The sequence below is a fragment of the Diospyros lotus genome, chromosome 9, assembly GCF_014633365.1.
Source record: "Diospyros lotus cultivar Yz01 chromosome 9, ASM1463336v1, whole genome shotgun sequence".
Lineage (NCBI taxonomy): Eukaryota > Viridiplantae > Streptophyta > Magnoliopsida > Ericales > Ebenaceae > Diospyros > Diospyros lotus.
This window is the reverse complement of record NC_068346.1, coordinates 25,561,171-25,633,259: the sequence shown is the minus strand read 5'-3', so window position 1 is coordinate 25,633,259 and position 72,089 is coordinate 25,561,171. Positions and strand designations below refer to the sequence as shown.

The following is a 72,089-nucleotide window of genomic DNA, read 5'->3' as shown; positions in this document are numbered from 1 at the left end:
TGAGTATTGGGCTTTCAAGGAATTCAGTGTTTCTATGATGTATTATTTCTCGTGTAGTAATTATCTCTGTTTAGTTATAAACCTTTGAGGAAATTGACCTTAAACCATAAGGTCCCAGGAGCTGCCCATCTGAGAAATCATAGCAACGAAACAAGAAGTAAAGGAGACTCTGGTACACACGAAAAGACCTTGCGACAGGAATGCCACCCTATTGTTTATCAACTGCAAAAGGGATATTATTCAAGATGGCAGTACTAGTGAAACCCCACCCAGGTAAACAAATAAGTAAATAAAAGTGACCAAATGGAACACACGGATGCATTCATCTATAGTCCTCAAGTTAAACTCATTCACTTTGTACAAGCCACGACAAGAACCTTACCATATACTGAGATGTAGGAATTGCATTTTGGACATCATCATAAAAAATGCAACAGCCCATAAAAAAACAGAATCACCAATGTTGGTGGCAAACCAATAATTCACAATGAATAACATACTAGTTCTTAAATCTCAGGCAGTTGATAGTACTATCGTGGGCCTGAGATCTGCTGTGATGATATATAAGAGAAGAAAATAGGCGAGCTGCTCTTTGTGCTTGTAAGAGAAGCATTTGCCTGTGGATGCAACATGTAATCGTCTTGCCAATTGTTATCTTCTATAGTTGAAGCCTCAGTAAAACGGCGCCCATAAAAGCGCAAAAAGTTTAACGACTCCATCCTAGGCCGACCAAAAGGGAGTTTACCTTCCAACATGCTGACAACAGTCACCATATTTGGTCTAAGTGCAGGCTCCTCATGAACACAACACAATGCAACACACACAAATTTCTCCACTTCTGCACTAGTAACCCGCCCCTCTAGCCTTGGGTCAGCTAGTTCCAAGTACCTACCTTGCTCATGCATCTCTAATGCAAATAGCGGGAAATACACAAGCCCCTGTTCTGATGAAGATAATGAGTTGCCACCGCCACTGTTATCATCATCATTACTGTGGGTCTGTGTTCTCAAGGAGCAGTTTTTTCTTCCACTTACAATTTCGAGCAATACCATTCCAAAACTATAAACATCAGTTTTATCTGAAATTGCAGAGCTAGTAAGCCATTCAGGAGCAAGATAGCCACGGGTGCCTCTCATTGTAGTAAATAGACTAGACTGCTCAGAGCTTAACAGTTTTGAAAGCCCAAAATCAGATATTTTTGCCTGGAAATGGTCGTGGAGGAGAATGTTCTCTGGCTTGACATCACAGTGGATAATCTTCTGTTGACACCCAGTATGCAAGTATGCAAGCCCACGTGCCGTTCCAATTGCTATGTCAACTCTTTCTTGCCATTCCAAGACCGGCCCACTACCAAATAGTGTTCGGTCTAAAGAGCCACGATTCATATACTCATAAACTAACAACCTTTCTCTACCTTGAGCACAAAAGCCTCTCAACTTGACCAAATTGACATGGTGAATATTTCCAATAATGGCAATCTCAGTGCAGAAATCCTTCTTCCCTTGAACACCAAAATTAGTAATCTTCTTTACTGCCACTAAAGAGTTATCCGGGAGTGTACCCTTGTACACTGCACCAAACCCACCAGAGCCAATCTGTGTCCTGAAGTTATCGGTCGCTTCCTCAAGCTCCACATACTCAAATCTTATGGGTAATCCTGGGATGGAGAAGGCCTCCAGGTCCCCGGAAGAAGGAGAGGATGGGCAGGCTAGGTTTAACTTTCCAGTTCTGATGATTCCTGATCTTCTCCACCAGAGCAATCCCAGTGCAACTACTAGGAACATCCCAGTAAAAGGCAAGAGGACTAAAGCAACTAGGGGAAATCCTGCTCCTTTATCGTCACTATTATTATTCTTACCATAATTTGGAGTTGAAGATCTGAGAAGTGTTTTAATAAATCCAATTCGATCATTATTACTTCCAGTACTCAACATAAGTGATCCCAACTTGTTTTGAAGCACGTAACAAGACTCGGATGAGTTTTCATAAAAAACTCCCAAGCACAAACAGTCAGATGAGCAAATATATTGACATACAGACAAGTTTACACCATACTTGATAGGCGTGGTGAAATCATTAGCAAAGTAGTCAATACCATAGCCAAGTCCCAAATATGATACCAACGTAGAGTTCTGCTTATTGTTCTTATCAGTTAAATGACAAGAAACTGGCAAGGAATGAGAATCATCACTTGGCACACAATCAGTTGTATGCTGTGAGCTAGCATGGAAGTTAGATGGACAAGAACAGACAGGACCATTTGATGCATCAGTATCGCTGCACAAACCAAGCTTCCCACAAGTTAAAGGAATTTGGCATTTATCAGATGGCCCCACAAATTCCTGCTTCAAGCTAGTACCAGAAAAGCTACCGATGATCAACTGGCCAGAAGCATCCAACTTGGCAATTCGGAATTCAGAGGGAGACAAGTTCACCATAATCACAACTGCAGTAGCATCATGAGCAAATAGGTAAAGACCTGTCTGGTTTATCGCCATATACTCCACTACATAATTGGAGTTTGTGTAAGCTCTGGAATCCATTGATAGTTTCCAGTATGTGATATTCTGCCACTGCAGTAAAGTATCAGAGGCACCAAGTACAAGCTTGTAATCACCAATTGATAAGTCACCATTTGAAGCAGCACTGGATAGTGATTTCCCAACTGGCAAGTTCTGCCCAATAACAATTGTATCAGTTGGATAATCGAAGCTCTCCCAAAGAGTATCATTAAATTGATTGAGCAAGATGAGATTTCCATGCTCAGTTAACTGAAGCGCAAATACTGGTAACTTTAATGGCAGTGTTGACCATTTAAAATTGCCATATTGATCCGTAATTGAAATACCATTACGAGTTAGACTCATCTTTCCAAACTCTGAAACAGAAGCGTTACCATTTGCAGACCAGATGACTGTATTGGACGCCGCATGAATGACACACAAATAAAAGTTTGTTGGCTCACCACCAGGGTTGAACATAGCAGCTTTGAACGTCCCATTGCGTGAGGCTAAGAAGCTACCTGCGCTGTCAATGAACTTGAGATGAGAAGCCGTGAAGTTCGGGTACACTAACTCCATATAAACAATCCCAGAAGCAAGAGTACATGATGATGATATGATGGCTAAGGCCAATAATAGCAAAGGGCCCATAATACCTGGGATGGGAGAAAGGAAGAACAGAGAAATGTTCTAGGAAAGCGGAGGAAAGGTGTTGGTGATTCTTGCATTGGTCTGCCCTGCTTTCTGATCCTCTTCTTTTCTCCAACTTCCTTATGGGTTTCACGTTGACTACGTGCTACAGAGACTCTGTTCCCTCTCTCAACCGACTTGATACTGATTGGTAGCCCACAGAAGTGGGCGCCCATTCGTTCGTACATCAGGCGTTAAGATATTGATTTCAGTGCCATTCTGACCAAAGAATGTTATGTTTAATCAAAGATAATTGCAGCAGTGCCATGCGCCACCACATCACTTCATTTAAAATTTTAAAGAACTTGTAGACTATATTCGCTCGCACAACTGGCACCCGAATTCCATTAAATGGCACCTTTCTGAATATTGCAAAAAGTAAAACGAGAGAGAATAAAGAACACCCACCTTTACAAATAAACAATAAAAAAAAAAAAAAAAACAGCAACTTCCCAGATATAAAACAAGAGACATTTCGTTCGGGTAAAACATCAAACAGGTTGCGTGCAATAACATTTACCTCTTGGATTAGGAAAGCGCGTCCACGAAAAAGTGCTATCTGGGTTCACCCCATGACCCTAAAAACATTAGAGGCCTCGAATCGGCTTCTGCGGCCTCTTCTGCAAACGCAGCGCGAGTTCAAAAACGGCATACGTAGGAGAAACCGACACCGTTGACTCCTTTCCGTCACAAAGTGACAGTAAACAAGCATATAAGATAATTGATTTCACTTACCATCGTAGTCATTTGAGATGGTAGTAAATAATTATTCTTATTAAGAAATGTTATTATCAATCATGCTGCTCGTTGCTACGGCAAAGCATTGTGTTTACTGTCAATGCAAGTTCACATTTCGCAATCCAAACCAGTTATCCCTTACTTTCCTTTTGAATCATACGAATCAATACATTCGCCATTATTTTCTACCGAATTCAATTGGCCAACTGGCAAGTGGACGAAGGAGGAATTCAATTCAATAGAGACTGCTTCATTTTAAAATTATTCCATTCTGGAATATGCTTGAATCCCAGTTGCTTGTATATATATATACATATGCAGACATTCAATAATTTCGGCTAGTTGAAGAGATGAAGTCAACTCTAGGGTCACATCACATCTACCAGCCAGATATATATATATATATACGTACTCAATCAAAACCAAAATAATAAATATATAAACCAAAAATATAAATTCCAAGTTACCCCTTTTACCGTGAATATTGTTGTTCAATTACAATAATAAATTTATAGATAAAAAAATTATCTAAAAATAATTTATGTGTGAATTATCTGAATGATGGGTTACTATTGAGAGTGATGAATGACTCTCTCGAGATAGAGCGACGACGATGGATGAATCTCTTGGGTAGATTAAGAAAGATGGATGACTTGTTTAAAAAGAAGATCGGTTAGGGACGTGAGTGAGGATCTCCCCGCAAGCACTCCGATGTTTAAATTAACCTCTCGAAAGTATAAAGTAGTCGAATGTAAACAGAAAATGCGAATGTGAGAGCTTACATACCGAATGAGGGAGGATAATCCCTCTATTTATAGCTATAGAAAAGACTACCAAGTGTTGGGTGACCCGATTTTATCGATGAGCAACTTAGAGCTAGTTTTGACCAGGTCTCATGGGGGTGATGATGCGCAAATCACAGGCGTGGGCACAATGGAGCGCCAATGACACCCTTGAGTAAGGGTTACTTGAGGGTGTAAGGCGCGGGGCATCTTCGGATAAGGTCACTCGGGGGTACGGGCATGGGAAACCCCCGAGTGAGGGTTACCTGGGGGTGCGAGCACGAGCACATACGTATGGTTGTCAAGGTCATGCTAGGCCATGAATGGACCATGTAAGGCCGCAAGGGACACCCCAGGTAAGGTCACAAGGGGATGCCTTACGTCCATGAGTGAGTGTATTTTAAAATATGTATTTTGATGTAAAATATGTATTTTAAAAATATTTTTAATATAAAATATATTTTTATTTTTCAATATTTGATTGGCATAAGAAAATGTTTTTCAAACATTAATTATATGTACATGTATGCATATGTATATATATAGTATATGTATGTATTTATACATATTTAGATATATATATATATATTTGTATGCATTTATATTTAGATATGGATATATAAACGTATATATTTTATATATAGGTGTTATGATGAAAAGATAATTTATTAATTTTAATATGAATAGAAAAATGATATACAAATTTTGAATTGATAAATCATTTTTCTCTATTTTCATTTTTTTTTTCATCAAAGCATTAAAAAATGGGTAAAACACTTGCTTTAATTATGCAGTTTATTTTTTTTCCTATAGCTAGTAGTGGTGTGGTAATTTAATTAAAGGTAAATTGCATATATATTACATATGGTTTGACTTATTTGCACACTCCTTTTGTACTTTAAAATCGATCATAAAAATTCTTGAGTTTTCAATTACTTCGCATACTCCAATTTTAAAATCTAATGGTGTCCATTCTAAACCAACACCACATAGTTTTGTTTTACACAATTAATTAAATTATTTAAATCAAAAAATAAATTTAAATAAAATAAAAATTTAAAAGAAAAAAGAAAATCATCAATTTGAAGGTTCAAGTTGGCAAAGAGAACTCATCATTGGTGATTTGGAACCAAATGGAGAGATATAATAATTATTGTCAAAATACAACAATTGAAATTTGTGATGTAGTAACGATAAATTATGTCATAACAAGGCAAACAACCGGCAAATATCACGTTGTGAAAATTGGTAACGGGTGGCTTTAATCTCTAGTTGTTTAATCTCTAGTTGTATGGTTCTGGAAGGGCATTAGGGCAGTTCAAGAGGGCATGGTCTAAGGGGACTCGACCTGGCTGGACTTAGCCTAGGAAAACTGTCTTGTTGTACCTATCAAGTATCTTCGTTACCTAGGAGAAGCAAGGTGAATGCACAGATAGACCGCCAGATGGAATCTTAAACAGGCTTTCAGGTGAGATCTTGGGGTGGAATCTAGGATGAACCTCTAAGGGTACCTGTGAGAGGGGATTTGTTAAGTTTGCACAATTATATCACCGCACACTCAAAGAAGGGTGATAAATTGGGTGTTATAAAAGATACTTGACAATTTGAAAATTTTGTTTGAAATAAGGATGAAGTGTTATGAAATAGTGAATGTGTAACGTCCTGTTTTTCTGAGAATTTAAATAACTTAGGAATTTTGAGAATATTTTTTTTTTCAATATAAATCATTTCTCGACAATTCCGCTCTACCTTCCCAGCATATTAAACAAGAATCAATAAGATAATCAGGTTATCATCATAAATGCGAAAGCTTAAAATCGAAACCTAATATGGTACAATCCTAACTGAAACGTTTGAATGTTCTAGGGGTATAACCTAATTAGAAGATGAATCTTCTAGTGAGCGTTTTAAAAACAGTTACATGAATGCATGATGCAAATATATGAACAACCATTTGTCACAGTGTAACTTCCCAAGCCCAGCCAGACACGAAACCCTAGGCAAAATCCTGACACCTTCGGCAGGATAATCCTAACGTTGTTCCATCAATTGCCCTTAGAGAATTATGGCTACACTATCGGGGCGACATCCCAATCCCATGCACAAGTATCAATATGCTAATAATATCGTGCCATATGTAAATCACATATTTCCATGCAATAATATATAAACAAATGTGACAAAAATGATCATAACTTTCATGAATATCATTCATAACATAAGCAACCATATCATATATAAGTTTTTGAGACAAAACCACTCACCTAATACCCAAATTTTAGAACACCTCAAAAAATGTGCATCGCCTCAATTTTCGCACAAATCCTCTATTCTTGTGCACCACCTCAATTCTCGTGTACTATCTCTATTCTCGTGCACTACCTCAATTTTCGTGTATTGTCTCAATTCTCATGCCCAGCCTTGATTTTCGTGCCACACCTCAAAAATTGCACAAATTACTTAACCTTAAGCATAACAATCCTATGAACCATATTTATTTTAAGAACTTCAAAAGGAAATTCGAGAACTTACCTTGAAACTTTGATTGCACGCACAATAAGGTTAGTCATTATTGAAATTGAGAAACTGAAAAGCCAAACACCAAATCTTTTTGCATAGCACCCTCAACTTATTTTTCTCGATTTTTCTATATTTTTCACATTTTTTCAGCATCCCACACGCCCCCACTTGATCTATCACATGCCTGCGCGTGAATGTCGCAAGTCAAGCCCACACTCCAGCCTTCTTCTCCGGTGATGGCACACCGGCGATGATGGATCTTTAACCCTCGAGAAACGTCTCCTCCAGTCTATCCGAATGGCATATCTTGTGCCTTGAAATGAGCACTGGAGAGCCTTAAATGGACCGGCCAAAGCCTCGACCGAGACCACCGCCTCCCTTCTCCGGTGAACTTCGAATCCCTCCAAACGCACACAAAAACGCCTCAAACTTTCCAAAATTCATCCTCAAGCCTTAGGTAACAAAAGCCCCTTATTGAAACCTCTCAGTTCGTTCGAAAACGAGCGAAATTTGAAGCCCCAACTTGCTAAAACCTTCGAGTGAAACTCGACTATTTATAGCCAAAATCAACCCTCGAAACACCCATGACTGCCTTACCCAATGCCTCAAATGCCTCAAGCACCCCTCGGAAGACCCCAAAGCAGTTACCAACCGCCTTGAATGGCCGATTACAGGTCTGACATGGTCGACCAAATCGTGGCCAAAAACCTTGAAATCCGGCCACCCTCGTGCTCGCCGACAATCCAACTTGAATCCTTGAGCTCCCTCGACCATGCCCTCGAGATCCCAATGGTCGGAAACCCATGGTCGACGACCGGCAGTGGCTGTTGGCCATAGCAGCTTCCATCTTTGCAAAATTGCACTTTCGCCCTGATTAGTGGTTAATTTTGTAAAAATTTTGTTATAATTATACCCTTCTTTTGATCTTAAAAATGGTTTAAATTAGATATTAATATATTTTTTATGGTTATATGCAAGTTTAAATTGAAAAATGAATGAAATGAAATTTTAAAGTAAAATTTAATAATAATAATAATAATAATAATAATAATATATAAAATTATATATAATACATATACATCATTATATGCATGCATGTAATATATATATATATATGTGCCATGTGTAATACATATATATAATATATAATTTATTAATAACATTAAATTATTTTTTTTTTAGGCATGAAGAATTCAAGCCCATGAAGACTTAAAGTCCATGAAGAATTCAAATCCATGAAGAAATCAAACCCATGAAGAAATCAAGCCCATGAAAGATTAAAGTCCATGAAGAATTCAAACCCATGAAGAATTCAAGCCCATGAAGAATTAAGGCCCAATTTGAGCAACCCATGGAAGATATTATTTGGAGAAGGCCCAAGGATTATTTTTAATTCTAATGAAGATTAAAAAACTAATTTATAGAAATCTATTTTTATTTTTTATGTGAGAGCTTTATTAGGTGTGTTTTTTAGCTAAAATCCATTTAACTATTAGGTGGATATTATAGCTAAAATCCATTTAACTTTATGAGTGCTTTATTAGGTATGTATTTTAGCTAAAATTCATTTAATATTAGGTGTGTATTATAGCTAAAATCCATTTAACTTTAAGTGTGTGAGTGCCCATTAGATATAATTATGTCTAATTGAATAATTGAAATTGTGTGGTTTGTATTGCATCTTGTGGCCTATAAATAGCTCACTTGATTGCATTTGTAAGTGTGATTATTATTCTTGAATCAAAATTTAGTTGTTTTCTTATAATTCTCTCTTTAAGAATTGTCCTTGTTCTTTCCCCTTTTCTTTAGTATTCTCTCTTGTGATGTTACTTCCTTCATTTTTTCTTTTAAATTCTTATGTCATTTATTATTACTTTATTATTCACCGCCTAAATGGCCGGTTAATTTGTGCCTTTAAATTTTTGTAATTTTAATTCTTGTCATTTAATTATTCACCGCCTAAATGGCCGGTTAGTTTATGCCTTTAAATTTCTACAATTTTAATTCTTGTCATTTAATTATTCACCGCCTAAATGGCCGGTTAGTTTATGCCTTTAAATTTCTGCAATTTTAATTCTTGTCATTTAATTATCTACCGCCTAAATGACCGGTTAGTTTCTGCTATTTTAATTCTTGTCATTTAAATTCTGTTATTTAAATTACGTCGTTTAAATTCATGTCAATTAACTTTTAAATGGAAATGAGTAGCTAAATCTAATCTTGGGTTAAGGCAAGGACAGTGTCCAACGCCAATGATTCCCAAAGAAAGCTGCGCTTTAAATGAGTAACATTAATTTAAATTTCAGTATGAGTGTATCTTAATTATTGAGAAATCACTAGGTTTGGATTGGAGCGTAAGCCTAACTTAGAGCTTTCATGTCACGCATGAGAGTTACTAGAACTGGAAATTCTATCATACCCAAACCCGGATGATTAATTTAGTTGTCTTGTATATTAATTGTAATTGGATTTATGGTAGTTGCTTAAATTAGAATCTCACATATCATGTATGGGGATTGCTTAAACTAGAACTATCATAATCTCTAATTGCATTTAATAACAAACCCTCATATCTGAAATTAAATTAATGTTACTAACCTTATCTGTTAAAATTTGGGAATCAACGGGTTGGCACTGAAATTGTCTTAACTCAAGTACTATCCAATTTTATATTCTCACTTTAAGTATTTATTTCAATTACTCCCTTAATTTATTTCCTAGTATCTGTTGTTTAAAAAACCATAAAAAAATCTTGTTGCCAATTTGTCCAAATGCGTGTGTGCTTGTGTGTGACATTCTTTTTATTTTGCCATAAATAAATCTCTCAGTGGACGACCTGGACTCATTCAGAAAATATAAATTTAAATTTGGACTACAACTGCACTCGTACACTGACGAGTATAAACCTCTCACCTAAATAAAGAAAAAAATATAAAATTTTTATTGTGTTTTAATTGCAGGGTGGGAGTGCAGTCAAATTTTGGCGCCGTTGCCGGGGAGATTGAGGCAAAAACATAAAGAAAAAAATATATAAGAAGAGGCATCTCCTGATAAATTCGGTAACTCTGTTTCTTTTTACTTTATTTGTGCATAGTGTATGATACTTAGGTCAGGTAAAACTATAGAATATCAATCACTCATGTCTCAACACAATGAGAACATGCCACTTACACACAACATGTCTGCATATGGTAGTGACCACGGTGACCCTGATCCCATTGATCAGGGTATGATCAGACCCCTTAGGGAGTATCTTCATCCTCCTAGGCAGACAACCCCCTCATGCATTATTCTTCCCATCAACCATCATAGGTTTAACTTCAAACCTGGCACAATCCAATTGTTGCCAACTTTTCATGGCATGGAATCTGAAAATCCATATACTCATATGAAAGAATTTGAGGAAGTATGTAGCACTTGCATGGACCATACAGCAAATGAGGATGTCATAAGATTAAAACTCTTTCCATTCTCATTGAAAGATAAGGTAAAAATATGGTTAAGCACTGTCCCACCTAGATCTATAGGAACTTGGAGAGAAATGCAAACAACTTTCTTAAAAAAATATTTCCCTGCCAACAGAACTGCTACTCTTCAAAGACAAATCATGAACTTTGCCTGTAAATCAAATGAGAATTTTGCTCAAGCGTGGGAAAGGTTTAAAGACCTTCTTCACACTTGTCCACACCATACTTTTGAGCAATGGAGAGTGGTCAGTTTCTTTCATGATTCACTCACTCTCCAATTGAAAATGCTAGTTTCTACAATGTGCAATGGAGAATTCTATGAGAAGACTCCAGAAGAAGCTTTCCACTTCTTTGACACATTGGCTGAGAATACAAGGAACTGGGAAGTTGGTCCAACATCTGCTCTTGATTTAAGAGAAAATCCACAACCTAGAGGGAGATACCAACTGAGTGAGAGTGACGATTTAAATGCAAGACTAACTGCTTTAACAAAGAAAGTTGAAAACATGCAACCCAAAAAGGTGCAATCTGTTAATCAAGTGGAAGTAAAGTGTGTTGTGTGTGATGCAACAGATCATTTAATTGAAGAATGTCCTACCCTACCTGCTTTCAAGGAGGTATTGTATGGGCAGACTAATAACAATCATTCACACAACTTTGAGGGGAGACAAAATCAAAATTAGAGTGGAGCCTATTATGGGAATAATCAGAACTACAATTCATACCATCCCAATAATAGAAATCACCCCAATTTTTCTTGGAGAAATGATTCTGGAAATCATTCTCAACCTCCCTTCCCTACACAACAACACACCTTCCAACAAAATCAAGGTTCTTCATCCAATACTTACCAACCTCCTCATAGGAGATCTTTGGAAGATACCTTGCACCAATTCATCCAAAGTCAAACAGGTATCAACAATCAGGTTGCTCAGCTTGTCAAAAATCAAGACCAAACAAACAGAGCCATAGAAGACATTAGGAGCCAGTTGACCAAGATAACACAAACATTGAGTGTGAGAGAACCCAGAAGGTTTCCATCCCAAACTAATCTTAACCCAATTAGGCAAACCAACCAGGTAGAAGCTTCAAATAGTGAAACTAACACTCATGAACAAGTGCAAGCAGTGACTGCCCTAAGAAGTGGAAGAATAATTGAGAAACTAACTGATCCTAGGATAAACCAACATGTTGATGAAGAAAAAGAACCAAAAGATCATGAATCCACCGTGGAGAAAAATGAAAAAAATGAGAAAAATGAAAAACAAAAAAAAGATGAGAAAGAAATTCAATACAGGCCCAAATCACCTTTCCACAAAGGTTGAATCATTTGAAAAAAAAGCAACAAAATGCAGATATATATGAAGCGTTTAAGCAAGTGAGAATCAACATCCCGCTGTTGGATGCAATCAAACAAACACCTTCATATGCAAAATTTTTGAAAGATCTGTGCACTGTCAAAAGAAAAACAAATGTGCATGAAAAGGCATTCTTGACTGAACAAGTCAGCGCCATTCTCCAATTGAAAACTCCTCCCAAATACAAAGACCCGGGCTGTCCAACCATTACATGCATCATAGGAAGTCAAAAGGTTGATCGGACACTTTTGGATTTAGGAGCTAGTGTCAATTTGTTGCCATACAGTGTGTATCAATAGTTGGGATTAGATGAGCTTAAACCCACTAGAGTGACCCTTCAGCTGGCTGATCAATCAGTCAAAGTTCCACGAGGAATTGTGGAGGATGTTTTAGTACAAATCGATAAGTTCTACTTTCCAGTGGACTTCATCGTTTTGGACACCCAGCCGCATCAGGGGCCTCAACCTCCTGTGCCAGTCATCTTAGGTCGACCATTCCTTGCCATATCAAATGCCATCATCAACTGTAGGAATGGTGTGTTAAAGCTATCTTTTGGGAACATGACTGTAGAAATGAATATCTTCAGGGTAGCCAAACATCAGGACACTGAGAGTGAAGTGGAGGAGGTAGACTTGATCCAAACACTGACCAATGACTGTTTTGAAGAGTTCATGAGAAGACCCAAAGAAGGAAATCAAGATCTTGAAGAAATAAAAGAAGTGGAAGTCATAAGCAAAGAAAGTGAGAAGCCTACATGGATGCCTGGTTTAGAGCCATTAAGGAACTTGGACAGTAAGCTCATGGCTCCTGATAGCCATCAGTCCACGCTTGAGAGAAAGCCATTGCCCAGTGATTTGAAGTATGTCTTTCTAGGAGAAGGGGAAGCATTCCCAGTGATGATCTCTTCAAGTTTGACACCTCAGCAAGAGCAACAACTGATAGAAGTTCTAAAAGCACACAGGAAGTCATTAGGATGGACCATTTCAGATTTGCAAGGTATTAGCCCTTTGATCTGTACTCATAAGATATTCTTGGAAGAAAGAGCAAAACCAGTTAGGCAAATGCAAAGGAGATTAAATCCCAACATGAAAGAAGTTGTCAGAAAAGAAGTGCTTAAGCTATTGGATGCTGGAATAATTTACCCAATCTCTGATTCTAAGTGGGTAAGTCCAACACAGGTAGTACCCAAAAAGTCTGGAGTCACTGTTGTAAAAAATGAGAACAATGAACTGATTCCCACGCGCATCCAGACAGGATGACGTATATGCATTGATTATAGAAAGCTCAATTTTGTGACAAGGAAAGATCATTTCCCTTTACCTTTCTTGGATCAAGTTCTGGAGAGAATAGCAGGCCAAGCCTACTATTGTTTCTTAGATGGGTACTCAGGGTACAATCAGATAGAAATTGCACTAGAATATCAAGAGAAGACAACTTTCACATGTCCATTTGGGACATTTGCATATAGGCGCATGCCATTTGGGTTATGCAATGCTCCAGCCACCTTTCAAAGGTGTATGATGAGCATTTTCAGTGAAATGGTTGAGCAGATTGTTGAAGTATTTATGGATGACTTTTCTGTTTATGGAAGTAACTTTGAGGCCTGTTTGGAGAATCTGAAAAAGGTTTTAGCAAGATGTGAGGAAACAAATCTGATACTCAATTGGGGAAAATGTCACTTCATGGTGAAACAGGGCATAGTCTTGAGGCACATCGTTTCATCTAGGGGGATGGAGGTAGACAGGTCAAAAATTGAAACAATTCAAAAACTCCCCATCCCTAGGAATGTGAAAGACATCAGAAGTTTTTTGGGACATGCAGGGTTTTATAGGAGATTCATTGCTTCCTTTAGCACCATAACAAGACCCTTGTGCCATTTGTTGTCTCAAGATGTTCCGTTTGAATGGAGTCCTGCCGGTCAAAATGCTTTTGATAAATTGAAAGATGCACTCATTTCAGCACCTATCACTCAATCCCCTGATTGGTCCCTCCCGTTTGAACTTATGTGCGATGCTAGTGATTACGCGGTAGGAGCTGTGTTAGGGCAGAGGAAGGATAAGAAACCTCATGTGATATATTATACTAGAAAAACTCTTAATGAGGCACAAAAGAATTACACCACTACAGAGAAAGAGTTACTAGCAGTTGTCTTTGCCCTGGACAAGTTTCGATCTTACCTCGTAGGGTCACTAGTGATCATTTTTACTGATCACGCTGCTCTGAAGTATTTGTTCACAAAGCAAGATGCAAAACCCCGTCTCCTCCGATGGATCTTACTCCTACAAGAGTTCAACATTGAAATCAGAGACAAGAAGGGAGTAGAAAATGTGGTGGCTGACCATTTGTCAAGGATTCCAAGTTAAGATCTCACACAATTTGATGAACCAATTCATGACAATTTCCCTGATGAACAACTGTTTGAAGTGAATGTTATTCGTGCATCATCTGCTGTCCCTTGGTATGCCGACATTGCGAACTACCTGGCAACTGGTCTGATCCCAGACCATTGGAGTAAGCAAGATAGGCATAAATTCTTCAGAAAAGTCAGAACTTTGGGATGAGCCCTACCTCTTCAAGTATTGTCCTGACCAAATCATCCGTAGATGCATACCCGATCATGAGCAACAAAGTGTCATCAATTTCTGTCATACTCTTGCATGTGAAGGCCATTTTTCTGTCAAGAAAACAGTTGCAAAAAATTTTCAGAGTGGATTTTATTGGCCGACACTGTTCAAGGATGTGTACAAGTTCTGTTCAAATTGTGATCGATGTCAAAGGTTAGGAAGTCTGTCAAGGAAAAACATGATGCCATTACATCCGATCCAAGTGTTAGAAGTTTTTGACTGTTGGGGTATGGATTTTATGGGCCCATTTGTCAATTCATTTGGTCATGAATACATCTTACTTGCTGTTGACTATGTGTCCAAATGGGTAGAAGCAATCCCGGCCAGAACAAATGACCATAGGACTGTCGTGAAATTTTTGAAAGAAAACATATTCAGTCGATTTGGGATGCCACGAGCAATCATCAGTGATGGGGGTTCCCATTTTTGTAATAAAGTTGTGACAGGATTAATGAAGAAATATGGTGTACTGCATAAGGTTGCAACACCATACCATCCCCAAACCAATGGTCAAGCCGAGCTAGCCAATAGGGAGATTAAGCGCATATTGGAAAAGACTGTTGCTGCTAATCGTAAGGATTGGTCCTTAAGACTAGTAGACGCTCTTTGGGCATACAGGACAGCTTACAAAACAATTTTGGGAATGTCTCCCTATAGGCTAGTATACGATAAATCTTGTCATCTGTCAGTGAAAATTGAGCATAAAGCATATTAGGCAATTCATAAGATCAACAAGAGTCTAACTGAAGCAGGCTTATCTAGGAAGCTCTAATTGAATGAACTTGAGGAAATTCGGAATGAAGCATTTGAAAATGCACGATTGGCCAAGGTTCGCATGAAAGAGTTACATGATTGGCACATCATTCGAAAAAGCTTTCAGGTAGGGCAACGGGTACTCTTGTACGATTCTCGATTGCATCTATTCCCAAGAAAATTGAAGTCTCGATGGGTCGACCCTTTTGTAATCAAGTCTATCTCAGGATATGGGGCATTTGAGATAGAAAATCTGGAGTCAGGACAGCTTCTAACAGTCAATGGTCATAGGTTGAAATCATACCAGGGTAGTGTTGAGGAGAATGAAGGAGTTGTGGATTTGGATGATCCACCATCATCTAATGAATAAAAGAAGTTTCATGTCGTCTAGGAATCTGACGTTAAAAGACCACCTTTCCATTTAGGTTAAATGGATGTTTATAGATCTGAAAAAAAATAATAAACAAATAAAATAAAATAAAATAATATATATATAAGTTGTTCATTTTCTGCATTACTTAATTAACTTTGATTCAAATAGTGTTTCTCTGTGTGCAATCTAAATAAAAAATTTTTCATACGAGTTCATGCATTGAAGACCACCAGGTATGCCTATATTTTATCCTTTTATTGTCGATTGAGGACAATGCGCACTTTAAGTTGGGGGGTAAGGTGTACTTGATTTATTGGTATTTGAAATTGATCCATTGTGCAAATAATTTTGTTAGACTCGATAATATTGTCTTGTGTGGTATGTATGATTTTATTGGGCTCCTAAAACAAAACATTTATTAAAAAAAAATCAAAAAAAATTAATTAATAATAATAATAAGAATAAGAATAAAAAAAATTAAAAAAATAATAAATAATAAAAAAATAAAAAAAAAATTGAATTGAGAGAGACAGAATTGACGCTGGTGGTAGCCATCTTTTCTTGGGCAGTGCAATCACACTGTCCTATAAAGGATAAGGCACACTGCCAAATGTTGAAAAATGAGGCACCAAGCGTTGAAAAAGAGACGCCAAGCTTGACCCTGTAATTATGGCATGCCTCAAGCCGAGTGTAGAATAGTGATGGTCATTGCTCTATAAGAGACTCCATATCTGTATAAGGCAAGCCACTCTTCTTGAGCTCAGTCTTCTCTCCTTTGTGTTTTCTCCGATCAGGTACTCTCATCCTTTTTGTAAAGTTTATAGTTCTTTACTTTCTTCTCAGTATAGTTTTTTTTTTTTTTTTTTTAAAAAAAATGGATCTTTATCTCTCAAAAATTCACAAGTACTATCCATCTCTCCCGCAGAATGATTTGAAAAACATTTATGCTGCTAGGTGTGAAAGACTTAGCCTGTAATAACATCCCTGAAAATATTCGTTGACTGATCGAAGCAAAAGTTCGATTAGCTGGTGAAACTTCACTAGTTTTAAGCATTTTCCAGGCTTAGGGAAGAGTAGTTTTGCGAAGAAAAGAAGAGCGAAAAGAGTGAATGGTTGTTACAAATGTGCTCGATGGACCTGTAACACACAATGCAAATCTGTGGGGTTTACGTCCATAAATCGAGAAGATAAAATTAGTTTCATAAAGGATGGACTGAGTAAGGAGTCTCTGGATGATATCCGATTGACTCTTGAGACGCATCCATGTGGAATAGTGCAAAGAGAACTTCTTGCTTTATGGACCCAATTCAGAAGTGACCACCAACGCTATAGTCTTGGGAATCTGACTAAAAACGACCCTGTTTGCCAATCTATAAGAAAATTGGATGGGAAGCTTATCCTCGCTTCTAAGAAAGTGTTTAAGCCGTTTCTGGACGTAAAACCAGAGGAAGATGTGAGCCACAATCACAACTACTTATACATACGCATGATTTTTGTTTGTATTTATTTCTTGTTGAATTGTTGTATAGCTACTTTTGATCGCCAAACTTCTTTTCAGAACATACAAAAGGAACAAACATGGAAGGCCAGTTAGTTCGTTGAATCAATACCATATGTGTACTTTGTGGCTCTCAACTTGGGAGCGATATTTGTTACGCACTTGCAGCGAGCGAACTTGGTAAAAAATTAGGAGAAAAAAAAATTAATTTGGTATATGGAGGGGGAAGTCGTGGATTGAATGGTTATGTTTCACAAGCTGTACATCTTGGAAATTCATCTGTGGTAGGTGTAATGTCAATCCCTTTAGCTGAACCACATATTTCTGGGATTATACGTGGTCAACTTATAGAAACGACTTCTATGTCTGAGCGCATGGCTTGTAAGATTTATCAGTCAGATGCCTTCATTGCTTTACCAGGAGGTTTTGGAACACTTGAAGAAATCTTTTGTATAATCTCCTGGGCCAAGAGTAATCTCCATACCAAACCCATTGGACTTTTAAATGTTAACCATTTTTTCGATGGGTTACTCTCTTTTCTTAATCAGGCTGTGGACCAACAGTTCATTTCTCGTTCAGCAAGAAAGATTCTCATTTCTGCATCCACCATTAATAAGCTGCTAGAGAAATTACACGCTAATGTTCCACAGTACGATCCTCATGAGCCTCGGATAGACTGGTCTAAGGCAATTAGTAACAAGCGCCAAAGGGGTCCGATTAATTTAGATTTATCACTGTGAGAAATGCTCTTTATTAAGATGGCTGAGTAAGGAGTACTTTTTGTACTCTTGAGACGCATCTAGTTATTGTACAACTTGCAGGATTTTTCTTGGTTGTGTTCTTAAAAAAAAAAAAAAACTGTAGAATGTTGTTGGGCAAAGTCTTTGATAAGATGGCTGAGTAAGGAGTACTTTTGTACTCTTGAGACGCATTTTTTTTATCTTATGACTTGCATCAATTTTTATTTTCGTATGAAAATATAAATATATATATGGTGTGCTCATTTGTTGTTTAAGTTTTAGTAGTTCACAGCAAAATGGACTTGTGAAGTTACAGGTATTCCTAACAATCCTAATTTATTACTGCAATTCAAGTTGGGGGGTGTAAGGTTTAGTTATGAATTATCTGGTTCATATTTAACTGTGAGTTTGCTATTGCTAGTTTGTAGTCTTGTGTGAATTGATTATCTTTATCTGCTCTTATTAAAAAAAAAAAATGTGTTTTAAATAACGTTATTCCTAAAGTTTTGAAGTTATACACTGATAGCTGGTTAAGTTTGCAATACGAAACATGAATGCATTGATTTCTTATTTGAAAACGTATATGCATTAGAATAAGTAATTTGCATTCATCGAGGATTCAAAATTTAAAAAATTGGTTATCGGTCATAAAGTCAAAGGTAACAGTAATTAGCTGATTAGTACACTGTATGATCCCTCAACAGAAGTGGAGACTATTACCCAAGTGAGTGTTTGAGCCTAATAACCGTTAATTCTAAGTGAAATAACAGTTACTCTAAATATGCTTTATTGTTTATCTTATCGTTTCAATGGCTTCAAAACATCAATTTGCTTTGAATGTCTAGTATGATAGCGGATAAGTTTGACTGGTTTCAAACTCTGAATTAGATGACTGAGTAACATCGTTTTGTAGAAGCATGATAGAGGGATCAATTTCTTTCATTTTGGGCCTACTAACTTTTTTTTCTTTCTTTACATTAACCTCACTTGCTATCCCATTTGAGCCATTTGTAGTATAATTTCTTTCGTTACCCTCGTTTAACCCATAACCATATGAATTTTATCCAACCTGGTGTGATTTTGGGAATTAGTCTGTTTATCTATTTTCATATTTAAAGAGAAAAGAAAAAAAGAGAGAAAAAAAAAAGAAGAAAAAAAAAAGTGAAAAAAAGGGGGCAAATTCTCTTAGCTATTCAGCATAACTGTTTCAAAATAAATGATAAAAAAAAAAAAAAAATCCCGACACACCCTTTGCACACTCTACATTTTCTTTGACAACCCGTATTAACCTTATAGCCCCATTACAACCCAGTCTGGTCCCTTTTGATGCTATAAATCATGTGATCTCAAAATTCGATTTTGGAGTAGGGAATCATGTTTAAATTCAAAAGTTACTCATCTAGAGCATTATTCCAATCATGAAGCTATGTCAATTTCCTTGTTCTTTCATGAAAATACGTTCCTTGTATTTGGGATGGCACCGAGTTTTGAACTTGTTCTGCATTTACTCTTATAATGGTGCACCCCCTTGTGTGTACACCTAAGGAATCCTTTTTATTGGAGAGAAAATCCATAGTGAGATTTGAAGTCAAAACTTCGAGGGAGTAAGTCTGTGTGTTGGTTATCCTAATTTCCATTCTTGAGATTGTATGACCTTTAACCGAAAATTTGATTTAGAATGCTAAATTACTTATTCGATTTTATGCATTTTGGTTTCAAATTTGAAATTTTTACATTCATACAGTTATTGTGAATAAAGTTTGGCAGGTGTATAATCTGATTGCTAAGGGACTAAGAATGTTTAAGTTGGGGGGTATGATTAGTGGTTAATTTTGTAAAAATTTTGTTATAATTATACCCTTCTTTTGATCTTAAAAATGGTTTAAATTATATATTAATATATATTTTATGGTTATATGCAAGTTTAAATTGAAAAATGAATGAAATAAAATTTTAAAGTAAAATTTAATAATAATAATAATAATATATAAAATTATATATAATACATATACATCATTATATGCATGCATGTAATATATATATATAATATAATCTAATATATATATATGTGCCATGTGTAATACATATATATAATATATAATTTATTAATAACATTAAATTATTTTTTTTTTTAGGCATGAAGAATTCAAGCCCATGAAGACTTAAAGTCCATGAAGAATTCAAACCCATGAAGAAATTAAGCCCATGAAAAATTAAAGTTCATGAAGAATTCAAACCCATGAAGAATTCAAGCCCATGAAGAATTAAGGCCCAATTTGAGCAACCCATGGAAGATATTATTTGGAGAAGACCCAAAGATTATTTTTAATCCTAATGAAGATTAAAAAACCAATTTATAGAAATCTATTTTTATTTTTTATGTGAGAGCTTTATTAGGTGTGTTTTTTAACTAAAATCCATTTAACTATTAGGTGGATATTATAGCTAAAATCCATTTAACTTTATGAGTGCTTTATTAGGTATGTATTTTAGCTAAAATCCATTTAATATTAGGTGTGTATTATAGCTAAAATTCATTTAACTTTAAGTGTGTGAGTGCCCATTAGATATAATTATGTCTAATTGAATAATTAAAATTGTGTGGTTTATATTGCATCTTGTGGCCTATAAATAGCTCACTTGATTGCATTTGTAAGTGTGATTATTATTCTTGAATCAAAGTTTAGTTGTTTCCTTATAATTCTCTCTTTGAGAATTGTTCTTGTTCTTTCCCCTTTTCTTTAGTATTCTCTCTTGTGATCTTACTTCCTTCCTTTCTTCTTTTAAATTCTTATGTCATTTATTATTACTTTATTATTCACCGCCTAAATGGCTGGTTAATTTGTGTCTTTAAATTTCTGCAATTTTAATTCTTGTCATTTAATTATTCACCGCCTAAATGGCCGGTTAGTTTATGCTTTTAAATTTCTGCAATTTTAATTCTTGTCATTTAATTATTCACCGCCTAAATGGCCGGTTAGTTTATGCCTTTAAATTTCTGCAATTTTAATTCTTGTCATTTAATTATCCACCGCCTAAATAGCCGGTTAGTTTCTGCTATTTTAATTCTTGTCATTTAAATTCTGTTATTTAAATTACGTCGTTTAAATTCATGTCAATTAACTTTTAAATGGAAATGAGTAGCTAAATCTAATCTTGGGTTAAGGCAAGGACAGTGTCCAACGCTAATGATTCCCAAAGAAAGCTGCGCTTTAAATGAGTAACATTAATTTAAATTTCAGTATGAGTATATCTTAATTATTGAGAAATCACTAGGTTTGGATTGGAGTGTAAGTCTAACTTAGAGCTTTCATGTCACGCATGAGAGTTATTAGAACTGGAAACGCTATCATACCCAAACCCGGATGATTAATTTAGTTGTCTTGTATATTAATTGTAATTGGATTTATGGTAGTTGCTTAAATTAGAATCTCACATATCATGTATGGGGATTGCTTAAACTAGAACTATCATAATCTCTAATTGCATTTAATAACAAACCCTCATATCTGAAATTAAATTAATGTTACTAACCTTATCTGTTAAAATTTGGGAATCAACGGGTTGGCACTGAAATTGTCTTAACTCAAGTACTATCCAATTTTATATTCTCACTTTAAGTATTTATTTCAATTACTCCCTTAATTTATTTCCTAGTATCTATTGTTTAAAAAATCATAAAAAAATCTTGTTGCCAATTTGTCCAAATGCGTATGTGCTTGTGTGTGACATTCTTTTTATTTTGCCATAAATAAATCTCTTAGTGGACGACCTGAACTCATTCAGAAAATATAAATTTAAATTTGGACTACAACTGCACTCGTATACTGACAAGTATAAATCTCTCACCTAAATAAAGAAAAAAATATAAAATTTTTATTGTGTTTTGTTTTGTGTTTTAATTGCAGGGTGGGAGTGCAGTCACGCCCCTATGCAACTTTCCAATTTCACTTTGGCCCCTTTCTTGAAGCCCCTAAACTTTCCATCATTTCCAATGAGACCCTTAAGCTCTAGGATCATCATTTCATCCTTGAAGATTCCAAAAAAAATGACATTTGAACCTCCCTTGGGCAAATTCGAGAAATTACACTTAGACCCGAATCTTCGTTTTTACCTCAAACCCTTTTGTTTCTTCTTGAAACCACTGAAAGGTTGTTCCTTACAAAAAACCTGAAGCCCCCTCAAGCTTCCGTTGACTTCCCGAAGTCTCCTACGACAATTCGACATTTCAACCCAAATCACAGATGCATTTTAGCTATATCGAAAATCGTTCCCAATCCAGTTTCTTTCGGAGCCATAAATCATGCCTCGAGATACTTGACAATGCCACATCATTTCCCTTAAGCATCTAGGCTTCAGGGCAATCCCTACAGTAGATTCGATCAATTTTTTGAGCCATTTAGATACCAATCTTCCTCGAAATTTCATTTTTCTAATAAAATACTTATTCTTAAATAATCCAAATTCCTTGGGTATTACACACTCACCTTGAACAAAACCCAAAACACCTCAAATCTTGTGCCCAACCTCGATTTTTGTGTAACTTCTCAAGTCTTTTAACCAAATCGCTTCCTTACACTCCCTCATGCGTTGCCCAAGTGCTCTACGCATGTGATGCCTCGCATATGCTTTAAAAGCCCTCTATCCACTAAACCCGAAGCACTCTCGTCTAGCATGAATTTATCACAACTTTGAATAAGAAAACCTTTAGCCATGAACACCCTATTTATAGGCTTTGAAAACTTGGCCACCGAGTAAGTCACATTATAATACAATATTCCTTAATCATTTCAAATCTTTCAAAATCTTCTCCAATCCTTCCAAATCTTATAAGATATTCTGCAATCATTCTAAATCTTCTAAGATTTTCTATAATCATTCCAAATCTTCTAAGATCTTTTCCAATCATTCCAAATCTTCTAAGATCTTCTACAATCATTCTATATCTTTTAAGATTTTCTATAATCATTTCTAATCTTACCAAATCTTATCCAAATCAAATCTTATCTTATCTCTAAAGTTATCACGAGCCTTTATCTTATCTCCAAAGTTATCATGAGCCTTTATCTTGTCTCTAACGTCATCATGAGCTTTCATTTTATTTCTAACTTCATTATTAGTCTTCATCTTATCTCTAACGCCATCTGAGCCTTCATCTTATCTTTAAATTCATTATGAAGTTTTTCCTGAATATGCCCCTAGGAAAAAGGTTTCAACAATTACACTTTAGCCTAAACTTTTTGGGTAATTTCACTTAGACCCTTTTCAATTTGGTCCTTGGGCCATTTTTTAATTGCACTTATGCCCATGGAGAAAGGATTTATTACGCTGATACCCCAAGATTTTAGGTAAATTACACTTTTACCTTAACTTTAATATTTACGATTTTGTCCCTAGCTTAGAAATTGAACGTTTGTCTCCAAACTTCTACAATTCCTTGAAATATCCTATTTTCTCAAGTATCTGAATCTAAAAATCTCGAGTATTACATCTCTTATGATCATTCGATTTTCTAGTCTAAAATTAGTCATACCGAGAAATTATCTCTGTTCCGATCCCTTTCAGTGTCATAAATCCTGTCTCAAGACACTCGTCAATGACATACCTTTTCCTTAAACATTTAGGGTTTGGGGAACTCCCTGCGGTTGATTCGGTCACTTAAGACTGAAATAGTGTACCCTTAGCCTCACTTTTTCAAAAATTCCACTTATACCTTTCGAAAAATCTCATTTATAACCTCAAGAATTTCCTAGGTATTACAAATTCACTACTCTAGCACATTACCTACTTAAGGTGTGTCCTTTTATGTTTACAACCATGTAACAATCAGGACATGTCAACTCTTTAATATCGATCGAACAATCCGATTTACTAAGAGGATCTCTCTATCTCCCCAAAGCATCTTGAAAGATCCTGAGTATTCTCTAACCAAAACTCAGGACGATCCTAATGGTAATGAAGTCAAAACTTCTTGTTGTTGTTACCAAAATACAACAATTGAGATTTGTGGTGTGGGAACGCTATAACCACGGCAGAGCGAGGCGAACAACTAGCAAGTATCTACTCATGGAAATGTGCAGCAAATGGCTCCAGTCTCTAATTGTATGGTTAAAGTCTCAAATAAGCTCTCGAGTGCATTTTTGGTAGAGGATTAATCTATCTGGGACTAATTTCCTATGTGTCCTGGGGCATAATTGCACTCACAAGAACAAGTTAAAAGGCACAAAGGGAATTCATCACCCGTGTATGCCCTCTGACACTTAAGTCAGTATGTGAAGGAAAATGGTTATCCGTGGAAACTCTTAAAGGTTCCATCAGATGCACAATAAATAAATAATGCAACTAATTAATATAAAAGAGATATCTTTTCCAACAAGAGATGTGTCATTAATAATGTTTTTTATCAAATGTCAAGGACGAACATGTATGCTTTGGGCATGAGAAGTGCGGTCCTTGATCAAATTCATATGGGCTTAAGAGAAATTTGATATTTTACTCTTGTGTTGGTTTTGATGATGAAAAACAAATGATTTATATCTTAAGGTCAAATATATGGTTTTCAGGTTTTCAAACAAAAATCAATTTCAAGTACCTTTGTAAAAATGAAAACCAAATGAATTTCATGTATAGAGATTTGCTCAAACATGTATTATAAAGAATCTCCTAAATGATTTTTACAAATTGATTATGAGCTATTGGATAAATGAAGTAAAACTTTTTCAAAGATAAAAGTCCATGCATGCTCTTTATAGATTGTTGTTTATGTCTTTGAAATGGTTTTAATCAATTTCTTAGTTTATGAATATCAAGATTAAAATCAAAGCATATGTGATTCATTGAATCTATTGGTTTTAGAAATTAATCTTTTAGTTCATATCTATCAAAATGAATTTCCAAGAAATAATCATTTCAAATCAAAAGAAATAATTTTTAGTGCATTCAAGATCATCTGTCGACAAGCATTGAAAAAATGCATGACATTGTCGACAATCATCTAGGATTATGTCGATAGATAGAAAGCATGATTTTAAAATGCCTTGAAACTGTCGACAGTTTGGTAAGCATTTGTCGACAGTTTTTATGAATCTGTAGACTAAGTCTTTAATTTTACTTGGAAACTATCAACTAAACCTTGTTTTCTGTCGATAGTTTGTGTCTCTGGCAACTTCCAATAACTAGTTTTTCATTCTCTAACGGCTTTAAACGATTAGTTTTTGGTTGAAACTTGTAGGATGCCTATAAATACAAGTCAATGATGATCTTGAAGATGAAAATGGATGGGAATGAAGTGAAGTGAGTTTGCAAAAAATTTATTCATCTTCTCAATTGTGCTTGAGCTTTATTTTTCTCTCAAAAAGACTTTGTGTATCATATTGTAAAATTAGTTTCAAGCATTTGTATCTTATTTTGAGAGACATTGTAACAAAGAGTGTAGACTCTTAGAGCCTCTCTATTAAACATTTCATATATTTCCTAATTTGTGTAGGTAGATGGCCTACTTGTGTAAGTATGATGTTGTATTTTCTAATCTTAGACTAAAGGGTCTACTTGAGTTCAAGTAGGAGATTATAGTAGATTGGTTTACAAAATCCTCAGTAATGAACTAAGATAGTGGATTAGACTTGATTTAAACCGAATCACTATAAATCTTTGTGTTAATTTTTCACTGATACTTTTTGTTTCATTTATTGTTCCAAATATTTCATTAATCCTCACTTGTATTGAATTTTTATTTTTCATCAATATGATTTCAAGTGTCAAACTAAATTTTAAATTACCCAATTCATCCTCCCTCTTAAATGTGTGCCATAGCATTTCAAATTTATCAAAATTCACCCACCCCCTCTCATAGAACTTAGTGACCTAGAGAATTCTCTGGGAGAATGTGGGACTTACCGCGAGTTGTAAGAGTAGGTTCTTAGCCTTTAAGTGGCCTACTAAGGTAAAATTTTCGGGTGACAGAATATTTCCAAGAGTTGTCTATTATTCTGAAATTAATATAATATCTACAGTAGAGATTACAGCTTGGTTACATAAGTTACGAATTAATTCCTCTCCCTCTAACAATTAATTAATTATATACACAATATATATTTAATCAATGATGTGCATGGGCTATGAGATATAATTAAAGATTACAAGATATCGTACAATGCATGGAGCATGCACGTGTTGCCTAATTGAAAGGAAGAGAGCTTGGGAGAGTTAGTGGCAGCCATGGGGCTAGAGGGGCCCACAAGGCATTTGTGGAAGAGTGACAAACATGTGGCAAGCATGCGTGGCTTAGGGAGAGATTGGGGGAATTAGTGGGAAGCATGTGGCAGCATACGTGGATTGCAAAAGGGCATGGCATGCATGAAGTGGCTGGTGGCTTGAGGTAGCCGGGAAGAAAGAAGCAACCGGGGAGAACGAGAGTGAGGGGGGGACCACGCCATGTTCCGGGAAGAAGGAACGCCCCCGGAAGAAGATGAATGCCGAGAAGGAGAGTGGCCGGGCGTCTGGCAGCGTTCCGGGATGGAGATCCATTCTGGGAAGAGGAACTATTTGGGGGAGAACACCATTTCGGGGAGAAGGGCTTTTCCGGGAAGAAGACCATTCTGGAGAGAAGACCAACACCCATTTCGGGAAGAAGAAACCATTATTCCGGGAAGAAGACCAGCACCCATTCCGGGAAGAAGGAACAATATATTATTCTCGGAAGAAGGAGAGTGTTACATATAAGTGAATATATTAGTATTATTTAATAATAATATTTTTGTTATTTTTATATTTTTTAAAATATTTATAGTGAAAGTTGAATTTCAAGGAGTGGAAATCCACTATTGTAAATGCTGCAGAAGTGGTTTTATGTTGGGTTGGCTAAAGGCATGCGAAAGTCGACTTCTTCTTTCTGCAAGTCGACTTTTAATCCAAACATTGGAATTTCACCAACTAGAAAATGAATCAATATGTCTTTTAATTCAGTGGATATGTTTTTAAATTGAAGGGATACGATTTCTCCAATACATAGTCTATTTCTAATAGACATAATATTTCAGATAAGTTGTAATTTTTAAGATTTTGGTGTCTATTGATTGCGCCCATTTAATGCTTATAACTAGTGTGTGAACATTTGGGGTGGAAAGAAATATTTCAAGCCATCTAGTCCTCTTCATTCATTTGTTATTATTTATCTCTCTATTTGTTCTTTATTCTCTCATTGTTGGGTTGAGTTCTTGATTGTAGAAGAAATCAAAAAGTGTAATTTTGATTTCTTAAAGTTAGCCATTATATCCCTGGGGGTAGAATTTCTATCAACCATTTGCACCTAAGTAGGGAAATTACTATTCTAAAGATAGTTTTCTAGAAACATCTTACCTAACTAATATTCTATTCTTATTTTGTCTTTTCTCAAATATTCTCTCATTTTCTTTGAATTACCACAACAAGAGAGTCTGGAAAGAAGCCGCTATTGTTCTAAAAAGAATGAGAGTTTGGGAAGAATCTGCCATTGTTCTGGAAAGCAGGAGAGTCCGAGAACAAGCTACCATTGTTCTAGAAATGATGCTGCACCCGTGAAGAAAGTGCCTTCAAGAACAATTGCAGTAACACGCCTTGTTTCGGGAAAAAAAATCATCCGGAAAGAGAAGCTGTCATCTCTGAAGAAATTCCCAACTTCTAAAACGCATGTGTTCTTTCATTTTTCAACTATGTTTTTCCAAAGTTAGCTCAACCATGAAGCCATCTAGGTGGCTGTCTAAGGCTCCGCATTTATTAAGGTCCCAAAATTTTGTAATTTATATATTTTTATTTTTTTAATAATAAATATTTTATTAAGAAAAATTTGAGTCTAAAATAAAATCTGTTTTTCAGTCCAAATTTCCATATACACCCAATCCAACAATTAATTTATAACGTTTTGTTTTTCTCATTTTCTCTTATCAATTTTTATCGTTTTTTCTTAAATATCTCAAACTTTAAGACTGTAAATTTATTTTTAATTATAAATCTTTCAATTACAATTCTAAAAAAAATCCCATTGTTCCTAATTTTCTCTTTCTAATTTTTACTGTTTCTTTGTTTATTGTAGTAGATTATTTGATTTCTTTTAATCTTTTAGACATTATATTTTAATTGAAAATCCATTATCGGTAAGAGATTATCGTATTTTGTAGTTGATAGAACTTCAAATTTTTTTTCTTTTTTAATTTAATGAAATGATGAAATTTTCTCGTAGAAAGTGTATCATTATATTTTTTTTTTCCTTCAATCAATCAACATGTTGTCCCAAGGTCTCCTTGTTGCTTTGTCGTATACTAAGTTAGTAATGTCCTTCTTTCTAAGACTATTGATGATAAAAGTCTTGATAAATTCTCTTCGTAACTGATTGAAGGAAGATATAAAATGTACTACCAGACTATCGAACCATGTGCGAGCATAGTCAATCAGAGTTAAAGGAAAAGCTTGACACATGATTACAAATTTTCATCCATGTAAAAGCATGGCTATTTCGTAATTCTAAATATGTCCATGGAGATTTTCCTTTCCTAAGTAGGTAGGTAACTAAGACATCTTAAACTTTGGAGGTAGGGTTCCTCCATGCTTCCTTTTGCAAAAGGAATCCTTTTCATTGTTCTTCTTCTTGGGCAAGTAGTATTTTCTCCTGGTCCAAAACTTACTCAATCATTTTTCTCACATCATTAGTTTCCCAAACACTTACGGAAAAACAACGGTTATCCCTAGCGTTAAGAGTTTTCTCTGACATCATGTCTAGGTTGTTCATGTTTTCCTTTTTCTAGCTCTCCCGAGTGTATCGAGAGAGTCTTCTGTGAGTAAGTCTCCTGGCTAGGAGGATTCTCTTAATGGAGGAGAACTTTTTGAGCAGATGAGTCTTTGGTAGGTTTTCTAGAGGATTTTCTAGATGATTCTATGCTACATTCAAATAATTTTAAAGAGTAGTGGAAGCTAAGTTGTACATAAATAGAAACGAGAACTGGGTACAATACGAAATGGAAATAGAGAAACGATATTTTTTTTAAAAATAGGAAACGAAAAGCGTAAATAAAAAAATATGAGTTTTGTTTTTTGTAAATATAATTTTTAATATAAAAATATTTTTTTTTAATCAAACATAAACATAAATTTCATTATCCATTCAATCAAACATAAACACAAATTGTTTCTATCTCTAAATGGTCATCGATATAACAAGGAAAGAATTGTTTTTGTCTCTAATGCTGTTGCAGAATAAAAACACATTTTCAAATTAAAAATACGTTTTTAATATTGCAAAATAGGCTCGAAATGTTTTCAAAATTATGAAAATGACCCAAAACTTTTCTTTTTTTTTGGCATTTCTTGACATTTTGAGATAGGAAATATTTTCGAAACGACACCATTTAGATCTTTTTGTGTATCAGAGGGTGGAAGTAAAATGGAAGCAATACCAGCCCTGGGCATAAGCAGCCGCTTAGGGCCCTCCTTTTGAAATCCAATGGTTAGGGGCCTTTTCAAATTTAACAAGTAAGCTCAAATTCAATTAATAAAAAAAATTAACAAAAGATTATTTTGGCGTGAGAATGTGACAATTAATGCATTGCAGTAAACTGTGCAGAAGGCAGTGTGCTACAAGAGAACAAGAAAGAAATTTAAAATTGAACTGGGAGTTGGCCGTCTGGGAGTAGGCTGCTTGTTTATGTATATATATATATATAATATCCTATAATAAAAGTAAAAAAGCAAGCATTGCAACAAAACCCCATTTTTCCTCTAGGCTCCAAACCTAGTGCTTTTGTCTACGTGCTTTCCTCTCGTCTTCTTCTTATTATGTGACTTCTGTGGTCCCTCTCAAGTCTCATCTCTCTTCTTCTTCTTCTGTCAGTAGTACACAATAGCTACCAAGCACCCGTGCTTTATTTACTTTGTAGGAGTGAAAATAATCTTATTTTATATATATATTGATGCACTGAATATTTACATATTATTTCTTGAACTCTTTCTCTTGTGTTTTTCTATTAATTTGTTTTGTAGATTTCAATTCGAATATCAAATCTAATCAGGTTCTATTGTTCCTCATTCAATTACATTTGAATTTGATATTATATTGATTTTCATATTTAAATTGCTCAGTTGCATTGGAATTTGATATTATATTAATTTTTGCATTTAAATTGATTTATTATGTCCACTAAAAAATATTTGTCTAAAAATGAAAAAAACAAAAAAAAAAATCTCAAGAGTTTATTCTATCTCAAGCAGGAGCGTTGGATAAGTTTGTTACTAAGAATATTAGTAATACAATAATAAATGAAGAGTGTGATAATTTGATAGATAAAGATGTTCAAAACAACATACAGGAACAACATGTATTAGGAGATGTTGAAAATAGAAATAAGCAAGAATATAAAGATTTAGATACAGAATGCTCAACTTACCCTTTGGCCATAATTGATCCAAAAAATTGAAAAATATTGATCAAAATTTTATAGACTTGTTGGTAGAAAAAGGTTCTATAAGAGGTAATGTGGTTGATTTTCCTAAAAATTCAAAAAATAGGCATTTCTCTTTTACATATTACACTATCATTTATCAAATGGTGAGAAGAGTGATAGAAAATGGTTGATCTACTCCATTTCATTGGATAAAATATTTTATCTTTGCTGTAAATTATTTAAACAAGAACAAAACAATATTCAATTAGCTAATGAAGGGACAAGTGATTGGAAAAATCTTAGTTCCAAATTGAAAATCCATGAAACAAGTGATGAGCATATGGATAACATGAGAAAATAGATTGAATTAGAAAGACGATTACAAAAGAATTTAACAATTGATAAAGTTTTACACAATCAAATCAACAAAGATATAAAACACTGGAAAGAAGTTTTTGTGATAATAGTTTCAATTGTTAGCTTTCTTAGTAAGAATAATTTGGCATTTCGTGGAAGTAATGAAAAATTATATGAAAAAGATAATGGAAATTTTATAGGTTTGATTGAAATGATCGCTGAATTTGATCCAATTATGAAAGAACACGTTCGACGTATTCAAGAAAAGCAAATTCACTATCATTATCTAAGTCACAAAATTCAAAATGAATTCATACTCATGTTGGCAGGTGAAATCAAAAGTGCAATAATTGAAATAGTTAAAGAAGCAAAATATTTTTTAGTGATACTTAACTGTACACCTGATATAAGTCATGAAGAACAGATGTCTCTAATCATACGATGTGTAAATGTCTCAACAAGTCCAGTTAAGGTAGAATAGTTTTTTAGGGATTTCTTAAGGTAGACAATACTTCAGGGCAAGGACTATTTGAGGAATTAATAAATACTCTACAAACACTTGAAGTTGATATCGGTGAGTTAAGAGGTCAAGGTTATAATAATGGTTCTAATATGAAAGAAAAGCATAAAGGTGTGCAAAACAGAGTATTAGAAGTAAATCCAATGGCATTTTACATTCTGTGTAGTTGTCATAGTCTTAATCTTGCATTATGCAAAACTTTACATTCATGCATAAAGGCTAAATCTTTTTTCGGAATTGTGCAATGCTTATATATATTGTTTTCATTTTCTACAAAGCAATGAAAAGTTTTGCAAGACAATGTGGAAGGCCTAATACTTAGGCAACTATCACAAACTCGTTGGGAAAGTCGAGTTGAAAGTATTAAAGCAATAAGATTCCAAGCTCCACAAATAAAAGTTGTTTTAACTCACTTGATGGAAATATATGATGACCTTAAGACATTTCAAGATGCTAAAAGTCTATTACAAGACATTATGGATTTTGAGTTCTTGTTTGGCATGGTTATTTGGTATAATATATTGTTTGCTATTAATAGAGTAAGCAAAATGTTGCAAAGTAATGACACGGTTATTAATGTTGCTATAGGTCACTTGAAAGCACTCATTTCTTTTTTTGAAACCTATAGAGAAACTGGATTTGAATCTGGTATGATTATTGCTAAAGAAATTGCTACTCAAATAGAAATTGAACTTACTTTTCAAGAAAAACGTATTATTCGTAGAAAGAAGCAATTTAATGAAAATGCAAATGATGAGATAACACATTCAGCTTAAGAATCTTTTAGAGTTGATTATTTCTTATTTGTAGTTGATCAAGCTCTTTTTTCGCTTAAGTGTAGGTTTGAACAACTTCAAGAATATGAAAATATTTTTGGATTTCTATTTGATTTGAAAGAATTATATTCTATAGATGATGATTGTTTAAAGAGATTGTGTGATAAGTTAGAAGGATTTTTGAGATACAAGATAGATTCAGATATTGATGAACAAAAGTTATTCTCTGAGCTGAAAGTTATGAGATGTTTGCTAAAAGAGATCAAGAAGGAAATTGAAGTGTTAGACTACATGAAGACAATGGATTGTTATTTTTAGAATGTGGGGATCGCATGTAGAATACTTCTAATCGTACCAGTTACAGTTACTTCTACAAAACGAAGTTTCTCAAAGTTGAAGTTGATAAAATCTTACCTTCAGTCAACAATGTCGCAAGAAATGTTGAATGGATTGGCAAGGGTGTCTATTGAAAAACATATGTTGGAACAAATTGATTATAATAGTTTAATTGTTGATTTTTCATCTAAAAATGTTCGAAGAGTAAATTTAAAGTGAAGTATTATGAATTTTAAACTATTATTGTGATAATTTTGAATGTTTTTATATAATAAAAAAAATGTATTCGTATTTGTTACATGTAATTTTATTTTTAAATATAGAGAATCTCATATAAAATTTCGTTTAGGACACCTAAAATCAAATTTCACTTAGAACTCCTAAAATTTCAGTGTTGGCCCTAAACGAAAGGCATGAAAATTTGAAGAAAAACTACCACTTCTGGAAATGCCTTGGTACTTTCATCATGTTGTCTTCGGAAGGCCACATAGTCCCTTAGAGGTACCATGGGTTAAGCTGTTCCTGAGGCTCTAGGTTCCCCTTTTGGGAGAGTCCTCCAGTTTCTCAAGAGAGTCTGGGAACTGTTTAACAGTGAAGCCCCTGTCACTTCGGTTGCCAGTAGTTTGAGATCATGGGTAAACCATTGTTAATGTTTTTAGACTTTTCAAATTGATGTTTACAGACAACGTCAATTATTTTTACTTGAAGACAATAATAATATTTAAACTCTCGAGGAATTCACAAAGCAATTGAGTTATGCCTTTTGAACCGATTCCCACATACATTTAGATGCTTATGTAATAGATGGCAAATTGTTGAAGAATTTATAAAACACTTGATATGAGCAAGAATGACTTGCTTAAAAAGTATGGGTCCTCTATTTATATGAACAGTTTCCTGAAAAATAAAAGATTTCTTGTTGTGGAATAAAGACTGCTAATAAATAAGTTTAGCTGTTGAAAATTTTTTGGAGTGATCGTTGGAGGTAAGTCGCACATTTCTTTGTGGGATGCCCCGCAACTAGTCATTCTTAAGAGATTTTCCTAAGAGACTCAATTGAGGGAAATATTTGTCACTCTCCCAAAGGAGTCGCCCAGAAGCTTCTTGGAGGGTCAACACAAGGGTGTCTCCTAGAGATTACTAAGTCTCTGAACCTGATCTTTTCTCTCTCTTTATTTATTCTTATTTTCTTCTCTTTTTTTTTTTATTTTCTTATTTTTTGGTTATTATACGCATCAACTAGATAATTCATAATATGGATTAATAGGGTTTTCCTTATTGATGTGGGCATAACCTAAGCCTACTCGATACGTGCCAATTTAATAATAGAAAGAAAGCATGTTCATAAGTTATTCTTCGTGACGAAGGATAAGTTAATTTAATCCAATGCACATGGCAAGAAGCTTTCCTTTCAAACGTGTGCGTTTTTGTTCTATATTTTGAGTCTCGCTCGCATCCTCTTATCGAGTATTTAGTTTTCAAATCATTATGGTTGCAATGCTTGATTGGGTTGTACTTCCTCTTGTAAGTTGAACCTTTTCTTTTTGTTATTAATGAAAAACTTGCATCCATCTAACTTCACATTGAGCAAACTCATTTTAACAGACAATAATAATAATTCATAAACAAGCAGCGAAAATAAATACCTTCACATGAATTCATCTTAAGAAAATATCCTCTAATCACAAAGGGACCAACATTGAGAATGAATAATATCGTTATCACCTGCTTCAAAAAGAAATACCGATTATCATAACCATTGTAGTTGCGATTCACTCAAGAGAATGGTATAATAATAATTATTATTATTATTATAGAATCATAATAGTAATAATCACATATGTAGCTGATACTATAACATATAGTTAATTCGTGACAATATACAACTGCTTGCCTGATCAAAAAAAGAAAAAAAAAAAAAGAAAGAAAGAAAAGGGAAAACAGGGCATCTCTCAGTAGAAGACTTCCCGCTTTACATTGCGTATTCTACATTGATTCAACAACTATAAATTAAAGCATCACTGGTATTCATCACCTAGGCTATATATATAGGTCGTGTTAGTTAACTATACTAGTCACTCAAATCATCATCATCAAGAAAATTGAGATCAGCAGCATCATCATCATCAGTAGTAGTGCCTGTGTTATGAGGGGGATTCACATCCAAAGGTTGTTGTTGCACGTTGGCAACAGCCAAACTCACCATCTCCAGGGATCCCTTTCTCCCCTCACACAGGGGATTTCCATCTTCATATTCAATCATTTCATTTTCGTATGCATCACCTTGTTCCATTTCGCTATAAAGCATTTCCTGTAACACCACAATTAACGACTTCCAGTCAGATAACTTTATATATATAGCAAAACACTACAGAGATAACGGCTTATATTTAAGAGAGTCTCGAACCTAGGTTGAGGGTAAATATATCCTCTTGATGTATGCTAAACAACTTATATTGTCATCAAACAAGTGTGTACATAAGATTGTTCTATCAGAAACATCCAGAGATAAGATCGACCACCCCCCTAGTTGATGATTACCTAGGTCTAATGGTCATGCTTTCCCTACTCAAGTGGTTATCTCCTATAAGTCCTCTTTTATGCACTATGTGGTTTGTCTCCCATTCCCTACTTTCTTTACTTAGCTAAAAAAGAATTGGTAGGTGTCCAATCCCACATCAGCAGTAGGGCAAAGACTTCTTCACTGTATAAAGAGCCACAGAACCCCCTCCTAGTCTGCAACAATCGCCCAGGTATGGATGTTAAGTGGGTCTTGCTTTCCTGACTAAAGTGATTCTCTCTTTAAAATGCTCTGTTATACCATGCGGTTTGGTCTTCATTCCCAACTTTCTTAGCAAAAAACAGAAAACATTCAAAAACTAGTGCTCCGTTGTGTTACCTCCACATCCTATAGTTTTGCGCAAAGACCAAAATACCAAAATAATGAATTTCGTGATAGTGTGATCAATAGTTTCATTTACCACGCAGAGGCTGAGTCCCAAAGACAACTCTTTGGGTCAAATACAAGGAGGGGGAGGTGATGATAAAACTAACAATTCATAAGAACCCAACTTCTAAAAGAAGAACTAGTTTTAAGTTGAGAAAGATTAAATTCATAAGAGTATATCAGATATAAGAAAGAAAACATCATAAGAGTATATGAGCTCGAAAGATACCTCATCATCTGGCAACACTTGTTTATCGGCATCAACCAGCCAGTCATATAGTAAACTTTCTTGCAGAACACCATCAACGGTGATCGAGTCATTAGACCTTCTTCGTGTTTGGCGTTCCCTAAGTCTCAAGTTGTAATGGACAAACACAAAGTCATTTAGGCTTTTTTGTGCTATGCGATTTCGTCTTTGGTTGTGATTTTGATCATACGTACTCCATGAATGCTCACACCCAAACGACGAACAAGTCTGACTCAATATACGTACAGCAATTCGTTGCAGCTCCAAGCAATTTATCCCATGTTGTTGCCACCATGCAGCTGGCAAGGGGAAAATACCACATTTATAGTTGGCATAACTGCATGAATGCATTACATTTCAATTCATGCATATTATATGAAGTATGGATTTCTTTTCCTCTTGTTATTGTTTCTTTTTTGAGTAGTTGTATATTGTTATGTTCGCCTATAATCCTGCAAACTTCAAATGATTCAGAAAGTCGAACCACCCTCTCACACACTCAAGAGATTTTGAGCATTCTAATGTTATCACCTGGATTAAGCTCTGATCTAGTGCTAATTGCCAAGTCAGTTCCAAAATCAGCTTTTGCAGAACCGAAATCAGAAATCTGAAACAGAGCGTCACAGCATTGAACTGGGAAAACAAAGGTAAGAAATAATGAAATCAGCCAAAAAAATTGATCTACAAAAAATAAAAGGCCTACCTGCATAGATGCAGAAATCCTTCTTCCACTATCTGGCTCCAATCGAACAAGACAAGAGTTTAGTCCACGTACAACATCTGGATGCTACAATTACATGAACTTAAAATTTGAATGGGGCAACCGCAAAATAAATTTTCTTTCAAAAAGAGAAAAGAACTCAGAATGGTTTTTTTACCGCAACAAAATCAGGACGATAACGGTAGGACGGATTCAAGTAGAAAGCAGCTAGATATAGAGGGTGGTGGAACAGTGAAGTCCAGTGACTATCAATTACACTCCAAAAAGGTCCATACTTCCTTGCATCATCACCGTGATTACTTTTGATTGTGAGCTTTGCCCTATACATATCATTGTAGATATATGGCATTGAAAGGTTCTCATCACCATTAACTTTTTGAAGCACCAGCATTATGGGGTCTACTGATTTTCTAATATACTGAACCTTTTTCCAAAATGTGGCATTCAACACAATCTTCTCCACTTCCTTACCATCATCAGATTTTGAAAAGCGTGATAGAAGCCATTTATTTGATTGAAACATTCTTTTAAGGCCAATCCTGTGATCCAATAAACTTTGTAGAGTAGCAAAACTCGAAGCATACTGGGTAAAAGATGGCCTCAGAAGCTCCTGTCCCCCTGTAAACTCTTTTTTCATGAGATTTAACAACCCAATTTGATTATAGATGAACTTAGTAATCTTTTGGCCTTTATCAATGCACTCTCCAACCAGTTTTATTTTACCAAAATCTTCAAGCATCTGATCAATACAATAAGCAGCACAAGGTGTCCAGAACAAATTTTTTCTCTTTTCTTCAAGCATCTTTCCAGCAGCTTCGTAACAAGGAGTATTCTCTGTGATTACCTACAATAATGTTTTGAAATAAGCAAGTCGGTAGAGAGAAAATAATCAATTGATAGCAGATTCACCAAAACATGAGAAACATAACACAACCATGATAAGAAGGAAACATTAACCCTACCTGCACAATGTGTTCCTCACCCATATCTTCTACTACTTTGTCAAGTAACTTGAATAAACATGTGGCATCTTCAATGATATCAGTCGCATCAACTGATCTGACAAAATATATGCCACGGGGGCATGAAACTAGAAAATTGATCAATTTTCTACCTTGTGTATCTCTCCAACTATCTGCCAAGATGGAACATCCAGTAACAGCCCAGGAAGCTTTATACTCGTGCAAGTAGCTTTTAATTGTTGCAGTTTCATCTTGCAAAAACCTACCAGATATCAATCGACTTGAAGGTCCTACCAGATCCTGTCCATATTGACCAACCAACTCTAACATCTTATGGAAATAAGGGGAGTTGGCCACATTTGAAGGAACTCCTGCATGATAAAAGAATTTGCATATTGCAGACATAACTTCCTTGCGAGACTTTCTAGACCCTAATTTCACTTGTTTGTAAGATGTTGGCATCTGACTCTTTGGTGTTGTTAGAACCAAAGAATCTAATCGTGGTCTTTTCATTAATGATTCAGATCCACTACTAGAGGGCATCCCTTTAAAAGTCCTTGAGTCTTTGCCTGGCCTTTTATCTCCAAGTAACAATCTTTCATTGCTCACATGGGTATCTTCTTCCTGTTCTTCCTCCTCGTCTTCATTATCTGAATTCATATAGAAAGCAGATATCTCCTTAGCATCAAGTCGTCTATGCCTCCTTCCAGTGCGATGCCATTTCATGTTTTCTTTTATTTTAAGATATACTTCCTCAGGAGCATTTTTACAAGGTGCAACTTCTCCAGGTATTCTAGCTAGATGTTGTTTAAACCGATTGATACCACCACTAACTATTTTTTCACAATAATTGCATTTCACCTTTTTCTTCCTGTCATCTTGGGCAGCACCATGCTCCCACCCTGGATCCACATATCCTAGAGACCGAAGAGGGGCCAAATTTATGACCAAACCTTTATCACCCATCAACTGTTTTCCTTTGCTTTTATACCCAATATGCTCTTCCTCCTCTACATCTTCATTGGACGGGAAACTCAAGTATGTTTGCTCATCATATTCAATTTGTTTAGGTTTCTTACCAAAACGACATCCTTCTAGATTTTCTCTCATTTTCAGGCAAACATCCTCTGGAGCCTTGTCACAGTATGTTACTTCTCCAGAAACTCGAGCCAAATGTTGCTTCAATCTGTATATCCCTCCACTGACTATTTTTCCGCAGTAATTGCATCTGACCTTCTTCTTCCTCTCATCTTGAGCAACACCATGGTCCCATCCAGGGTCAACAAGTCCAGTAGATCGAAGTGATGCCATCTCTTCAACCATTTGAGAAGCTGAAGTGCAGCTATTTTTACCGTAATCTGATCATGCCGCTTGCTAGAAGACAGAAAAAGATATTAAGTACAATCACAACACTCAAGTATGAACATAACATTTGGCTTTTAAAAATCAATAATATTGTTTGTGCATCAAAATTTAGGCCTATATGCCGTGAAAATTGGATTTGTGTCACAAAATTTTGCAAGTAAATGAACTACACTTTCTTCTGCAAGAATACAACAACATGCAAAATGAAAACTAAAACATTACCTCTCATACAATTGCCTTGGTTTTTCTCATGCATTATTAGCACTATTAAAGGAACAAAGCAAGAATTGCAGTTGTGCCACATACTTGACAATCCAATACATTAAAAACCCTAGCTGCATGCCCTTCTTAGGGAAATTATAAACCTGCTGCCCTCAATTTAGTTCTTCAAAGCTGCAAAGAAACATTTAAGCATTTCTTTTAATACATCTATCACCCCATTTTACTCAACTAATTTGTGAATAATAGAAAGGAAATTTCATCAAACATAAAAAATAAAGAAGAGCTATATTTAACTGTGCTAGTGAGGATAGAATTGCACAAATCAAGTCCGTAGAACTAAGCAAGAAGGGTAATGCTGACAGATTTTTCATTAGGATAGTATGCAACACACGATTAATGACATGAATGCTAGAATAAGAAACTATCAAATGTTGTTTTCTTGTGAATGAGACCTTTTGGGTTACTAAATGAACAAGACCTTTTCTTGTGACAACACAATAGATTTTACAATTCCCTGAAATCAATTCAAGGTCACATAATTTGGGAATTCTAGAAAAGAAAGAAAAAAAGAAAAAGAAAAGCATATAATGACTTTGAGGCCACCCATCATAACATTATACAAGGGATCTCTATTCATTCGATTTCGATCTTCTTATCAAACTAAAGAGAAACAAAAAAAGAGAAAGAAACATGTGGTAATTCCATTTAAGAATAAAATTACACCCAAAATCATTACTTATTTTTCTCCTTGATTCATAGATTAGTGAATTAATTCAAATTTGGAGAAAAAGAGAGTATTCAATTTTTATATATGCCTTGCTCTAAATCCCATTCTACTATTATTTTTCCATATATAAAAATTTACTCCCAAAAATTAGTGTTCTCTTATTTTTTTTGGAGTATTTGGATTGCAGTTAAAGAAATTCGAAAATAAATAAAATCTATATACAAGTGCTTTACAATATTAGTTTTGAATTTCTCAAAAAAAAAAATATTATGCATGAAATATATACATTGAAACAATATATTTTCCATAGTCTTTTGTGAAAATGTTTTTGCTCAAAATAAAATCTTAGCTCTATAAAACTTTGAAAATGTTTGTGTAAGTATGATTTTGTCGCTCACTTTCAGTTTTTGTCTCAAAGCCACAAATAACATATCAAACTTTTCTAAGTACAACAATCAACAACAATTAAAAACTTTATTGTTACTAGATGGGGTTAACTTGGTGAGTTTGGAAATTTCCAATCATCTCTGACAATACCCATATCTCTAGCGCTAGTCATATCCTATATAAATCTATTATGTTGTATGTTATATCTAATAGTTTTCCCACCAAGTTTTCTTTGTTAGTCCTCTCCCAATTTTGCTACAAATTTCCTCCATTTTATGAACTTAGGTGTTTACATCATCTTCTCATATAACCAAACCATCTTAATCATGAGTCTCTAACCTTAGCTTCAATAGACATCACTCCAACTGATGTCATACATGATATCACCCTTCATTTGTCTTTTATGTTTGAGGGTATTTTGTTTTTTATATATCATTGTGTTTTATCATCGTGATTCCCTTTGTCAAAAGTGACGTGGTGATGATGTTTTTCTACTTAACGCTTTGGGTATGTCTTTTATTATCATTAGCCCCCTTTTGTCAAAAGAAACAATGATGTTGTTTATCTTTAATCATTGTAATTTGTCAACAAGACTAGTATTTATATGTGTGATCTTATAATGCTTTGGCATGAACATTTTTATAAAGAAAGTGCAGAGAGCATTTTTACCCTAATTCTTATCTAAATAATTTATTTGTTTAGTGACGAATTTACTTTATTTTTATCACTCTTCCTTCTTCTATTTTAGAGTGTGACGAATCAAAACTAGTATTTTCTTGTTTGTGGCGAATTTTCTTATCAAACAAAGAGTGCTAGTATTTCTTTTATATTTTGGACACAACACCTCATCTATTGGTACGCAAATCCTTCCTTGAAATAATAACAAGCCATCGCCCCTCTGACTGTACCCCAAGGGAGTGAATTTACCAATCTCTGCCAAAATCTGAGCTAACTTGACATCATTAGGTTGTTGAATTCGAATCTGGTCAATTAGCTCAAACTGCACCTTCAGGTATGCGCAGCTCATCACCAATCTCTCTTCTGAGGAAGAGATGGATAATTCTCCTATCTGCTCCAACAGCCTCCATTCTTAGACCATCATAGTCGCCATCGCCGCTCCACGTAAACTCAATGCATCAGCCACCACATTGGCCTTTCCCGGGTGGTAAAGAATCTCACAGTCATAGTCTTTGAATAACTCCATGCATCGTCGCTGTCTCAAATTTAATTCTTTCTGGGAGAAGATATTTTAGACTTTTATAATCTGTGTAGATTTCCACGTTCTTGCTATATAGATAATGCCTCTAGATTTTTAGAGCAAAACCTACTGCCGCTAACTCTAAGTCATGAGTAGGATAGTTCAACTCATGCTTCTTCAATTGTCTCAAGGCATAAGTATTTACGCGCCCATTCTGCATCAATACACCCCCCCAATCTTGCATGTGAAGCGTCACTGTAAATAATGAACTTCTCCCCACACCTTGGAATAGTTAACATCAGAGTCATGGTCAGCCTCCTCTTCAATTCTTGGAAATTGTTTTCTGAGACTTCATTCCATTCGAATTTTACTTCTTTCCTTGCTAACTTAGCCATGGGTAAGGAGAGTCGAGTAAATCCCTCGATGAATCTCCTGTAATAGCTAGCCAAACCCAAGAAACTTCAAATACCTATCATTGTAGTAGGCCTTGGCCATTCCACCACGGCCTTAATCTTCTCGAGGCCTTAATCATCCACACGCGGAAGAGGATATTTATTTTTTAAGGTCACTTGGTTCAATTGCCAATAGTCTATACATAGTCGCATCGACCCATCTTTCTTCCTCACAAATAATACTGGGGCTCCCCAAGGAAAAACACTAGGTCTGATAAAACTCTTATCAATCAACTCTTGTAACTAGGCCTTCAGTTCTTTTAACTCATTAGGGGTCATCCTATATGGGGCTTTAGAAATAGATTGAGCACCTGGCATCAACTCAATTGAAAACTCAACTTCTATTGGAGGTGGCAACCCCCCCAACTCTTCAGGAAACACATCTGGAAAATCCCGAATCACTGGGTATCTCCGTTAACTCTGACTTATTCCCCATACCCGTGGTCACAAAAGCAAGATATGTTTCACAACCATGACATATTAATCTCTCTGTTTTCATCACCAATATCATGGGGGTAGAGCTCATTGGTTTAATTCCCCGATATATAAGAGCTAACTGTTGAGGTGGCTCAAATTGAATTATTTTCCGACGATAGTTAACCATGGCATAGTGTTGAGAAAGCCAATCTATACCCAAAATTAAATCAAAATCTTCTATAACTAAGACCACCAGATCTCTCAGTAACTCCTTATCATGCACCACAATCTTACATCTTTTATATACCTCTCTACCCATTAAGGCTACGTCCCCCGGTGTAGTTACAATCAAATAATGTGGCAATAAAATCCCAAGAGCAAATACGTGACATACTGCCTGGGGTCCAATAAAAGAACGAGTAGATCTTGTGTCAAAAAGTGCACATACATCGTTGCCATATAGACAAAGAATTCCTTGAATTGTGTCATTTGACTCATTTCCCTTCTCTGCATCTGTTACCGTTAGTGCAAAGACACTCCCCTGAACATGGGGTCTATCTGTAATAGCTGTACGCTGAGTTGATGGTAAAGCTAACTAAGGAGCTACGCACCACAAATCTCTAACTGGGTCTCTACCCCTGACTCCCTGGTCTCTGCCCTCCATACTGAGACGGTGTAGAGCATGTGTTAACCCTATGACCCTTTCCACCACAACAATAACAGATTACTTCTCTGGCTGAGGTCGCATTCGGACTCTGAGGGCAACCCCTCTGAATATGACTTGTCTATCCACAGAGGGAACAAAACGTTTTTTTATTAAACGTTTCATAACCCTCCAACTCCTAATATCCTCTTCTCCACCTCTCCTACATTGTGCTAAGTCCTTCACCATAGATTAGCATAATCTGTAAATTCAAGAGCTGCAAGTTTGTATTTTCTTACCTCGGAATACTCTTAATATTCAAATACTTTTTCCACTCGCTGCACCCACTCAGCACTCTTCCAGTGAGCTAGTTTCCTTAAATGGTGGAATCTTCATCTTGATGTTGTTTCCCAGATCTCTTTGTTGCCTCCTCTGCCATGGTTGTTCAACCACGCTAGCTTCGTTTACGATTTTATCTCCTTCACCCTCATCTTCATGGATAGCCCTTCTTGGTGCTTGAGGAATGTGTTGTTGTTGTGGTGGTTGTTGAGCTCCCATCCTCTCAAACACTTAAGTTAAACGAGTAATTTGCTCCATCATCTCTTCTTGCCTTTGTTGGAGACTCGTGATTTGAGCTTGTTCCAATGAAAGCCCTCTTGGTGCGTCTTCTCCGGCTATGATTAGAACCTATGATTTGATACCAATATAATGTGCCCAAAATACAAAAGAAATACTAGCACTTCTTGTTTAGTAAGAAAATTCGCAACAAACAAGAAAATACCAGTTTTGATTTGTCACTCTAAGATAGAAGAAGGAAGAGTGATAAGAATCAAGTATATTTACCACTAAATAAATGAATTGCATAGATAAGAATTAGGGTAAAAATGTTCTCTACACTTTCTTCATAAAAATGTTCATACCAAAACATTACAATATCACATATATAAATACTAATATTGTTGACAAATTACAATGATTAAAGACAAACATAATAATTAAAGATAGACAACATCATTGCCTCTTTTGTGGCTAATGATGATAAAAGACACACCAAAAGCATAAAGTAAAAAATTGACAAATGGAATCATGATGATAAAACACAATGATATATAAAAGACAAAATACCCTCAAACATAAAGGACAAATGAAGGGTGATATCATGCATGACATCACTTAGGAGATTTGGGCTTGTTGGAAAGACTTGGGCCTGACAGATGGGTTGACTGCTTGGGTTTGATCATGGAGTGCCTAGGTTGCATTCTGGTCTTACTTCCAAGCAAACGGGCAATGTGATTAATTTGAACTTTAACTCCTTCACTTTGTGGGCTAGAGATTGGAAGAGAATGGGGATGCAGATTGGGCTCCTTGTGCGTGCAAATATATATGTGTATTTTGCATTTAATTAAATGAATAAAAAAGGAAGAAGGATGTGAGGGGAATTTACTTATTTGTGTGAGGGCAAAAATGGGAAAGAAAGAGAAGTATATGAGGGTGCCTTAGTGTGAGTCCTCTTCATTTTCTTCTTCTCCCATTCTTCTCTTCTCCTTGTTCTCTTCAATCCCTAATTTCTTCTTCTTCAAATTTGGTGCTTCAAGAGGGATTCAGTAGCTGATTTTAGAGGGTTCGGTTGGAATTAAAGGCTTGGTTTGTAGCTTCCTTCCTTCTCTCAAATCATCCCTTAATCAAGGCAAGTTCCATTTTCTCCTTTCCTTATTTCTTTGTAAGTCTATTTCCTCTTCTTTGGAGATGAAAATCAAAATCTTTTGGTGACCTTGATCATGTATTTTCTAAGCCTTGTGTTCTTGTAATTTTAATTTTCGGATCTCATTATTTTTGGTCAGATTTACGCATGTTGTACTTTTTAGGGTATAACTTTATGTGATTTTATCCAATTCGAAATTCGTTTGTTTCTGTGTAAACTAGACTTGATAAATTTTTAATATATGGCTTGAATCATTTGGCTTCGAATTGAACCTGCAGTGGCCTTGTTAAATTCTGCCAAAAAAATTCATAAGTCACTGTAGCGCGCAATCTGCCATGCTTCAGTTTTTGGAGCATAACCTTATGTGGTTATATCCGATTTGCAATCCGTTTGTTGCTTTGTAAACTAGACATCATGGACTTCGATTCGGTATATGTGGTGCCCCAATAATCGGAAGGGCACACATGAAGCAAATTTAAGTTCGGAAGCTAACTCCGGAAGCGATCTTCGGAAGAATGGAATCAGCTTCGAAAGAATGGCAACGGCGAAGCTTCGGAAGACGTAGCGGTATATCTTCGGAAGGTGACCTCCTTGGTTCGCAACCCATCATCGGAAGTAGGACCTCTGAAGAAACAGTCTTGATAGGTTCGAAAGATATCTTCCGAACTACCATGTACGGTTGATTGTTGATCTCTATATAAGGCCAAGCTTAACATTCCAAAAGGATCTTTTTGAACTCTGGTATTTTCTCTCACTACTTACCTTCCGAAGATCTTAGTTTACTTTCCTTTCCTTGCGTAAGAACTCCTTCCGTACTGACTTAAGCTTCGGAGGGTCTTCGTGGGAAAAGTCCCACAAGCCTTTTAACCATTCTCCTACAGAAGCTTCAAAAGCTACAGCAAACTACCTTCAGAAGATCACCTTGGGCCACCTCTGTTGGCCAGCAACTGTCTCTCGGCAGCAGTTCCTTCGGAAGCCCGTCATCTATTGTTCGAAAGGACCATCCTGTTCTTCGAAAGAACTCAGTCAATTAGCTTCGAAAGTTCGTTTCGGTAGTTTCCTTCGGAAGCCTGCTGCAGAATCGTGTTTTGTTCTAGTCTCGGGGTCAACAGCATTTACGCACGTTCCACTAATAAAAGTTTTTAATTGTTGTATTTTGGCAACAACGGTATATGAATTGATTTAATTGATTATGATTTGAAGCAGTTACAGCCTCGTTAATTTCGATCTAAAATCTGAAATTTTTTGTTATGATTGAGATGATAATTCTTGCCTACGTTACCATGTTTAATCTTATTGATATCCTTAAATACTTGATATATTTTATTCAAAAGCCTCAATAGGGTTTCGATTCACCCTATATATTTCTTAAGGAATGATGCATTTCTTGATTAGGGTATAGTTGTCAGCACTTAAGGGGCTGACAAGGCTGGGAATGGAATTCGAGAGAATTCCAGTGAATCGAGAAGGGGAGGGAGAGAATGTGAGGGAAGAGAGAGAGAAAGTGAAAAATATTCTCATTAATCATTGGGAGCATGGCTCCAGTACACTCAGTTTTATAGGCTGTTAGGGAATTCTTCTAGAAGGCATGCTGCGACTCAGCCTGCCCACTACACTGCTGAGGCTCATCCAATTGAATTACAAAATGGGATGGACCCTTCTATCCCTCTACCTTGCTAGCTACGTGACAAATTCCCCCCTTCTTAAAAACATTTCTTGTCCTCAAGAAATCACAAGAGTCTAGCCACCCGAGGAAACTGTTTGAGTAACTCCGGAAGGTATTCCCAAGTTGTGCCGTCTGAGGGCCGGTTGCTCCATTGGACTTACACTTGAATCAAGGGTAAGGACCCTTGGTAGATGACCCTCCTATCAATAATGGCCATAGGTTCATATTCCTCTAGGTTCTCCTCCTCAAGTTGGGTGGTTCAACACTTACCACTTCCTGTGACCCTACTGATTTCTTGAGTAACGATGTTGAAGTTTGCCTAGAGTTTATTTGATGCGGTAGAAGATCAGTATGTTGAAGTCTATTGGCTGGAAGTTTTAGATCAATTAGGGCTTTTAAATATAAGTGTAATTCTTTTATAATTTGGAGGGCCTAATTATAATTTCCCATAGTAGTTAGTTACCTTGGGAATCTCGCCTTTTCTATTTATAGGAGGGCGAGGTGGGCAGTCGAGATCACTTAGAAAGGAGAGAGCTTCTGTTTGTCTATGTCCGAGTGAGGAGTTCCGTTCTTGAGAAAGAGAGAGAGGCAGTTTAGTCTTGTGTATTTCTTGGGAGAATGTGCGCTTGTACTCGGGAAGATAGATGAGATTTAGAAGCTTGGTGTACTGATCTTTGTTATCCTAATAAAGGCTATTTGAAGTGGGTGTTGATTGCTGGATGTAAATTTGCCTAAAGGCATTCCGAACCAGGGTATATCTTGTCTCTTCTGATTTTGTTTTATCTTTTCTAATTTTGTTTCATTGCTGGTTTTTTGTGTGGTTTTCTGTTTCTGTGAGTTTCTTTGAATTCGCAAGGGAATTCTCTTTGTTTGGCTTCGGGTAATCAATCCTAAATATCAACAATTTGGTATCAGAGCCATTCTTCATCCAAGATAAGTCTTCTTGATATTTTTCTTGATATCTTTCTTATTGTTTTTTATTAGACTCTAGTTCTAATCATGGCTGCGACAAGATATGATATAGAAAAATTCACTGGCCAAAATAATTTCGGCCTTTGGAGAATTAAGATGAAGGCACTCCTAGGAAACTTAGGACTGAAAGGAGCATTAGAAGAAGAGAAAAAACTACCCGAAACTAGTACTCCTGAACAGAAACAGGAATATAGTAAACAGAGGGAAGAAATAGATGAAAAGGCATATAATACTTTAATTCTTAGTCTTGGTGATAAGGTTCTTTGAGAGGTCTCAAAGATAACCACTGCTCTATCCTTATGGAATAGGTTAGAAACCTTATATTTGACCAAAAATCTTTCCACCCGGTTGTTCTTAAAAACTAGGTTTTTCTCATTTAAAATGGGAGAGGGGCAGAAACTGCAAGAACATATAGATGACTTCACAAAGTTATGTTTAGATTTTGAAAATATTGATATAAAATATGATGATGAGGATAAGGCTCTTGTCTTATTGCACTCTTTACCAAGATCTTATGAAATTTTTGTTGATATATTAAAACACGGTAGAGAAAATCTGTCTCTAGATGATGTTATTGGAGCTTTAAACTCCAAGGAACTTCAACAAAAGTTAGAGGTCAAGAATTCTGTAGGAGATGCCCTTACAACTAGGTCAAGGACAGAAAAGAAGGATCAAAAGACCAAGGGAAGGTCTAGATCAAAGTCTAAAAAGGGTAAGAAAACAATAAGGTGTTTCTTATGTCATGAAGAATGTCATATTAAGAGAAATTGCCCTAAGAAAAAGAAGGAATTTCAGAATAAAGGGAATACTGAGATATCATCCTCAATCTGTGAATTTGATTATGATAGTGCTGATGCTCTAGTTGTATCAAAAACTGAGAACAATCAGGCTTGGGTTTTAGACTCTGGTTGTTCATTCCACATGACTCCTCATATGGATTGGTTCCTAAGCTTTAGGGACATAGATGGGGGTAAAGTCCTGTTAGGAAATAACCAGGAATGTAAAATCAAAGGGATTGGGGATGATAAAATCAAAATGCATGATGGAATAATTAGGACTTTGGCTGCTGTAAGATATGTACCAGATTTGAAAAGAATTCTGATATCCCTTGGAGAATTAGACAAAAACGGATACTCCTATAGAGGAGTTGGTGGAGTCCTTAAGATAGTAAAAGGATCTCTCATATGCATGAAGGCTATCCTTCAAAATGGCATATATATGTTGCAGGCATCCACTGTAGGGGGAGAGGCAGCATTAGGAGAGGGAAAATCCTAGGGGCAGTCTAGACTGTGGCATCATAGGATGGCTCACATTAGTGAGCAAGGACTCAAAGAATTGGCTAAGCAAGGGATTTTAAGTACTGAGAAAGTTACAGCTATAGACAAATGTGAAACATGCATATTTGGAGAATCAGTAAAAGCAAAATTCCCTAAAAAGGCTACTCACGCCACTAAGGCCCCTTTAGAATATTTCCATTCTAATCTGTGGGGTCCTTCCCAAACCTTATCTCATGGTGGAGCTAAGTATTTCCTATCTATAATTGATGATTATTCTAGAATGGTTTGGGTTTATGTTTTAAAATCAAAGGATAAAACTTTTAAAACTTGGAAAACCATGATAGAAAATCAGAAAGGAAGCAAAATTAAAATCATTAGGACTGACAATGGTTTGGAATTTTGCAACAAGGAATTTGACCACTTATGTAAACAAGAAGGTATCCTAAGGCATCTATCGGTTCCGGGAAATCCCAAACAAAATGGTTTGGCCGAGAGAAAGAATAAAACTCTCTTAGAGAGAGTTAGGTGCATGATTATTCATGCTAGGCTGTCCAAATCGTTTTGGGGTGAAGCTTTAGTCTCGGCAGCCTATGTTATTAATAGGTCACCATCCACAGCTATAGGTTTTAAAACTCCCTATGAAATGTGGACTGATCACAAGCCTAATATAGATCATATTAGGGTGTTTGGGTGTATAGCTTATGCTCATTCCAAACAAGATAAGCTGGATCCTAGAGCTATTAGGTGTTTGTTTATAGGATATCCTAAAGGAGTTAAGGGCTACAAACTGTGGAGTTTAGATCCAAATATGCCTAGGACCTTTGTAAGCAGAGATGTTACTTTCAATGAAGAATCTAACATAAAAGACTTTGAGGGAAAGGGAGAATTAAAGGATGCTGGAAAAGAAAAATCAGTAGATGTAGATCTATTTGGAAAACCAATGGGAAGAGATCAAAATAACTCTCAAGATCAAGAGTTAAGTCTTCAAGAAGAAAATGAAGGACATGGAGAATTCTCTCCAAGTCAGCAGGATGATTATGAGGGATCCTCTGCAGATCAGCAAGAGGATTATGAAGAATCCTCCTACTCAGAAAATTCTCTTGATCCAGAGAGATACAATGTGGCTAGAGATAGGCAGAGAAGGATTTCCAGACCTCCAGTAAGGTATGGCTATTCTGATTTAGTTTCCTATGCCCTATTAAGTGCAGCTGAAGTAGGGGAAGAACCCCTTTCATATGAAGCAGCAGTAAAGTCCAAAGATTCTCAGAAGTGGCAGGAAGCCATGAAATCTGAGATGGACTCTCTTAAACGAAATAAAACTTGGGTCCTTGTAGAAAAACCCTTAGGAAAGCGAGTTGTTAGCTGTAAATGGATATATGAAATTAAGGAAGGAGCTGGAAAAGAAGATAAACCTAGGTATAAAGCTAGGTTGGTGGCTAGAGGTTTTACTCAAGTAGCTGGTGTAGATTTTAATGAGGTATTTTCACCTGTTGTGAGACACACCTCAATAAGAATCTTGCTTGCAATCTCAGCTCATCAAGACATAATTTTAGAACAAATGGATGTCACTACAGCTTTTCTACATGGAAATTTAGAGGAAAATATTCTTATGGAACAACCTAAGGGATTTGAAGTAAGAGGTAAGAAAGAACTAGTATGTATTCTTAAGAAATCTCTTTACGGTTTAAAACAATCCCCTAGGCAATGGTATAAGAAGTTTGACTCATTTATGTTGTCCCAAGGGTTTAAGAGGAGCTCATATGATAGCTATGTCTATTTTAAACATATGCCTAATAATGTATCCATATATCTTCTCCTATATGTAGATGATATGTTGATTGCAAGTCAATCAACTAAGGAAATCATGAATTTAAAACTGAGTTTAAAATCAGTCTTTGAAATGAAAGAATTAGGAGAAGCTAAGAAAATATTAGGCATAGAAATTAAAAGGAACAGACAGCATAGGCAACTAATCTTGTCTCAACAATCCTATCTTAGCAAGTTGGTTAAGAAATACAATATGAGTGATGCAAAGGGTGTATCAGTACCTTTTGCCCAACACTTTAAATTGTCTCATGAGCAGTCTCCAAAGGATGGAAAAGTCATTAAGGAAATGAGTAAGATTCCTTACTCTAATGCAGTTGGGAGCTTAATGTACAGCATGGTCTGTACAAGACCAGATTTGGCCCATTCTATGAGTGTATCTAGTAGGTTTATGGCTAATCCGGGTAAAGCTCACTGGGATGCTGTAAAATGGATTTTCAAGTATGTTAAAGGGACTTTAGATATGTCTTTGGTTTATGGTGGAGGAAAATTAGAATCAAAACCTTACATCTTAGGGTTTACCGATGCAGATTTTGCTGCAGATATTGATAAGAGAAGGTCTTCTACAAGTTATGTATTTCAGATATGGGGATCTACCATAAGCTGGAAAACAAACCTGCAATCGGTAGTGGCTTTATCCACAACTGAAGCAGAATATATTGCTGTAACAGTAGCAATAAAAGAAGGTCTTTGGCTTAGAGGAATCATTAGTGAACTTCTAGGAATAGATGTTAAGGTTAGGATAATGTGTGATAGCCAAAGTGCTATTCATTTGGCTAAAAATCCCTCACATCATGAAAGAACCAAACACATAGATGTTAGGTATCATTTCATTAGGGAAATTCTTGAAAAAGAAGAGATAGCCCTAATAAAAGTTGCAGGAGAAGAAAATGCAGCTGATATGTTTACCAAAGCTGTCCCTAAGTCTAAATTATAGCATTGTTTATCCATTCTTAATGTTGTTTGTGTTTAATATGATCAGTGTTTTGTCTTCATCCAGATAAGAACAGGTTTCAGGCTACCGAGTGAAGAACTCAAGGCAAATGGTGGAGAATTGTTGAAGTTTGCCTAGAGTTTATTTGATGCGGTAGAAGATCGGTATGTTGAAGTCTATCGGCTGGAAATTTTAGATCAATTAGGACTTTTAAATATAAGTGTAATTCCTTTATAATTTGGAGGGCCTAATTATAATTTCCCATAGTAGTTAGTTACCTTGGGAATCTCGCCTTTTCTATTTATAGGAGGGCGAGGTGGGCAGTCGAGATCACTTAGAAAGGAGAGAGCTTCTGTTTGTCTATGTCTGAGTGAGGAGTTCCGTTCTTGGGAAAGAGAGAGAGGCAGTTTAGTCTTGTGTATTTCTTGGGAGAATGTGCGCTTGTACTCGGGGAGATAGATGAGATTTAGAAGCTTGGTGTACTGATCTTTGTTATCCTAATAAAGGCTGTTTGAAGTGGGTGTTGATTGCTGGATGTAGGTTTGCCTAAAGGCATTTCGAACTAGGGTATATCTTGTCTCTTCTGATTTTGTTTTATCTTTTCTAATTCTGTTTCATTACTGGTTTTTTGTGTGGTTTTCTGTTTCTGCGAGTTTCTTTGAATTCGCAAGGGAATTCTCTTTGTTTGGCTTCGGGTAATTAGTCCTAAATATCAACAAACAATACATGGAAGACCGGATGGATGCCTACTCCGTCTGGTAGCTGTAATCGATACGCTGAACTTCCAACCTTAGCTATTATTTGGAAAGGGCCAAAGTATTTAGGTCCCAGCTTAGAAGGGCGCTTGCCCGTGAACAGTTGCTGCTGAAATCGCCTAACCTTTAAGTAGACAGAATCTCCTTCTTCAAAATTCCTTTCAGTTCTCCTCCGGTCTGCCAGTTGCTTCATTCGATTTTGTGCCACCATTAATTCTTGTTTAATAACCTGGAGGGCTTCCTGTCTTTGCCTCAAGTATCTATCCACATCCCTTTCCACATTGGAGTAGTGCATCACTGGTGGAATGAGTGGCGGTTTGTACCCAAAGAGTGCTTCGAAAGGCGATCGCTTGAGTGAGCTATGGAAGTTTGAGTTGTAGCACCATTGAGCTAAGGGCAACCATTGATTCCAACTTTTCAGCCTGGTGAAACACACACACCGTAGATAAGCTTCCAAACACTAATTTACTCTTTCAGTTTGTCCATCCGTCTCCAGGTGATAAGCTGTAGACATATGTAGGCCAACTCCTAGTTGTTTGAACAATTCCCTCCAGAAGTTGCTTGTAAATATCTTGTCTCTATCGAAGGTGATGGACAAGGGCAGGCCATGTATCTTAACCACCGAATCTAGCAGTAACCAGGCCACCTCAGAAGCTGTAAAGGGGTGAGCTAGGCTAAGGAAATACCCAAATTTCGTCAATCTATCCACCACTACGAATATAGTGCTCTTCCCTTCAAATCGAGGTAATCCTTCCACAAAATCCATGGAAATTCTTTGCCATGCTTGGTCTAGTATCTCCAAGGGTTGAAGTAAACTAGGGTAGGGAACTTGCTTGTGTTTGCATTTTTGGCAGACTGGGCATGCTAGAACATAGGCCGCCACTTCCTTCTTCTTGCCCGGCCAATAGAATAATTGTCACACCTTGTTGTAGGTTACATTGAGGCCGGAATGTCCTCCCATGGGGGATGCATGCAGGGCTTGTAAGATTCGGGTCCGTAGTTCAGGGTCTTCCCCAATCACCATCCGTCCTCGATACCTCAATAGCCCCGCCTTCAACGTGTACCCCTTCTGTTCACCCCCATCTATGGCAAGACTGGTCATGAGTTCTTGAGCCCAGGGTGTCCCTTCATAGCTGCATGACACCTCTTTGATCCAATTGGGAACAAGTACAGAGATCGCCTGGCATTCCCCATTTTTTTCCCTTCTGGACAGTGCATCAGCCACTGTATTTTCTTTGCCCTTGCGGTACTAGATGCTGTAATCAAGCCCTAACAGCTTGGTGACCCCTTTTCTTTGTAACTGCGTGTGTAACCTTTGTTCTCCTAAGAACTTTAGGCTTTCATGGTCGGTCTTGATAATAAATGAATTTCCCTCCAAATAACACCTCCATTTGTCCACTGCCATTAGTACTGCTAGTAATTCCTTATCATAGATGCTTAGTCCCAAGTGTTTGGGAGCTAAAGCCTAGCTAAGGAAAGCTATCGGCCTGTCGTCCTGCGCTAACACTGCTCCCACGCCCGTGTCACATGCATCTGTTTCCAATATGAAAGGCTTGGAAAAAATTGGTAGACTAAAATGGGAGCTTGTGTCATAGCCTCCTTTAAAGAAGTGAAGGCGGCTGCTGCCTCCTCTCCCGATACAAACCCATTCTTCTTGAGCAATTCGGTCAGTGGCTTGCTAATTATCCCATACCTCTTAATGAACTTTCTATAATAGCCAGTTAGCCCCAGAAAACCCCGTAGCTCCTTCACAGTCTTAGGGGTAGGCCACTCCACCATGGCAGTAATTTTTTTGGGATCAGTAAGCACGCCCTCTCCAATGATTATGTGCCCAAGGTATTCCACCTTTCCCTCTGCAAAAATACATTTAGACTTTTTGACAAACAATTGGTTAGATTTGAGGACTTGAAATGTGGTTTTGAGGTGGGTTAGATGTTGTTCCATGGTTAGGCTATAAACCAAAATATCATCGAAGAAAACAAAGATAAATTTTCTGAGATATGGGTAGAAAATGTGATTCATGAGGGCCTGAAATGTTGCAGGGGCATTGGTTAGGCCAAATGGCATTAATAGGAACTCATAGAGCCCTTGGTGCGTGCAGAAGGCGGTTTTGGGGATGTCCAAGGTGTTCATTCGGATCTGGTGATAACTAGATCTGAGGTTTAGCTTTGAAAAAATTGTAGCTCCTGATAATTTGTCAAGTAGGTCGTCTATGATAGGGATGGGGAACTTGTTTTTGATGGTGTAGGTGTTTAGTTGTCTATAGTCAACACAAAACCTCCAACTACCATCCTTTTTTTTTTACCAGGAGTACAGGGGAGGCAAATGGGCTCTGGCTCGACCGAATGACCTGTTTGGATAGCATTTCTTTTACTAGACGTTCAATCTCAGCCTTCTGAAATGGGGAATAACGGTAAGAGCGGACATTGATAGGTTCGGTGTTTGGCTTAAGATGGATGATATGTTCTAAAAATCGGTCCGGAGGTAAGGAGGTGGGTTCCAAGAACAATTCCTCAAATTCAACCAATAGAGAATGTAAAGAATCAGTAAATGGTACCTCGCTCGGGGCGTTGGCTGATGCCAGTAATTTGAACCACGGCCATCTCCATTCCTGACGTCTAGCACTCCAGCTTTGAAACCATGAATCTGTTGCATCATTCAAGTATGCAGCAACCATGTTGACCTTGTTTTCTTCCATCACCCGATAGTGATAGAAAAAACGTTCGCACCTTCTTATCCACCAACGAGGCTTCACTCCCTCAAACACTGGTATCTCCATCTTTGGGACGGGAACGTTATTTGCAGCACCTAAGCCTCCTCGCATGGTCGCCTCTCCTGCAGGCTCCATCCTCTCATCTCTATCTTGACGGCCCCGTGCTCCTTGGAAGATGGGAGCAGTAGCTGTTCTAGGTGGAAAATCCACTGGTAAGGTCGTGTTTGGTTGTCAAGAAAAAATGGCCAGTGCAGCGTTCAACTGCTGGCTTAGTCCCGTAAACTCCACTCGGAGATGAGCGAAGTCATCCCTCAAATTTCGCTCCATTTCGATAACATCTAACCTCATCCTGCTTATGTCTTCATGGGTATTTCTGATACCCGCTTCTACCGTTTCGAACCTTTCCTCCACCAGCTCCTGGCCATGTCGCACTCCTTCGTCTATGGCATCTAAGTGAGCTTCCATTTGTTTCATGCAGGTACCTTCCACCATGGTCGTTGGTTGCAGCTCGTCGATCCTGAACCGTAGTCTCTGATACCAATTGTTAGCACTTCCAAGGCTGACAAGGCTGGGAATGGAATTCGAGAGAATTCCAGTGAATCAGGAAAGGGGAGGGAGAGAATGTGAGGGAAGAGAGAGAGATAACAGAAAGGAGAGAGAGAGTGAAAAATATTCTCATTAATCATTGGGAGCATGGCTCCAGTACACTCAGCTTTATAGGCTGTTAGGGAATTCTTCTAGAAGGCATGCTGCGACTCAAACTGCCCACTACCCTGCCGAGGCTCATCCAACTGAATTACAAAATGGGATGGACCCTTCTACCCCTCTACCTTGCTAGCTACGTGACAAGTTTATGCAAGATATTGGTGTTGTCTTGCTTATAACTTTGATTATTTTAATATGGAAATACCTAAGTGTTGCATGATATATATATATATATTAGCACACCTATTATTTTGTGCTATGGCTTTACTGTGTGGGGAAAAGGAAATCCAAAAGCAAGCTCAGAAGGTATTTACCTGTCTGTGGGAGCCTTGGTTCATAATACTTATATGGTTTAAAGCCAAAGCGAGGGTGGATAACGGTTCACATTATGCTTGTTTATATATGGATAATATGGTTGTGGCATAAAAAAAAATTCATAATTGTCTAATGTTGTATAGAATGATAGGATGTATTATGAGATGGTGAATGATGAACAGGAAATTACGTATTCATTTCATGGGAATTTATTTTCTTCCATATTTGATGCTCATATTTCCATTTCATATTTGATTAGCATTTTCTTTTGTATATACTTGTTGGGCAATGTGACTCACTTTGTTTACTTCGCATCATTCCAGATAAAGGTAAAATTAAAGAAGGAGTCGAGCCTAGTGGTGTATGAGTTCATGGGATAGGTTGTGTACAGAGTCGTCCCAGCCAAAAGATCTCTGGGAATTGGTTTTGAGGGCTTGCATAGTAGAGTTTGTTTTGTTGTTACATATTTATGTTGCCATTTTTATTTTGTTGTATGGGTAATTAAGCCCTAACCAGATTTATGTCGTGAGTATTGTCGTATGTATATACCATGTGAGCCTAGTTAAAATAAATGAGATGTATATGGTTGTTTATGTTTTAGTTGTTCTATATCATTCATTTCATGACCTCCTCACGAATCTCTTATGCTAGCAGGTGCTCCAGGTGGTGGGTCGTGACATGTGCAGTAACTAGCAGTTACCATCCACTTCCCTTCCCACTATATTCTTGTAAGAGTGGGCTATATCAGCCACTCGTGAGATGCATTGGGATTCATTGGAAAATCATAAAGTTCAGTTTCTCTCTTCTCCCTTCATTTCTCTCCCTATTTTCTCTCTATTTTCTCCCTCTTTCATCAAAGAAGTTGCAATCAGGCCGAGTTCTTGACAACTTGGTATAGTTGGTATCAGAGTTACCCGATTCTCAGTTGGTCCAGCAACCCTTAGCAATGACTTCGACCCTAGCAGTTATCGATTCTAGGAGCAAATCAGGGCAGTTACAGGCTTTAGGAAGAAAAACTGAGGTGGTTATCGATTCACTAAAGGCAATTAAGTTGACCATTAGAGTTAACAAGAAGAAATTAACCGTGTAAATGGTAGAGGCAACTTGCTCGAAGCAAGTGGAAGTGAAGTTGGAGACCATGGAGTTGGGTTTGCGGCAGACCCAAGAAGAATTGAGCCATTGTTGGGAGGACATCACAGCCACCAACACTGCCACCAGAGAAGCAGTGTATTCGCTAGAGAAGGAAGTTGCTAACCTCGGCCAAAGGGTGGATGGACTATTGAAAATGTTTTCCAAGATGTCCCAGGTCAGCCTGCCGAAAAACTTCCCTCCCAAAACCATTTCGGAGCCAATCTTGACAAGAGTAAACACTTCAGAACCAACCTTGACAAGAGCAGGGGCATTCTTCCTCATGCTTCTACACCACAGGAAGATAAGGAATAGCCGGAAATAGATCCGACAGTACAAGTAAGGGGATCCTACCAAAATCACCCACACACACCTCTACCTAGACTTGAAATTCCCATGTTTAAAGGTGTTAAACAAAGGTGGTGGGTCCGGAGGTGTAAAAGGTTTTTCAAGCACTATAATGTGACTGAAGGGCAAAGAATAAACCTTATTGCAGCCTATTTCAATGACAAGGTCGATACATGGTTTCAAGGTTGGAACAAGGTAAGGGATGAGGCAACTTAGATAGAGTTTGTGGAAGACTTATGTGACAAATTTGGTGAGCAGTCTATGGCGGATACAATTGAGGAGTTTTAACAAATTGAAATAGGAAGGGTCGGTGTTAGAATACCAGGTCCATTTTGAGGGATCGAGGTCCCTAATGTAAAATGCACAACCTACTTTGATTGAAAAATATTTTGTCTCCAGTTTTATTAGCAATTTAAAAGATGAATCGAGGCCAACAATTAAGATGATGCAACCTGCAACTGTCAAGAAAGTTGCTAAGAAGGCAAGATCGCAAGAATTGGCTTTGGAAGCTAAACAAAATTCAATATAAGAGCTATTCAATAATAGGTTAACCCACTGGAGGAAACCCTAAAGCTGCAAACTCAAGAGTGCCCAAAGAAAATGTGAATTTTAATTTTTAAGGCTTTACCTAACACCAACCCGGTTAAGCCATTCACTGTGGAACAAAAGACACAGCTTGGGTTATGTTTCAAGTGTGGAGAGAAGTATGGGCCTGGGCACCAGTGCAAGGGTCAATTTCTACAAATGGAGGGACCGAATGAAAGAAAGGAGGAAGAAGAAGAAGAGATTTCAGAAGAAACAGAAATTATGGCTGAGAATGTTCAGGAAGCCGAGGGTGGAGAGTTGTCCTTGAATGCACTTAAAGGAGGTCTAACTAACAAAGTCATTAAGGTGGAAGGACTAGTGGGCAAAAGGAAACTAATGGTTTTAGAAGACAGCAACTATAGTTTTCTGGATGAAAACTGCCAAGGAACTAAACTACAAAGTGAAAACTACCTTCCCTTTATTAGTGACAGTTGCCAACGGAAACAAGATGTACACCAACTCAAGGTGTGTGGAATTTGTTGGAAGATGCAAGGACACAAATTCATGGTCGATCTGTGGATTCTCAAGTTAGGGAGCTGTGATATTGTATTGGGAGTGGATTGGATGAGGACTCTCAATCCCATCATATTTGATTTCAACAAATTGGAGGCAACCTTAATCATCATAGTATGCATCAGAGTGCAACATATGCATTAACATTTTTATAAACTGAGTACAAAATAAACAATTAGGTATCATCATCCCATAATGCAAGTGTCTCTCCTAGTAGGATGAAAATATTTCATGAGCATTCGAAACACTAAGTAGTTCATAAGTAAATCATGAAAGATGATTTGGTTTAAAGTGTACATGATGCATTAGCATACAAATCTAACTATAAGTTAAAATATAACATAGCCTTTTTACTAGCCCAGTATAGGTCAAAGTATCAAACCTCACAATGACAAGGACAAAAGGTCATCACACTAAAATAGGGATAGCAAAAATAAAAATCCCCAAGTGTGTCTAAATAAGTGTCTAACCAACTCTAGCACCCAACACTGAAATGGGTATCACCTATCTTGCCTCGAATGAATTGAACTTGGCATTACGGAATTTGCTAGGCTACGTCATCATGTCTCACCTAGAGTTGCTATGTAAGAGTGCACACTATATAGGTCATAGTTACACACAGGCCATACATTTTAGGGTAAACCACTGGTAAATGAATACAAGCACGATGCCCATACACTCGCAATGTACTCACATACTTAGTTTGTCCTCGCACATATGTTGTACTAACATATAACTATATGTATATTCATTTATGTATGGTTAACATATAACTATATGTACATTCACTTATGTATACTTTAAGTACTTTTCCTATTTTAAAATGAATTGTTCGTAAAATGATGTTAAATTCATTAAATTAGGTAAGGATAGTAAATAAAGTATGTTTGAGAAAGGGATCATTTCATAATTCTAGGAGCTTAAAGGTCAATTTATAATTTTAGAAACTTAAGGGTGACTATATAATTTTATGAACTTCAAGTTTAATTCATAATTTTATAAATTTGAGAACCCATTCATAATTTTATAACTTAAGATTAATTCATAATTTCATAAATTTAAGGACCAATTCATAATTTATAAACTTAAAGGTAAATTCACAATTTATATATCCATTCATAATTTTATACACTTAAAGATAATTCAAAATTTTATAAACTTACAGCCCAAGTTTTATAAACTTAAGAGCCAATTCATATTTACGTAAACTTAAGGCCAAGCTCATAGTTTTATAAACTTAAGGACCAATTCTTATATTTATAAACTTAAGGCTTTTTAAATTTAAAAGCCAATTCATATTTTTATAACCTTAAGGCCCAACTCATAATTTTATAGCTCAAGGCCCCATTTTGTTATAAAGATCAAAAGCCCAATTTCATAGTCTTATATAAGCAGGACCCATATTATTTTCTGAAATGTTTCAAGTCTTAAGCCCAAAACCCAATTAATGTACCAAATAAGACCTGAGCTGGAAAATTGAATGGGAAAACTAAAACAATGGCGTCCCTGCCACCGCAGCTGGCCGGTGGCTCAGGCAATCAGACATGATCACCGGATTCCCCCGGTCCTTGCGATTGACACATCCTAGAATGAAAGCGATCCAATGGCCAGATTTTTGTAGATCTAAGAATTAATTTCCGCCCAAACGTTGCCGCCCCCAGCGCCAGCCGGTGATTCCGATGATCGGTGCCCGTCATCGGATTCCCCCGGCCGCGATGATTCATACATCTAAAAATGAAAATGATCCAACAGCTAGATTTTAGTAGATCTAAAAATTAATTTTTCTTGGCCAAACTTACAGTTTCTGGAAAACCGTCACTAACCACCGTCCACGGCGGATTCCAACGATCGGAACCGACCATCGAAATCCCCTTGGCACAGTGACCGACACATCCCAAAAACGAACGGATCAAACGGTCGGGTCTTAGTAGATCTAAGTTTAGAGAAGCTGATTTTTCATCCTAGCTCGCGTACGCATACATATATATATATATATATTATATATATATAGCGTGCATATACATACATTAACCAGAAAAATTAAGGGACAAACGTTCTAGATAGGTTACCTGGGAGGGGTGCGAGACACCGTAGGCGGCGGCGGCTAGCCGGAAAATAGCTGGTCGCCGTCCGGTCTCTTTAACTAGAGTTTTGAGAGAAGAGAGAGAGAGACAGAAAGAGCAAAATGTATGGCTGAAGGAAGAGGGGGAAGACTTAGGGTTTTCCATTTGATTTATATCCGACCCTATTAGGTCGGATCCTCCACAAAACGCCGGATCTGGTTTGCCAGATCCGGTTCGTTTTGTATAGATATATTTTCTTTTATTTTCTCTATTTTTTAAGATCCAAAACTATATGAAATTAAACAAATATCATTCATTGTTTATTTATTTAATTTAATTCTTTGCCCCATTATCTTTTAATAATACCCAACTTTGTCAATAAGTAAATAAATACATAAAATTATTATTATTATTTTATTTTCTTATTTCAACTTCATTTTTCTCATTTTTTTCTCTTCTTTACTCATAATTTAAATGAGTAAAATTATGAAATTTATTCTTTTCAATGGATGTATTATTTTAAAACATTTCCATAGTTCAAATTTTATTTAAAATAAATATAAATAAATTTTTTAATTATTTAATTTGTCAATTTTGCCTTTAAAAATTTTTAATTAACCCAAAATTTCAAGGTTTTGCAATTCTAATTCTAATTCTTCATCCAATTTTTCGCTTAGTTGGATTTTATTTTGTTTGGTATATTTGTATTTTTTGTAGCATAGTCCCAGGATAATTCCTTCTGGAAAAGTCCTCGAAAAGTGTGCATGTGGGCGAACGTTCTTTCATTAGGGTATCGCGCACCCTCTAGAACCAAGGAAAAAGGTCAAAGTTATAAAAATAGCAAATAAATAAATTAAAGAAGGAAGAGAGAGAAGGCAAAGTGGCTATGTAACACCCCCTCTCCTAGAACTGCCCGAGAAGAGGTGTTACTGGGGATAATAAAATAAACCAACTGATAACTGAATTCTGATTCCAATACTGTATATATCAATTAACTGTAATAAGACTCTGAGTCAACAAAAACTGAAATCATAACTGCATCTAAGGGAAAATCCCTAAACTGGAAGATAAAATAAATCTAAACTGATCAAACACTAACTAATAAACTAACAACTCCCAGACATCTTTGGTCTTGAGCGGCTCCTCGTACACACACTACTGGACACTGCTGCTAGGCCCCACATCTGGTACTCCCCCACTAGGACCTGGAATGGTGAAGAGTACAAGGTGAGCTACAAAGCTCAGCAAGTAATAAACTGAAAAGAATAACTGAAGCTGAATCGAAGAATATCGATACTAATGAAAATACTTACTGAACTTGTACTAAGAGATATAATAATCACTGGATGGCATTTATAAGATGAAATGCACATAAACTGTAAACTAAATGCAGGTATGCAACTTTGGCACGTAGGCCCACATAACTGTAACACATACCTGACTGATCTAAGTCCTGCAAACATAAAAACTGTAAACACATACTTTGGGCAATATGCCCCTAGCTCCCTGGTCGACATCAGGCGAGCAACTCATAACTGAGATATAATTGTACTGATACTAGTGGGATCCCCGCAGACAAGTCGCCTGGCGCGCATAATGCAATGCTCATATAAATGCTGGCACACGATATGTAGTGCTCCACATAAGTCATGCTCAATGCTCATACAATGTGTATGCACATAATCTCACAAAATAATGCTGACCATGTCATAATGAACTGCTAAACATGGTATGAGATTTTTACTAGAAATATTGAGATTCAAATATTCTGAAATTTCTAAGTATAGGCATGGCATATTGGATTTTATCATATCTTGGCATAAAAATTCAATATTTGAATAATTGAATATTCATATTAAATTTAAAACTTGAATCAAGAATTTATTGGAAGCTATTTGGATGCCATTTGATACTATTTGGATAATTGAGAAGGTCTAAGGAAGCAATTTGAATGAAAAAGCAGCCATTTGAATGAAAGAAAAGGATTTCAGCAAGCTCATTCGAATGGCAGAAAACTCATTCGAATGACAAGGACTCATTTGAATAACAGAAGACTCATTCGAATGATAGATGATATTCAAAGGCTATTCGGATCTGATCTGGGACTCATTCGAATGACTCTCAAATTCATTCGAATGAATTTTGAAAATTTCCAACATTTGAACTGGCAAAACTCGACTCATTCGAATGCAACAGTAACCTTATTCGAATCAATTTGAAGATCATTCGAATGACAAGAAGGCTCATTCGAATGCTAAGCTATACAAAGCAACAACTTACTCACATCTTCAAGGGCTCATTCGAATGACAACAAGGCTCATTCGAATGACAGTCTAAAAATCTCAAAAATTCATACGAATGATACGATATCTCAAGACTCATTCGAATGACAAGGAACTCATTCGAATGACTGATACATTATAAAGGAAAAACATAACGATAACACTGAAACTTATTCGGATGCTTTGAAATTCATTCAAATGACACAAGGCTTATTCGAATGACTGGATTCTTATCAGATATAAATCTTACGATAACAGGGATCATAACTTGAATCAAAACTTAACTTCACTACACCATTCCAAAAGAAATCTTGGGAGAACAATCCCAATTGATATATAAACAACTTGAGAATGATTCAACAACAATATTGATGAGAATCGCTGAAAGGAATTATGCATGCCTGCTGTGAACTCACTGTACGCATGTAAATATATATATATAACATGCACTAAATTGATATAACTCACTATAACGCACATATATGAATATACATGCACTGGAACTGATTCAATTATGGAAATCTGATATCCAACTCAATCAAGACCTGTAAGAAAGGATTACAGGGGAAGGATACTTGCCTTATGATCTTCTTAATTGACTCAATAATCTCCCGAGAGCCTTCTATGCAAAGCTTGAACTCACTGTATATGCATGAAAAATATATACATACATACTGACTGTATTAATCCGAATTACACTAAGAACCTTGAATCAACTGAGGGTATTACTGAACTATAATCTCGTAAGAATGGATTGCAAGGATGGAATACTTGCCTTAAACTCTCTGATCGAACTCGAATGCTACTCACTGTTACTGCAATAGCTCTTGGCTTATTTCCTTCTTTTATGCGATCTTTAATCTCCACGGCGTGAAGAAACTCAATGCTATGGGAAGATATATATATAGAGAGAGAAAGAGAGCAACCCTAGGGCATCTCATTCTCTTAAAACAACTAGGAGACTCCATAAATCCAAAACCCTCTCTCGGATGGACTTCCCATTCTCATAATAACTTTTATTAATTAATTAAATTAATAACAACTTCTTAAATGACCCTCAAGTCCTTGCATTTAATTTCAAAAATAAATAATTAAATGTTATTTTCTCAATTAAATCTCTAAATTGCCACATTAACAATTAATTGGCAAAAATTCTCCAAACAAAACTAATTAAGAAATTCAATAATTTCTAAATAAAAATCTAAACCCTCTAATGGGTCGTTACAATTTCTCCCCTCCTTAAAAGAATTTGGTCCTCCAAATTCGTAACTGATTACTCGAACAACGAGGGGTAAAGACGTCTCATCTCTTCTTCTATCTCCCACGTCGCCTCTTCTATCGAGTGACGCTGCCATTGTACTTTCACAAGAGGAATTGATCGATTCCTCAAAGTCTTCTCTTTACGCTCTAAAATACTGGTAGGCGTCTCTTCATAAGACACATCTTCTCTTACTTCAAGAGTCTGAAAATCGATCACATGCTGAGGATCTGGCACATACTTCCTCAACATGGAAACGTGGAACACATTGTGGACATGGGACAACTGAGGTGGCAAAGCTAACTCATATGCCAAAGTCCCTATCAGTCTCAAAATCTCAAATGGACCAACGTAACAGGGACTAAGCTTTCCTGTTACGCCAAATCTTCGCACACCTTTAATAGGCATGACTCTCAACCAAACATGGTCGCCTACCTCAAACTCGAGGTCTCGCCGTCGCTTGTCTGCATAGCTCTTCTGTCTGTCTTGTGCTGTCTTCATTCTTGTTTTGATCACCCGGATCTTTTCTGTCGTCTGCTCCACAATTTCAAGACCCAATAAAGTCCTATCTCCAATCTCTTCCCAACATATCGGCGATCGACATGGTCGCCCATACAAAGCCTCATATGGTGACATTCCAATACGTGAATGGAAACTATTGTTGTAGACAAATTCCACCAAAGGTAAATGCTCATCCCAACTACCTTGGAAATCTAAAACACAAGCTCTCAACATGTCCTCGAGAGTCCTAATAGTCCTCTCTGACTGGCCATCTGTCTGTGGATGAAATGCCGTGCTGAACTTCAACTGAGATCCCAATGCCTCATGCAAAGCTCCCCAAAAATGAGAAGTAAAACGGGGATCTCGATCTGATACAATGCTGGATGGAACACCGTGTAACTTTACAATTTTCTCAATGTAAATTTTTGCAAATCTATTTAATGGATAAGTCTTCTTAATAGGAAGAAAATGGGCTGATTTAGTTAAGCGATCAACAATCACCCATATAGCATCGTAGCCTCTAGTAGTCCTGGGTAAACCCATCACAAAATCCATAGCAATATTATCCCATTTCCACTCCGGAATGGGTAATGGAAGTAATAAACCTGCGGGTTTCTGATGTTCCGCTTTAACTTGTTGGCATACTGAACATTGTGAAATATAACTGGCTACATCTTTCTTCATACCACTCCACCAATACTGTCGCTTAAGGTCGTGGTACATCTTCGTAACACCTGGATGAATAGTATAATGACTCTTGTGTGCTTCATTCCAAATCTCTTGCTTAAGATTTCCACTATCGGGTATACAAATACGTCCCTGAAATAAAAGTATACCATCACTCCGTAGAGTATATCCCAAAGGAGAAAATTTCCCAATATCTGCTAAGATTTGTGCTAACTTCACATCTTTCGATTGCTGTGTCTTGAGCAATTCAAATAGCTCGGGTTGTACTCTCATATAAGCGCAACTCACAACTGGTTTATCTTCTGGGGTTGAAATAGATAAGACACTCAACTGTTCTAATAACCTCCATTCTTGAACCATCATCGTAGCTATAGAAGCTCCTCGCCGACTCAAAGCATCGGCTACTACATTAGCCTTTCCTGGATGATATAGAATCTCATAGTCGAAGTCTTTAAATAACTCGACCCATCGTCTCTGCCTCATGTTCAATTCCTTCTGGGATAAAAGATAATGTAGGCTCTTATAATCTGTATAAATTTCAACTTTCTCACCATATAGATAGTGTCGCCATATCTTCAAAGCAAATACTACAGTTGCCAACTCCAAATCATGAGTAGGGTAGTTCACTTCGTGTTTCTTCAATTGTCTGGATGCATAAGTATTAACTCGTCCTTCTTGCATTAATACACAACCCAAACCTGAATGGGATGCATCGCTGTAAATGGAATATTTCTCTCCACTCCTTGGAATGGCTAAAACTGGTGCAGTAGTTAACTTTCGCTTCAATTCTTGGAAGGCACGTGCACACGCGTCATTCCATTCAAACTTTTCTCCTTTTCTTGTTAGCTTAGTCATGGGGGAGGATAAACGAGCAAACCCTTCAATGAATCGTCTATAATAGCCTGCAAGACCCAGAAAACTACGTATCTCTGTCACTGTCGTAGGTCTCGGCCAATCCATGACTGCTTTGGTCTTGTCTGGGTCCACTGAAATACCATCTCCAGACACCACATGACCTAGAAATCCAATTTGAGTGAGCCAGAACTCACACTTGCTGAACTTGGCGTACAGTTGCTCTTCTTTAAGTCTTTGTAATACCAGAGTAAGATGCTCTGTATGCTCCTCCACATTAGATGAGTAGACTAGGATATCGTCGATGAAGACAATAATGAATCGATCTAGGTACTCACGTAGAACTCGATTCATCAAATCCATGAAAACAGCTGGGGCATTCGTCAACCCAAATGGCATTACCACAAACTCGTAGTGTCCATAGCGAGTCCTGAAAGCAGTCTTCTGAATATCATTATCTCTAACTCGCACTTGATGGTACCCCGATCTCAAATCTATCTTCGAGAATACCTTAGCTCCTCGCAATTGATCTAACAAATCATCCACTCGAGGTAAGGGATATTTATTCTTCACTGTCACCTGGTTCAATTGACGATAGTCAATACATAATCTCAAAGATCCATCTTTCTTCCTCACGAACAATACTGGTGCACCCCACGGGGATGAACTGGGTCAGATAAAACCCTTTTCTATTAACTCTTCTAACTGGGACTTTAACTCTTTTAGCTCATTAGGTGCCATCCGATATGGAGCCTTAGAGATAGGCTGCGTACCAGGCAATAATTCAATAGTAAACTCCGATCCTCTCCGAGGAGGTAATCCTGGTAGCTCATCTGGGAAAACTTCTTGGAAATCTCGTACTACTGGTACCTCGGGTAAATTCTTCTTGCTTCCTTCGTCAGTGGTTACAAAGGCTAGATAAGCCTCACATCCATCACACATTAGCTTTTCAACTTTCATCACCGAGATCATAGGAATCGTAGACATAGGCTTGACTCCTCTATAAATAAGAATTGGCTGTTGAGGTAGTTCAAAATCAATAATCTTTCGCCGACAATCGACTCTCGCATAATGTCGTGATAGCCAATCCATGCCAAGGATCAAATCAAAATCCTTAACATCGAGAATTACCAAATCTCCCAATAGCTTCTTATCATGGACCTCGATCTCACAATTCTCAAACATTTCTCTAGCTATCATAATCTTATCTCCCGGCGTAGACACAATCAAGTGGTAAGAAATCCGGGAATGGGGAACATAACATACTGTGCGCAGTGCAATAAAAGAATGTGTAGAATCAGTATCAAATAATGCACGCACATCATGACCATATAGGGATAGAATACCTTGGATAGTCCCGTCGCCCTGCTCTGCCTCAGTTGTGGTAAGGGCATAAACTCTACCCTGCACCTGTCTATCTGCGGGCGGTGGATGCTGAGCTACTGGTAGTGCTGGTATTGGTGCCGCTCCTAGCCCTCTAGCTGCTGGTGGCCTCTGATTCGCCTGCTGACCTCTATTTTGGGGCGGTTGAGTACACCGGTTGGCTGTGTGTCCTTTTTGTCCGCACCTGAAACAAGTGACCTCTGGTGCGGGGAGTGCTGCTTGATTCCTCGGGCAATCTTTCTTTCTATGCCCCTCTTGTCCACACTTGAAACAAACGTTCTTCCCAGCTAGGCACGGTCCTCCGTGCTTCCTTCCACACTGACCACACTGTGGATTATTCTCTGCCTTATTTCCCTGTCCGGCTGTCCACTTCCTCTTCTTATTATTATTGGACGAACCCTGAGATGTACCTGTGCCCTTCTTGGCTGCTTGTGTTGCTCTCCATTCATTGCGATCTCACTCGATAGCATATGCTCGCTGGACCACCGTGGCATAATCCACTCTCAGAGCTCCTCCAAAAGCATGTCGGATAACCGCACGCAATCCTCTCTGGAATTTGGAAGCCTTCTTTGCTTCACCGGACACCAACTCTGGAGCGTATCGTGACAATGCTGTAAACTCCGCCTCGTACTGAGCCACCGTATTAGTACCTTGTACCAATTCCACGAATTCATAAACTTTCTGCTCCTTGACCCATGCTGGGCAATAAGCGTCGTTGAACACTTGTTGAAACTCAACCCATGTGGGTTCTCGATCACCAAACCTCTGGCGGGCAGTCTCCCACCATCTCTCGGCATCGCCTCTGAACATGAACGTGCTAAGTCGAACTCGTCGGTCGTCCTCACAACCAATAGATCGGAGATGCTTCTCTATTGATAGCATCCAATTCTCCGTTGTTGCTGTATCTGTACCTCCATGAAATGCTGGTGGTCGGAACGCCATGAAGTCCTTTAATAATTGACTCCCAGTGTCTGCCGCTACAACTGGAGTTGTTGGGGCGACTAGCGGTTCGCCTCCACTACCTCCTGCTTCTTGGTGTACTTGCGGTTGCCTCACTTGATTCGTCACTAGGGTATCAACTACCCTCATCAAGCCTGCCAACATGCCTCGCATCTCGGCCATACCCTGTCGTAAATCACTGCCAGAATCCCCTGGTGAGCCTAGTGTGGGAACTGGATCCTCGCCTGGCGTAGAAGTAGCCTGGCTGCGAGTACGGGGTCGTCCTCTTTGATTACTCATCTTCCTGTATCACCACTTAGGGTTAGAATACTGTAAATTGGGTTAACGTATCTAATTGACGGACACAAGTCCTAACTCTACCCAACATCCTATGTGTGTACTGGAGACTCCTCAAAACACTGCTCTAATACCAATACTGTAACACCCCCTCTCCTAGAACTGCCCGAGAAGAGGTGTTACTGGGGATAATAAAATAAATCAACTGATAACTGAATTCTGATTCCAATACTGTATATATCAATTAACTGTAACAAGACTCTGAGTCAACAAAAACTGAAATCATAACTGCATCTAAGGGAAAATCCCTAAACTGGAAGATAAAATAAATCTAAACTGATCAAGCACTAACTAATAAACTAACAACTCGCAGACATCTTTGGTCTTGAGCGGCTCCTCGTACACACACTACTGGACACTGCTGCTAGGCCCCACATCTGGTACTCCCCCACTAGGACCTGGAATGGTGAAGAGTACAAGGTGAGCTACAAAGCTCAGCAAGTAATAAACTGGAAAGAATAACTGAAGCTGAATCGAAGAATATCGATACTAATGAAAATACTTACTGAACTTGTACTAAGAGATATAATAATCACTGGATGACATTTATAAGATGAAATGCACATAAACTGTAAACTAAATGCAGGTATGCAACTTTGGCACGTAGGCCCACATAACTGTAACACATACCTGACTGATCTAAGTCCTGCAAACATAAAAACTGTAAGCACATACTTTGGGCAATATGCCCCTAGCTCCCTGGTCGACATCAGGCGAGCAACTCATAACTGAGATATAATTGTACTGATACTAGTGGGATCCCCGCGGACAAGCCGCCTGGCGCGCATAATGCAATGCTCATATAAATACTGGCACACGATATGTAGTGCTCCACATAAGTCATGCTCAATGCTCATACAATGTGTATGCACATAATCTCACAAAATAATGCTGACCATGTCATAATGAACTGCTAAACATGGTATGAGATTTTTACTAGAAATATTGAGATTCAAATATTCTGAAATTTCTAAGTATAGGCATGGCATATTGGATTTTATCATATCTTGGCATAAAAATTCAATATTTGAATAATTGAATATTCATATTAAATTTAAAACTTGAATTAAGAATTTATTGGAAGCTATTTGGATGCCATTTGATACTATTTGGATGATTGAGAAGGTCTAAGGAAGCAATTTGAATGAAAAGGCAGCCATTTGAATAAAAGAAAAGGATTTCAGTAAGCTCATTCGAATGACAGAAAACTCATTCGAATGACAGGGACTCATTCGAATGACAGAAAACTCATTCGAATGATAGATGATATTCAAAGGCTATTCGGATCTGATCTGGGACTCATTCGAATGACTCTCAAATTCATTCGAATGAATTTTGAAAATTTCCAACATTTGAACTGGCAAAACTCTACTCATTCGAATGCAACAGTAACCTTATTCGAATCAATTTGAAGATCATTCGAATGACAAGAAGGCTCATTCGAATGCTAAGCTATACAAAGCAACAACTTACTCACATCTTCAAGGGCTCATTCGAATGACAACAAGGCTCATTCGAATGACAGTCTAAAAACCTCAAAAATTCATACGAATGATACGATATCTCAAGACTCATTCGAATGACAAGGAACTCATTCGAATGACTGATACATTATAAAGGAAAAACATAACGATAACACTGAAACTTATTCGGATGCTTTGAAATTCATTCAAATGACACAAGGCTTATTCGAATGACTGGATTCTTATCAGATATAAATCTTACGATAACAGGGATCATAACTTGAATCAAAACTTAACTTCACTACACCATTCCAAAAGAAATCTTGGGAGAACAATCCCAATTGATATATAAACAACTTGAGAATGATTCAACAACAATATTGATGAGAATCGCTGAAAGGAATTATGCATGCCTGCTGTGAACTCACTGTACGCATGTAAATATATATATATATATATATAACATGCACTGAACTGATATAACTCACTATAACGCACATATATGAATATACATGCACTGGAACTGATTCAATTATGGAAATCTGATATCCAACTCAATCAAGACCTGTAAGAAAGGATTACAGGGGAAGGATACTTGCCTTATGATCTTCTTAATTGACTCAATAATCTCCCGAGAGCCTTCTATGCAAAGCTTGAACTCACTGTATATGCATGAAAAATATATACATACATACTGACTGTATTAATCCGAATTACACTAAGAACCTTGAATCAACTGAGGGTATTACTGAACTATAATCTCGTAAGAATGGATTGCAAGGATGGAATACTTGCCTTAAACTCTCTGATCGAACTCGAATGCTACTCACTGTTACTGCAATAGCTCTTGGCTTATTTCCTTCTTCTATGCGATCTCTAATCTCCACCGCGTGAAGAAACTCAATGCTATGGGAAGATATATATATAGAGAGAGAAAGAGAGCAACCCTAGGGCATCTCATTCTCTTAAAACAACTAGGAGACTCCATAAATCCAAAACCCTCTCTCGGATGGACTTCCCATTCTCATAATAACTTTTATTAATTAATTAAATTAATAACAACTTCTTAAATGACCCTCAAGTCCTTGCATTTAATTTCAAAAATAAATAATTAAATGTTATTTTCTCAATTAAATCTCTAAATTGCCACATTAACAATTAATTGGCAAAAATTCTCCAAACAAAACTAATTAAGAAATTCAATAATTTCTAAATAAAAATCTAAACCCTCTAATGGGTCGTTACAGGCTAGCCCTATATAATAAAGTGTCCATGGCCTTGCTACGAATATTTTGGCCTTTTAGACACGTAAGGAAGGAGTCTTCGGCTCCTCTAGGAAACTTGAACCTATCGGAAAACAAATCATCATGAGACTCCAAGACTTATCGAGGAGAAGTCATCAAAAGACCTTGGAAGTCTTTGGAAGGCCTTCAAAGGCATCGGAAGACACCTAACAGAAGAGTAAGTCGAGGAAGGCTCCCAGCAGCATGTTGCTCACACGCACGAGGCCCCGCTGCACAGGCTGGGCTAGTGGCGCACGCCACCCTAAAGGCTTTGCCACGAGGGTGAATCATCGTAATTCGTATACAAAAAGTTAATTGAACTCAAAATAAACTTTCATTTAGGTATTAGAACAACCTTTTGGTTGTTTAATGTTGAAACAAAAGTATTAGCGATCAAATCGAACAATATGGCGCAAGCGTAATTTCTTCATTTTTCTCGAGATCGGTCGAAAAAAAAAAATTCTTTTTTTTTTTCTAAATTTTCAATGGTGGAATGAAGATAATTTCATATGGTTTTAAGTATAGTTTTATTTGGAAGTGTAATTGAAATATTCACAATATTATGGGTTTAACGTGATTTTCGGTACAATTATGAGTAACCGAATCGATTGTAGGGAGTGCTCTGAAACCAAAATATCTAAAAAAAATTATATGAAATGAACCATAATTTCGATACGATTATTATGACATCGAAAAAAATCTGATCGGAAACAGTTTTTTATGCAGCTAAAATTTCGGAAGAAAAGACGAATCGTCGTAATTCATTTACAAAAAGTCAATTGAACTCAAAATACACTCTAATTTAGTTATTAGAATAACCTTTTGGTTGTTTAATGTTGAAACAAAATTATTA

General features: G+C 36.8%; 2 protein-coding genes and 1 pseudogene across 17 annotated transcripts; 1 reads left to right on the top strand and 2 right to left on the bottom strand.

Annotated features, from left to right (window-relative positions):
- Positions 1-296: 296 nt before the first annotated feature.
- LOC127809113 (G-type lectin S-receptor-like serine/threonine-protein kinase At5g35370) lies at positions 297-4,262 on the bottom strand. Of its 12 annotated transcripts, none has more exons than XM_052347800.1 (4): positions 3,712-4,258; positions 3,158-3,553; positions 2,897-3,027; positions 297-2,675 (listed from the first exon to the last, which is right to left on the bottom strand). In XM_052347800.1, the coding sequence occupies exons 3-4, from the start codon at positions 2,999-3,001 to the stop codon at positions 531-533; spliced, it is 2,250 nt and encodes a 749-aa protein (XP_052203760.1). In that variant the 5' UTR covers positions 3,002-3,027; positions 3,158-3,553; positions 3,712-4,258; the 3' UTR covers positions 297-530. The 12 variants fall into 12 exon arrangements, with proteins under 12 accessions (XP_052203760.1, XP_052203763.1, XP_052203759.1 ...); XM_052347803.1 differs by having other exon boundaries at positions 2,966-3,027; XM_052347799.1 differs by having other exon boundaries at positions 2,897-3,022.
- Positions 4,263-13,135: 8,873 nt separating this feature from the next.
- Positions 13,136-26,769, top strand: LOC127809322 (uncharacterized; annotated as a pseudogene).
- A 7,459-nt stretch (positions 26,770-34,228) lies between these two features.
- LOC127809864 (uncharacterized) lies at positions 34,229-60,373 on the bottom strand. 5 transcript variants are annotated; one of them, XM_052349007.1, is made up of 8 exons: positions 60,238-60,373; positions 38,908-39,078; positions 37,321-38,694; positions 36,516-37,202; positions 36,341-36,424; positions 36,169-36,244; positions 35,620-35,936; positions 34,229-34,754 (listed from the first exon to the last, which is right to left on the bottom strand). In XM_052349007.1, the coding sequence occupies exons 3-8, from the start codon at positions 38,641-38,643 to the stop codon at positions 34,515-34,517; spliced, it is 2,727 nt and encodes a 908-aa protein (XP_052204967.1). In that variant the 5' UTR covers positions 38,644-38,694; positions 38,908-39,078; positions 60,238-60,373; the 3' UTR covers positions 34,229-34,514. The 5 variants fall into 5 exon arrangements, with proteins under 5 accessions (XP_052204967.1, XP_052204969.1, XP_052204971.1 ...); XM_052349009.1 differs by lacking the exon at positions 38,908-39,078; XM_052349011.1 differs by lacking the exon at positions 34,229-34,754 and having other exon boundaries at positions 35,769-35,936; positions 36,169-36,270.
- Positions 60,374-72,089: the final 11,716 nt, after the last annotated feature.

Coding starts and splice junctions, on each gene's coding strand:
- LOC127809113 (XM_052347791.1), bottom strand. CDS start 3,152: ATGGGCCCTTTGCTATTATTGGCCTTAGCCATCATATCATCATCATGT.
- LOC127809864 (XM_052349007.1), bottom strand. CDS start 38,643: ATGGTTGAAGAGATGGCATCACTTCGATCTACTGGACTTGTTGACCCT. Junction 36,425..36,515: donor ATCGTCCTGATTTTGTTGCG/GTAAAAAAACCA, acceptor ATGTAATTGTAG/CATCCAGATGTTGTACGTGG. Junction 35,937..36,168: donor TAGATCAGAGCTTAATCCAG/GTGATAACATTA, acceptor TCCCCTTGCCAG/CTGCATGGTGGCAACAACAT.